General features: G+C 43.2%; 1 protein-coding gene across 1 annotated transcript; it reads left to right on the top strand.

Moving 5' to 3' along the window:
* The first annotated feature begins 25,071 nt into the window (after positions 1-25,071).
* ACP3 (acid phosphatase 3) lies at positions 25,072-67,447 on the top strand. Its single transcript, XM_024565718.3, has 11 exons — positions 25,072-25,300; positions 33,966-34,061; positions 36,605-36,691; positions 37,161-37,313; positions 41,377-41,475; positions 43,460-43,552; positions 45,167-45,299; positions 49,791-49,873; positions 51,754-51,857; positions 53,562-53,731; positions 63,890-67,447. The coding sequence occupies exons 1-11, from the start codon at positions 25,181-25,183 to the stop codon at positions 64,006-64,008; spliced, it is 1,257 nt and encodes a 418-aa protein (XP_024421486.2). The 5' UTR covers positions 25,072-25,180; the 3' UTR covers positions 64,009-67,447.
* Positions 67,448-72,089: the final 4,642 nt, after the last annotated feature.

Below are 72,089 nucleotides of genomic sequence, written 5' to 3'. Positions count from 1 at the left end.
AAAAGGGATTTCGAAGTACAGATTGCCGGTGAGAAAACAGTATGGGGATGTAAAATGTAGCGTAGGGAATACAGTCAATAATATTGTGGTGACTATGTTCGGTGCCAGGTGGGCACTTGAAATATTGGGGGGATCATTTTGTAAGGTACATGGTTGTCTAACCACTATGCTGTCTGTATACCTGAAGCTAATACAAAATAATATTGAAGGTAAACTGAAAAATAAATTTTTTTAAAAAGCAATGTGTGTAAAGCACTTAGAGCGCTTGACACATAGTAAGCAATCAGTCTCTGGCGGGTGTTACTACTCATATTACCACCTCATTTCTAAGCTGAAGGACCCTGGGATCACAGAAGCCAAAGGGACTCTGGAGAACACTTTCTAAAGGGGCCCATGAAGCCTGTTCATTCAAGTTCACATCTGTTTCCTGGATCCAATTTACCCCAGAGCTTCCCCAAAACCTCATCTGGCACCTTGAATCCTGGCCTTCCCAAGATCCTTTAGTCCAGGCCTTATCTCCCCAGAATGATCCTTCTGGGCCTAAAACAAAGAGAAACTCAGCTAGGGGGTTCAAGGTCAGGGAATTCACATTCTTTACTCCGCCTTCTTGTGATCCCATAGAACAGATCATCTCAAGCAGCCATGTCCAGGTGTTGCTTAAAGAAAATGACAGCTGGTGGTCTGTCACAGATGGTGATATTATGATGCCAAAAATGTAGTGACTCACTCAATCCCTAATCACACTCATGTAAATGTTGACCCATCCACCTCCAGGAAGGCTGTCACCTGCCTGGGGCTTTCCCCAAAGCAATTGGCTTCTTCACTCCAAAGTAGGCGGGACCTGGGAAGGGGCAGAAGCTTTAGAATAAATCTGCTCTCATTTTGGAAAAAAACACTTGTGGGATTCCCTACAAGGGAATTAACACCCATGTGATTTTATTTTCTCATCTGTCATTTTAAAATCAGGAGTGATATTTTATACTGTGGATACCCTGAAAACTGGCATCTTAACAAAGAAAAGCTTGCAGCAGACGCCTGACAACTGTCAAATCATCAGTGAGGCCCTTCGACACCCAGAAAAGATCATGTTTTTGGCTCATAGAATTTCTCAGAGCAGCAGAATGAAGGAGGGTTTCTGTACAAATTTTCTGTAAGGTTCCTTGTAAACAAACTTATACCAATAAACACAGCTGCCTTCTCTTCTTTTGTGACAGCAGCCAAAGCTATGAACCCCAGCCAAGCCCTTTGTCATTCACAAAAAACCTTAAAGGAACAGGTCTGAGCGCTGATGAAATGTAAACAGGAAGGGGAGGTGGGGGAAGTACCCTATTGTAAGGAGAAGAAAGACAGAAAGGAAGTCACTAGGGATGCCATCTCTCTCCCACCCACAAAAGCAACACCAGGCCAGCATTTCCCAAACCTATTTGATCAAATGATACAGTAAATTAGCAATTATGCAAAAATGAGGGGATGAGAGGACTCCTTGCTAAAAATCAGTTCAAGAAATATTTAATTCAATAAAATGAATCAGCTCACGTTATGCAAGATTATCAGAGCCTTTAGCATGTCACTGTGCTTACGGTGTCCGAAGTGTTTCCCAAACACGTTTTACCATGAAGTCTTTTATTCTTAGATTATGCAAGAAATTGGGAAAAGCTTCCCTAGCATGATATTTTATTTCTTTAATCCCATGTGTTCAAGGTGTTACATTATCCCACAAAACAGAAAAGTCACATCCAGGTACAGAAAGAAGCAAACCTCTGTTAGGTGAAAGAGTTTATCTTCTGGATCTGTCACTTCCTCGCTGAGGGCCTCCCCTGCTTTTGTTCCTTTGAAACTATCCCCCACCGTCCTGGCCAGGTGGCTCAGTTGGTTGAAGCATCATCCCATACACCAAAATGTTGCCGGTTCAATCCCTGGTCAGGGCACATACCTAGGTTGCAGGTTTGATTCCTAGTTGGGGCACATGCAGTAGGCAACCAATCAATGTTTCTCTCTCTCTCTCTCTCTCTCTCTCTCTCTCTCTCTCTCTCTCTCTCTCTCTCTCTCCTTTCCTCTCTTTCTCTCTAAAAAATCAACAAGCATCCTTGAGTGAGGATTTTAAATAAATAAATAAATAAATAAATAAATAAATAAAACAAAACATATTCCCCATACACACACACCACCAGGAGCTTGCCATCTCTCTCAAACTCCATGGCCAGTAAAGGAAGTAGTCTATAACCTCGTGTTATGGGTTGAATTGTATCCCCCCCAAATTCATGTGTTGGAATTCTAACCCCCCAGTACCTCAGAATGTGACCTTATTTGGAGATAGGGATTTTGCAGAGGTGATTAAGTTCAAGTGAGGTCACTCAGGTGTGGCCCAATCCAACAAGACAGGTGTCCTTATAAAAAGGGGAAATTGGGACTCAGAGACCTGCATGGTAAAGACAACGTGGGGCATGAAGCCCTCCTGTGGGACACAAAGTCCAAACCCTGGTTAGGAAGTCCATCACCACCCCTCTCCCCATCCCCAACATTCTGTCCCCTCCCTATCTGCCAAACCCTTCACATCTCTCCCCTTTCCCCATAGGCCCTTGACACTCATACCCCTGGTAATTCTGCTCCTCCTGCCGGAAACTCCCCCCACTCCCAGCCCCCTAGTAAACCCCACACTCTCACCTGCCTAAGGAGCTCGTCCTACTTTAAGGCAGCTTAAAGGGCTCCTTCTCCATGAAACCTCCTGGAAAAATCAGGCATTTTCTCCTCCAATTTCCCACACTTCTCCGTCATCGGTTTGACTATAACTGTGATTATGGAGTGGGAATTACTTGTTTACATGTCTGTGTTGCTCATGGCTTTGTGTTCTTAAGGGTAGGGACCACGGCCTCTCACATCCACTCCACACGTAAAGGAGTCATGAACTTCGCAAGGGCCATTGGCTAGGGCTCTAACTGGGTCTCCAGCCCTCCCCACAGTTCCATCACTGACTCCTGGGGCTTCCCCTTTAAGACTGCCAATCAATTAACCATACGCAGCAAACATTTACTGAATGCTGCCTTTCAATACACAGATGGAGACACACAGACCTTTTCAGAAATTTCTCTCTGCAACACTTGGCGATTCCATCCCCCATTTCCACCCAGCAAATACTTTAAAACTCACAATCCAGGGGGCAGGTAGGGTGATAGCACTCTTTACATGTTCAGCAAAGCAATCAAGGGTAAAAAAAAACCAAAACAAAACCTAGATTAAAAACATTTATAAACTGAGTGATATTCTAAATACAGTTGATCCTCCTTATTCACAGCAGCTTTGTTGAATATCGGTGCCACAAACACCGAATCAGTGAATGCTGACCCACTGCTTCTAGGGGAAATAACAGGGTCAGATCCCTGCGAGCCTCCAATCACATTTTCATCACCTCATCGATACAGAACCTCCTTTGTGTGTGTTCCTGTTTAAAGGCACCTTGTCTAATAAGTATTGTCGATGACATTGACCTGACGGCCGACAGCTCTGTAGCTCGTGCCTGAACGATGCTTATCTGACACATGCATTTTCTTCAAGGTCCCTCACAGCCTTCTGCACTTAGGAACACTAGACAGCACTTCAACACCACTCTTCGGGGCCATTGTGAACAGTGGATCACCAACCAAATGCAAAAAACATGGTGCTAAATAAATTGTGAAGGGGGCAGTATGAGAGCTGAAACAAGAAGCAGGGCACCGCTTCGTTCAGCGGGAACGTGCGTGTTGGCAAGTCAAATCTTTCCACATCTGCCTGTGTCCACAGATGACTTCAAAAGCACCATGAGTACTGACTTGGTGTTACAAACAAATTGTAGCAAGTACGCATATTCATAAATGTAGCATCTGCCAATAGTGAGGTTTGACTGTATCTAACAAGTCGTAGGGCAGGAGCACCAACAAATCAGAAGAGATGTAAAGCACATGATTTAAGGTTCTGGGGGCCCCTGATGTGCCAGAAAAAAATACTTTGATTGTTGAGTGCTGGGTCATGGGCTGTCTAGGAAGAGCCCAAAGGACGAGCTGGGCAACCGGGGGTGGCATGGGGACAACAGGCACTTACCAACCCATTATGAAAGAACTGCAGTATCTTATTAACCAGATTGGCTCTACAGGTCCTTGCCAATGTTAAAGTAATACCAGGCTGAGAAATCCCAAATTTTTCCCATTACTCATTATTTTGTAAGTCTGTTTGACCAACTTATGTTGGAAATTCTTTTTTTAAGTAGATTTTATTGATTATGCTATCATAGTTGTCCCATTTTTTTCCTCCCCTTAATCCCCCTCTTCCTGCTCTCCCCCATCCTCCAGCATTCCCTGTCTTAGTTCATGTCCATAGGTCATACATATAAGTTCTTTGGCTTCTCTATTTCCTGTACTATTCTTAACCTTCCCCTGTCTATTTTGTTCCGGAGGTTCTGAAGCCTCTCTTCTTCTTCTTTTTTTTTTTTTTGAATTCTTGTTTCTTCATTCTGTTCCAGTTGGATATTTATTTCTTCCTTTTGTTCCAAATCATTGATTTGAGTCCCAGTTTCCTTCCCTTCACTGTTGGTTCACTGTATATTTTCCTTTATTTCACTTTGTACAGATTTTATTTCTTCCTTCATTTTGTGATTGAGCTCAATCAATTCTGTGAGCATCCTAATTGCCAGTGTTTTGAACTCTGCATCAGAGAGGTTCTCTGTCTCCTTGTTGCTTAGCTCTTTTTCTGGAGTTTTGATCTGTTCTTTCATTTGGGCCATATTTCTTTGTCTCGGTGTACCAGTCTGGTTGAGTGTTTCTTTAACTCCTTGGTTGTCAGAATTCCATACAGTTTACTATTCTGGCATTTCTGGTTATTGTTTTTAAATTGGTTTATAACCTCCTTTCGGTTGTGCAAGGAAGCAAAGCGTTTCTACCTATGCCTGCATCTTGGCCTTATGTTGGAAATTCTATTACCCTTGCTTCAGACAAAAAAACTTAATTGTATCTTAAGAATGGGGAAATCTGCTGACAATTTTAACAGCTGTCTGTTGGCTACTGGCGAACTAATTATGTCTCAAGTGCTACCACCCTCAGTCTCTGTGGTCAGAAGCTGAGCCCGCTCTGCAAGAAAACTTGGTGCTGTCCAAGATTTCAAAACATCAGTCCATAATGGTAACACACAAGTGCACAGGGAAGTGGAACCTGTCAGTGAGCTTCAGGGATATAATGACTGAGATGGGAGGAGTCAGAGTCTGGCCCTGGCTCAGTGCTCTGTAAGGGACAGTCTGTCTTGAGCTGGGCTTCACAAATGGAAGGTGCATACACATCACCAGGGAATCCTGGCAAAGTGCAAATACTGACTCAGCAGCTCTGGAATGGGGCCCAACACTTGCTAATAAGCTCCCAGGAGATGCAGATGCTGCTGGTCTGGGGACCACACTGTGAATATTGAGGGCCTAGACTGGAGCAGTGGTATCGACCACACCTGAGCATGCGTTAGACTCACACAGTCTGTTAAAGCATTGATAGCCACCCCTCCTCACCCCAGAGCTTCAGACTCAGTAGCCCTGCGTTAGGGCCTATGAATTTGCCTCTTTCACAAGTTCCCAAGTGACAAATGCTGCTAGTCCAAGGACCACACTTTGAGAACTACTGGTCTAGACTAAGCCAGCCAGACTCTTAGAACCTTGTTTCCTGCAACTTCTTTATAGACAAAATAATGCTAGCTTTTCATCATGCTGGCAAAGAATTTCAGACCCTCATAAAATCAGGCCGGTATACTCCACTGTTGAAGTTCGCAAGATTGGGGGCCGTATCTTATATTCATTTGATACAATATGAACATAATGAGGGCCAGTTAAGACCATCTGGATTTAGGGCAACTAAATAATGAATTTTATGATCTCATGGGAATCTCTAAGTGCATTCTGTCTCAACTGACAGAAAACTGATCACCAGCCACCAACTTTTCCTCTCAATGAATTTTTTACAAATTGCAAATGATGATTTTTACAATTTTTTTTATCCTTCTCTTTTTGTAAATGAAAAGCCCAAGAGAGAAATCAGCTGGAGGATAGGGGGGTGAGGCTCCTTCACTTTGTATCCCCTATGCCTAAAACAGAGCCTGTCAAAATGTAAATAATATTTGAGGAAGAAGGAAGGAAGGAAGAAACGAACGAACAGATGATACATCAACCCTGAGCTCAATGTGCAGTTTGCATGTCTTCAAAATGACTGAACTAGTTACCTTTCTAAAGGTAGAATTTTAAGTTTACTTATAGTTAGGTCTTCATTTTGGATAAAGTCCTTCTGGCAACAAAAATTCAAATTATTTCTTAATAATAATAGTAATTATTATAATAAATTATAAAAGCCTGTGTGTTATGCCCTGACTGGTGTGGCTCAGTAGATTGAGTGCCGGCCTGTGAACCAAAGGGTCACTGGTTCGATACCCAGGCAGGGGACATGCCTGGGTTTCAGGCCAGGTCCCCACTAGAGGGTCAGTGAGAAGCAACCACACATTGATGTTTCTCTCCCTCTCTTTCTCCCTCCCTTCCCTGCTCTCTATAAATAAATAAATACATATATAAATAAATGGGAAAAAAAGCCCGTGTGTTACATACAACACCATTAGCTGGCACAAAGCAGTTGGCAACTATTTCACTAGGGAGGTTACAACTATGGTTTACTCATCAAGGAAGGAGAACATTATCTTTCCTCTAACCAGGCTGATTGATCAGCAGATTGCTCTGTCTTGTACAACAGCTACCAATCAGATACAGTCATAGTCCATTTATTCAGCAAAAACAACTAAAGCCAGGTATTTGTTCACACAAAGTCAACTGCACCTTCTCTGAGATATTTCAAGAACTGGTGAGGCCCAACTGCCTCCCCTGGTGATGAGACCTGCCTTGGCAAACATTTGCCAGGTGCTTATTCTGTGCTGGCAATTTGTGAGAGTTGAGTGAGGTGGTGGGGGGGAGGTTAAAGGAGAGTGAGGAGTAATCTGTACCTACAGCAGTTTCCGGTTCCTCCGGAGAGAAGGTCAACGAGTGACTTTATGTTGTAACAGATGTGTGTACAATGTCTGTGGAACAGAGCGGGTACTGACAATACAACTTGTTGGGGGAGTCGAGAAGGACTTTGGTAAAAAGTGGCATTTACACTGGCTCTTAAAGGCTGTGTAGAAACGAGCTTAGAGCAAAAGGCAGCACAGTACATTCTAGAAAGAGAACAGTATGTGCACATGTATTGTGCAGGGCACCGTAAGAGAAAAGTAAACATTGTTCAAACCACGGGGGATGGGGAGAGTGTCCACCTGGTGTTCCAGCTCTGACCACATGTCACCTGGGTCACCCAGGCCACACAGCTATTTAGAACAATACCTGGAACAAACAATTAGTTAATGACTGAGCCCTAACTATGGAATGAGAACCGTGTATAGTTCACTACACAGCTCCAGTCTCATAAGCAGCAAATCAACCAAGAAAGGTCTGGGATTAGTTTCCAGTTTCTCATTACAAGGGAAATAGTAAAAGCCCTTAGCCACCGGGACTCTGTTACTTCAGACTGTCATTTCTTCTCTCGTTGTGCAGGATCTGCCGATCCACCCGCTTTGCTGATCCACTCACGCTGTCTCCACCCCCACGCATTTGGCACTGTTTCCTTGGATCAGAACCTGCACATTCATTGGCCGCCTCTGCATATATTTAAGACACATTCTCCTACCTTTTAGGGTTGTTCTGAGGATTAGATGAGATGTATATTATATATATATATATATATAAAGTGCCTAGAACATGAAAGTCATTTAATCAACACTTCTTTTAACTTTTAAAATCTGAAAAGCCTATAGTAAAAAAGAGGGAAAAAATTCTCCCTGTAATGTATCATTACTTATTGTGGGAAGTCAGTTTTACATAGCACATTTTTATCACCTCTAGGGTGTGGCTCACTCTTGGCAACTACTCTCCAAGTAGAGCGGAGATCCGTCATTATGCACCAACCACATAGCTCAGCTAACTTATTGGGCACGTTCTAATTCTGGGCTCCCAAGCTCTGCAGGGCCTGCCAGAGGGAGTGACAGCTACCCTTCACCGGGAGAGCTGACATCTAATTTTCACTGTCCTTCTAGGGTCCCTCAACCCAATCAGCTCATCAATAAGTATAACCCATGTAAAACAAGCCACCATGAGGCCCAGTCTAAAGTCGAGTTCAGCAGGAAACATAAAATGGAAGAATCAAATATTTTCCTGTCTTCTCCTGATCTTCTCCCCTTCACAACTCACAAGCCGTACTCTTCTCTCAGAAAGACTCACCTTTCACTCTGTTATCGTTCAGGCCTCTCTGTTCGAGCTGCACCTATTCAAAGAGACCTCCTGATATCTGCGTCCAATAACATCTGTTTCTTCCCCTTCATCTTGCTTAATTTTTTTATAGCACTTGTTACTATCAGAAGTTATATAAACTCTCAGAAGACAGGGGTTTGGTTTTGCTATGTTGTTATAATCATAATTCACTGCTATATCCCTAGCAGTTTAAAGTTGTCTGGGCACATAGCTCAATAAATATTTAACTGAATGTCAAAAAAAACAATTGTCTAAAATAATAATGCATATTATGTACAGGGTGTAGCAAAAATAGGTTTACAGTTGTGAATACTCAGTGTATTATGAATTTATTGTATTATTTTCCATACAAACAACAGGAAACCTACTTTTGCCCCACTCTATGTATTATTTATTGAGTCCCCCTCCCCCCACAAATTTTATGAGTTAAGCACTATTATTGTCCCCTTTTTATAGGTGAGAAAACTAAGGTTTCATGAGCTCAAGGAGTTTTCCTGGAGACACACAGGTTGCATGAAGTGAGATCAGGAGTCGAACTACTCCTGCACCCTTAACCTCTGCACCACACTGTGCTGGAAGAGTTGGAAAGTGGACGTGTGATTAGATTAATGGGCCGCTGAGATCTTCTCGGGAGGAGCAGTGTCAGTTTCACCTGGGAAATTCCTGGGTTGTAAACCAGCCCTTGCAGGTTTGTTGCGAGGATGGTGTAAAGCCCTTGTCACGGGGTCTAACAACAGAAAGCTTTCAGAATACCCTCAGTATTACCCTTATGTTACTGAACTCAACGGGTTCATAACGTGGAATGTTCTATTCAAGAACGAGATGTGGCTCTTGTTAGGTAGTTTTATTTAGAAGAGACACGGGGGATTCACATCCAAAGCTCTATCTCCCAGAACAGAGGCTCAGTCACTGCTTATATCCACTATTTGGTTATATCCACTATTAGGTTGATTTCTTCTTTGCACTTGGTTAAACTTACCTGGTTGGGTTCCAGTCAAGCTCATTTGGTTACAGCTGAGTCTGCAAAATACTGTGTTACATTTTAACATTTAGCAAGAATACCACTTACAAAGACAAAACAACAACAAAAGAATAACATTTAATAAGGAGCATCCTACCTATTTAGAAAGTGTTTTTATTGAATTGTGAGTGTATCCTCAGACAATTAATCTTGTTGGAGCTCTGGTAAGTAATTGACCATTTTCTGAGGTTAAAAAGGCTGAAAGAAAATGTATATAATAACTAAGTAAAAATTTAATACTTTAGCATGTCAAAAATTTCATCAAAACAAAATTTAAACAAATAACAAACTAGGAAAAGTGTTTGCAATACATACAATAAAGATTTAATGTTTAAAGAGGCCAACCAATCAATGTGAAAAATGCTTAAACCCTGTAAAAAAGGTGAACAATATTAACAAACAACTCACCGAAGAAGAAATTTAAATGGCTGAGAAACTGGAAATTTAATTTAACTTTTATACTTACAAATAACTGAAGGAATACCTACTGAAACAATAGAATGCTATTTTTGCTATATCAAATTAGAGAGAGAGAAAGAGAGTGGGAGAGAGAAAGAGAAGGAGGGAAGGAGAAAGGGAGGAAAAAAGGGACAGGAAGGGACAGGAAGAGATGGGAAGGGAAGGGAAGGGAAGGGATGAGAAGGGAAGGGAAGGGAATGGAAGGGAGAAAATAGTAAGATATGGAAATTATATGCTTTCAACTGGGATTTTATACATGGCCAGTGATGAAAAAAATTGAAAGAAGTTTCCTAAAAACAATTTGGTGCTATTATGAAAGCATTAAAAATTTATACTCTTGATTCTGTAGTGGCATTCCTAGAATCTATCTTAAGGAAATAATCCAAAATTGCATAAGTTTTATATATAACAACATTTATTTCAGTGTAATTCAAAATAGGAAAAAACAATACATAAATGTTAATTATTACACTATAAGAAATGCAGTTGTTAACATAATTTTAAAATATGTATATAATATCCTAGGAAAATGCTTAAGCTAATGCCCAGGGAAAAAAGTGAGGCTACAAAAAAATTGTATGTTTTTTGGACTTTGGGAAATTTTCATAGAATTTTGTGCTTCTGATTATGTATATATGTATGTGCATGTATGTACTATATTTCATTGATTCTAAGACCTCCATTTTGAAATTAGGATCCACCTAAACTCAATGATGCCTTAGATTAAGTGAAATATTATTAATTTATGATACTCTTATCATATTATTATTTTCTTTGTAGTTTATCATTTTCGTAAGTCCATAATGAATATATTTTACTCTTTCAATTACATTTAGAAAGTAAATAAAAGTAAACAATTGACTGCCGGATTGACCACCCTTTGGAAGAAGTGCTAACACAAACATAAAGAACCAAAATCAAGTCGTCAAAGGAAGGCTAATAAAGCAGCGTTAGTAGTCACAGCAGCTGGAAGCCATAGTCATGCTACCCGGAGGAAGAGGAGGATTGTGGGTGGAATCGCGCCTCCCCAGAAGATGCTAGAGTCCTAACCCCCAGTACCTGTGTATGTGACCTTGTTTGGAAATAGGGACTTTGCAGAAGTTAAAATGAGGTCATTAGTGTGGACCCGAACAAACACGACTTCAAAAAAGGGGAAACTTAGACATAGAGACAGACGCACACACACAGGGAGAAGGCCATGCGAAGGGGAAGGCAGAGAGCAGGCTGATGCATCTGCAAGCCAAGGAACAGCACAGACCACCAGAAGCCAGGTGAGAGGCATGGAACAATTCCTCCGTCAGCCCCACAGGTGACCAACCTTCGGTAGGTAGCTTTAACCTTGGATTTCTAGCCTCCAGAACTGTGAGACAAGAAATTTCTGTGGTTTAAGCTGCGCAGTTTGTGGCACTTCGTTATAGCAGCCCTAGGACAATACAAGGGACGGGACCAGAAGAGAAAGACAGGGAGAGGAAAAGACAGCAACTCTTGTCAGCTTAGTAAACTGAGAGGATCTCTGGAAGGAAAATAAAAAATATCCACATGTTAATTAGTTATGTTAAAAATTCAATATAACACCAAGTCTCCTAAAAATAGGTAATACATATTACCCGTGTAAGAGTTTCATTCCTGAGGAAATATTCACCAGGGTAGACCAGCTGGAAGGCACTGTGTCTCCTTCTCTTCATTAGAGGTAGACTTCAATGGCAAGAGGCAGGGAAAGTAAGTGTTCTGTCAGAGACAGAACTGAGAAAAGAAAGGATGCCAAACATGTGCAGAGGGCAAGGAAGGATCTGGAATCAAAGCATGAGTAGTGGCCCTGGATGGGTCCTCAGCTGGTTAGAGCATCACGCAGATACACTAGGGTTGTGGGTTCGACCCCCAGTCAGGGCACAAACAAGAGTCAACCAATGAGTGCATAAACAAGTGGAACAACAAAATTGATGTCTCTTCGATGTCTCTCTCTCTCTCATTCTCTCTCTCAATTTTTAAAATTTTTAAATTATATTTTATTGATTATGCTATTACATTTTCCTAATTTTTCCCCCTTGATGCCCCTCCACACAGCACCCCCCACTCCCTCAGGCAATCCCCATACCACTGTTCATGTCCATGGGTCATTTGTGTAAGTTCTTTGGATACTCCATTTCCTATACTGTACTTTACACCCCATGGTTATTCTGTAACTACCTATTTGAATTTCTTAATCCCCTCACCTCTTCACCCGCTCCCCCACACACTCCTACCATCTGGCAACCATCAAAACACTCTTTGCATCCATGATTCTCAATCTGCTCCTATCTGTTTAGTTTCTTTCTTTAGATTCAATTGTTGATAGATTTGTATTTTTTGCCATTTTATTGTTCACAGTTCTGATCTTCTTCTTTTCTTAAATAAGCCCCTTTAACATTTCATGTAATAATGGTTTGGTATTGATGAACTCTGCATCTGATAGATTGCTCATCTCCATTTCAATTAGCTCATTTCTGGGAGTTTTGATCTGTTCTTTCACTTGGGCCATGTGTCTTTGTCTCCTCATTTTGGCAGCCTCCCTGTGTTTGTTTCTATGTATTAGGTAGAGCTGCTTTGACTCCCTGTCTTGGTGGTGTGGCCTAATGAAGTAGGTGTCCTATAAGGTCCAGTGGCACAGCCTCCCTACCACCCAAGCTGGATAATCCACGTGCACCTTTTGTGTGGGCTGAGTACACCCTCCTTTTGTAGTTGAGCTTTGGTTGCTGTTGACAGATCAATCTGAGGGATTTACCCAGGCCAGTCAGCAGCAAGGACTGGCTGTGACCACTGACCACCACCATCTGCCCTCTGTGGAGGATCAGCTGTGCAGGGGCAGGGTGGTGGTGTTCCAACGTGGTCTATAGCTGTCCACTGGGTATGCTGGCCCTGGGGTTTCCAGGGAGGTATAGGCCAAGGTCAGCTCCCACCTGTGATTTTCCCGGGGCACCCTGCCTCAAGCGGTCTGAGATGACTGCTACGTGTACTGGGCTTGGAGATTCCCATGCGAATCCAAACTGTGAAACTAGGCTGGGGTGCTGCTAGTGCCAGGCCTGGGGCTTACTGGGGCCAGCTGTTGCTTGTTTGATAAGATCTAGGAAGTTGTGAAACCTGAACCAAGACCAGACATTCTATGAAAAAGCAGCCCAGGTAGGCCCATAAGCTGGGTGGGGTGGAGCCTCTGGGGATCTCTAAGGCAGGTCAAATAGTGTTAGCCAGGCTGATGGAGTCTCAGGTATGGCACTGGCTTGCTGGCTCTGTGGGGGGAGAGTTTAGAAAAGGAGCAATGGCCTCTGCTCCCCTTGATGCCAGATACTTCAGTTTCTTCCCTGTATGCCACTGGTGCCTTTCAAGCTGCTACCCCAGTACTGGAGCTCAGAGGGATTGAGTCTGAGTAGGTGAATCCATGTGTGAGTTCTTTAAGAGGAACTTCTTGGGGCTCCACAAGTTTCTTCCACTGCCTCAATCCCTGCTGCTTTTGCAGCCAGAAGTTGTGGAGACTTATTTTCCTGGCACTGGAACCCTGGGCTGGGGCCCTGATATGGGGCTGGAATTCCTCACTCCCAAGATATCCCTCCTGAATTTTTATCTACTACACATTGGCGATGGACCAGCCCGTTCCTTGTCTGTGCCACTCCTACCTGTCTGGATGGATGTGATTTCTTTAATTCTGTAGTTGTCAGACTTCCATTCAACTCAATTTCTGACAGTTTTGAGTAATGGTTGTACCATATTTCAGTTGTGATTTTGATGTGGTTGTGCGAAGAGGCGAGCCGTGTCTGCCTACACTACCATCTTGACCAGAAGTCCTTAAAAAAAATTTTATAAGCCCGAGTAACAACAGCATCATTCTCTTAGTAGCCCCATGGGGACATGTCCTGTGAGGCCATGTAAGCCATTGGAAAATGATTTTGAATTAATTGCTCATGCTCCCTTGGGAAGCCAACTGTTCACCATGGGCAAATGGCCTAAGGCAGATGATTTTTACCCTTCTCCAAGATTTCTGTGTTTATTTTCTACCCAGAGTCCTTCCCTCAGTCAGTGTTTTTTAAAGGGAGGTGCATGGACCATGTTCAGTAACATCGCTTGGAGTGCTTGTGTGAAATTCCCATTTCGGCCCACACACAACCCTCCACGTCAGGATCTGCTTCCCAAGTGATTCTTTTAGAACAACTCTAGCATCTACCTACCTTCTGCTCCCTAGCTCTCTCTGTTGTCCAAGTTACGAGTTTGTGTGTTTGACTGGTAGTTAGTTTTACAGGGAATAAATTCTCTACAACCCACATTTCCTTTGGATGCTAAGAAAGGACCTACAGACATTCGGAACCCTAACAATGTAATTGAAGCTATGGATCAAGATGTAGAGGTTATGAATTCATCTGGCTGTTTATTATGGGATGTGGGTGGCTTTGATGATGGACAGGCTCAAAATGGGGGGAAGTTTAGAATATACGTTGTAATGTAAACAAGGCTTAGCCACATAACAACTGGGGAAAATATGCCACTTTGATGGCAGAGAAAAATATATGTAAATGGTCACTATATCAAAATAATGGTACAGTTCACAAGGAAGCTCCAGTTATCATAAATTTTATACAGCAAAAATCATAGCATATAAACCCACAAGACAACTTCAAAAAATGCAATCAGTAGTGGGCAGAAATACAATTACAGTAAGAAACTTTAGCTTTAAGCTTTTTTATCATTGACCAAGAATGAGTTACACTTTGAAATCAAGACATATTAGAAGAAAGCAAAAGTAAACCAAATGATACAACATGAAAGAAAAAAAGACTAAAGCAGAAAACAATGAATTAAGAGACAGAACTAAAAATACTGGGATTTGAATCTTGGACCAACAACGAATTGATGGGTCATTAGCTAATACAATGTTTAAACAAATTTACATGTGAGAAAAAAATCTATACATATACACAAATACAAAGGGAATTTTACAATATTATAAGAAATCTGGATGAAATGGATTATTTTAATATAAATTTTCAAACCCATATTAAATATAAATTGTATATTAGTATAAATGACCAAAACAGACAGCAAAAGAGATGAAAAAACAAAGGAGACCACATACCACCAGGAGAGAAAATTATTATAAACAGCTCTCCTTTAAAAACCCCCAAACCCTGACAGTTTCACAGGGGACATCAATCAACTTCTTTCCGACTTCCGAGGAGCAGGACTTCCCATGATAGCAAAATAGTTCCAAAGCGTGAGAAGGAGTTTGTTCAAACAGTATTTCTAAAGCCAGAGCAACACTGACACCCAAACCTGAAAACGATAACACAGAGAACTACAGATCAGTATTTTACGAATACTATTTAAAAATCCAAAATGAAATGATAGAAACGAAACACAGTTGTGCATGAAAAGAAAACTGCAAAATTATCCAAAGCAATTGACCGCAGAAATTTAAAGTTACACATATGATAAGATCAAAGAAGCAAAAATATATTTTTCATACATGTTAAAAAGAAATCTGTAGAAAATCCAATACCTATTCGATATACTTTTCTTAATTTTTATAGACTCTTAATAAGGCAGGATTTTTAAGTCTATGCATGAGGTTGGTAAAGAATGTGTGTTTGTATAGATATGTGTGTGTGTCAAATAAAACACTCAGCTTCCTGCTTAACAGTGAAACATTAGAAGTAGTTCCTTTAAAGTCAGAAGCGTGCTGAACGTGTCCCCAAGTCACATGGAGACACTTTTTAAAACTGTGATTTAAAACTGTGTTTTAAGTACTAACAGTTACAATTAGAAAAGAGAAATAAGAGACCAAAAAAACTGGAAAGGTACATCTAACAAACTTGTGCTAGATAAAAGATAAATGAGTAAAACAATATAAGTGAAGGAATGTTGAAATAATTACAGCCAAGACTTCAAGTGGGCCCTCGACTCTGCCTGGTAATCACACTGCACATCCATGGGGTGCTCCTCTGTCCACCTTCCTCGACTTGTATTTCCCAATCCCTTGCCCCTGAAACCTTTAAATCATTCCCCACCCGCCTTGCGTCCATCTCCCCACATGATGTGGCAGCTTACGTTATACTGAGAATATAAAAGCGCTCAGAATAGAACTTGATCTCACTCCTATTGAAATGCGTGAATGGCGCATTTCCTCTCCCTCCAACGGGGCCACTGTGTTCTGCAAGGCATTCCCTCTCCCTATTCAAGGGCGTTTCCCTGTTTTCTTCACGGCATCACCAGGCAAACTCAGTACTTAAACACACACAAACACAGAGCGGGGAAAGCCCACATCCTCTTCCTCAGCGTCTCTATCTACCTCCTTATTTTCAGCTCCTTTTCATACAAAATTGTCCCAAAGAGGCATTGGTGGTCACTGCTTCTCTGTTCTCACTTCTCATTCCCTTCTCCATCAGCCCCATCCTAACTCCATCACCCTCTCTCCCCCCGCATGCCCCCATCAGAGTCAGCACAACCTCACCTTGCCCAGTCCAGTGGCCACTGCTTCTCTCGCCTCCTTTCTTGTTGCAAACGATCCAGGCTTTCCAAACAGCTGTCCTCCGGGAATGACTCTCTTCGCCCAGCTTCTGCGACACTGCACTCCTCTGGCCCCTCCCCAGTCCTCGTGACACCTTTCCAGGCCCCTCCTGTTTGCCACAGTGGTCTGTTCTTGGGCCTTTCCTTTCTACTTTTTAAAGAACAACATTATGGAGGTATAATTTATATATCACAAAATTCATTTTAAGTGTAATGGTTTTCAGTAAATATACCGAGTTGCACAACCCTCACCACAATCTGGTTTTAGAACATTTCTCCTGCCCCAGTGAGATCCCCTTTGCTCATCTAGAGCTAATTCTGGTCTCCACACCCAGCTTAGGCAACTACTGGTCCACTTTCTCTGTGTGTGGAGTGGCTTTTCCTTTCCTCTTTTGGCATGCTCTCTAAAGGTGATTTCATATAAGCCTGTGGCTTTGTAGACTATCTCTATGTCCAGGATAACCACACTATCTCAGTAGTCCCAGTCTCTCTTCCAAACTCCATACTCACATGTCCAATAGTCATTCAACATCTGCACTTAGATTTGTAATAGGCGTTTCAAACACTTGAATGTTGCTTATTTACTCCCCCCATGGTGTAGTGGCTAAGAGCATAGTCTGCAGCCAGACACCCAGGATTTGAATCTTGGTGTGCAACTTATTAGCTGTGTGACCTTAGGCAAGTAACTTAGTCTTTCTGTGCTTTAATTTCCTCATCCATAAAACAAAGTTTAATAACAGTACCTATCGCATAGCAATATAGCTATTTTGTAGGTATAGCAGAATTATTCTATACCTAAGTAGTGACAGCCATTCTGAGACCACGAATAGAAATAAGCTGAAAGAAATAAGATAGGATCTTGGTGATATCCTTGAGCCCCTAAATTAACCAATCCAGGAACATTCTACCTCTGTACTACTCATTGTATGAAAACTGAGATGGTTCTTCAGCAAGTCAGGGCCCAAAGCCTCCTGATACGTAACCTCAGCAACAGCTCAGCCATTCATCCAGCTCTCAGGCCCAGGGCTGGGAGTGCTGCTCGACTGCCCGGCCCTCACATCTCATATCCAACACTGGTCCTTCCAAATATGCATTTTTCCATCCACTGCTTTTTACACCTGCTCTAGGTCCACCCTGATCCAAGCTCTGTGTGCCAATGTCAGAGCCCCCGGCTGTTCTCTTGTGCTCCATCTTTCGCTCCTCTGTAGCAACTTCTTCACAAGTATCCGTACTGATTTTTAACACGTTTCACTTCCTTGATTAAAATTCCTCATTTGTCTTCCCACTGCATTTAGAATAAATCCAGGCTTCTCGCCACAACGAACAAGACCCTGTGTGATTTCACACCTTCTCACCTCTCTGACCTCATCTCCTCCCACTGTCCCCCATGTTCACATCTCCAGACACACCAGCCTTCTTTCCTTTCCTCCAAGACAACAGCCTCACTCCAGTCACGGGGTCTTTTCACTCTGCTCTGTCTGCTCGGCTCCAGAGGCTCTCAGAGCTCACATCTTCATTCAGGCCTCGGCTCAAAAGTCACCTCAGAGAAGCCCCGGCCCACCCATCGGAAGCAGCCCCATCCCAGAGCTGCTTGCGGTCCTATCACTCCCTATTACACCATTTTGTTACACTCACAGTAATTATCACTATGTGAAACAATCCGTTCGTTTATTCTTTTACTTGTTTATCTGCCTCTCCCTGCCAAAATAAAAGTTTCAGAAGACACTAGTCTGCTTGGTCTACTCCAGCATTCTAAGAACCTAGAACAGCCCCATACACAGAGATTCTCAATAAATAACTGTCTGAATCATTGTGAGGTGACGGGCATACAACCCAAACCAGACCAACTGGACTCGTCCCCAGGGTTTTTGAACTGGCGTTGGAGAAGAGCGCTTTCTTCTTGGATGAAGTTAGGAGCAGCCTTGGTTCTAGTCTCAGGTGGGAGGGTGTATGATTTGAGGAATTAAAGCCACTACAGGGAGAGAAGGAAAAAAGAATGAATTACATGAACCCCAGTGGCGTATTTGTTCCGAGTCCCCCTTGATCTTAACCTTTCCTTTGTTCAGTTACTTGAGACAAAAAATTCTCTTCCTTGCCTACAATGAACTAAAGTAGATTTCTGTCACTTGCCACCAAAAGATTCCTCAGTACTGAAGAAGGTGACAGGCTTCAAAAAAGTTACCTAGTGCCCTCTCAAAGGAAGTTCCAAGTCAGGCATTCAGAGGGGGGGACCCCAGTCGGGAGCCAGGTACCTGGACGGAGGCCCCGCTGTTCCTCCCAGTAACTCCAAGCCAGGGAGAGCTGCCCTTCACTGGCTGGAAAAGTGGCAGCTGTAAATTTTCTGAGCACACATGGAGGTGTGATACCCAGATCTGCCTTCAAGAACAAACTTGCCAGGAGGCTCCAAGGAGTGAGGTTAGCTAACAGCCTTTGGCATCCACTGGAGCGTTTGAGGGGAGGCCACCTTCCACTCAGGAGGCTCCCAGGCCGTGACTGTGCATGGCGAGCTACTGAATCTCTGCCCAGTTTTGGATTCCCCTATTGCACTTGGGAGCCTAAGCCTTACCCAGGGTTGCACACCATTTGAGACTCTTTCTACCCATTCTTCCTTCCGTCCACCTGTCTTTTTCCAGGTGTTTGACCCACATCACCATCTGGAGGCTCTCCCTGCCCACCCCTTCTCCTTTCTCCCTTAACCGACACTAAGAACTTGTGCTTCTGACCCTGTCTTGGCACCTACTGCCTAACCGGACTTGGACCACAAACATCTTTATCTTTTCTACAACGATATGATACCCCAAATTATGTCATGTTACAAACGTGTTTGAGTTTTTCCCGTGCTAGGAATAATACTTCAGTGATCCACATTTCTAGTGAGCAACAACAGGTAAACAGTGTGGCCTTCAGGTTCCCCGATGTCCACGATTGTTGTCCGACTCTCATAAAGCTGTTGAGAAGTGACGAAGGATATAAGGGGGTAAAATGGATATATTTAGGGCATTTTAGGAAACGTACTTTCAACCTCACTATGATTTAACAGAAAACACCCTATGCCCGCCACAAAACTTTCCCCATTAAACATCACAAAGTGTCCCGTGTTTTCTCACACTAGTGCCCCTTTGAGAATAATTGAGGCCACACCTCCAGGAAAGGGTGTATTTATCCTGAGGCAGGCATTCATCTGTGTGTGTGTAACATCGTCATGAAATGTGTGTCCCATGATAAGTAATTTAAAATATTGTGCTTATTAAAGCAAACACAGATGTTATCACATAAAATGAAGTTACATTCATTGTTCAAGTCAAATAGTGGATTGAAAAAGTGTATCCTTCATCTGACTGATTCCCCGCAAACACATCGCCATTGGCAGAAATTAGCAGGGAGGCTAAGGTCAGCAGCCCAATAATGGAGAAGCAGACTCGGGAAATCTCAAAGCTTTGAAAGTCTCTCAATCGACTGATAAAGATTAACGTGATATTATTGACTCAAAGCAAACCATCTAAGCTGTAACAGTGCCCATTCTTCTGGTAATGGGATGAACAGAAAACCAGTTTAGAGATATTATAAGAAAGTCTCAAAATGTGTTGGAAGGTTTTTTAGATAAAGGAGTTGATTAGTAAGGATTTATTCACTCATTCAACGAATATTTATTGAGGCCCTATTATGTGGCAGGCTTTGTTCTATCCAATGAGGTCAGAGCTACAAACTCGTCTGCTCTCATGGAGTTTACACTCTAATGGAGGAGACAGACAAGAAACAAACAAACAAATATACAACATAATGTCAGATGTGAAAAGTGCTCTAATGGAAGTAACACAGGGGGTGTGACTGCTAGGAAACTGCTAGCTTAACTGGGTGGTCAAGGAAGACCTAAAGAAATGGAGCGAAAGAACCAACCCATCTGAAGGAACAGTGTACCGGAGAGGGAGCCGTGAAATGCACCAGGCATGAAGTGGAAGCGTGTGTGGTTGAAGAAACAGTGAAGTCAGTGTGGCTAGAATGGAGTGAGCAAGGGAAGAGTAGCAACAGATGAGCTGAAGATGTGGCAGGGGCCAGATCAAATGGGCCACGGAGCAGTAGGCCAAGTAGGTCAAGTAGGCCATGGAAGGGTTTTGGATTTTAAGTATGATGGGAACCCAGTGGAAGATTTCTAATAGGCCATTGACATAATTTGATTCAGAAAATCCTCAAGGACAAACTGAAGACTTCATAAATGGACATTGTGTTACTCTTGGATTTTCATGGTACTGTAAGAAATTGTGGAATCTCTTTAGGACAAGATATATCAAAGGGGAAGGAGGTGGACGGGGGCAGAAATTGGGGCAGGAGAAAGAATATTTTCTCTTTGACAGCTTAGGAATTGGCCATGTAATAGAAATAGGCCGGTGAACTATGCTCTAAACTAAATTACCTTTCGGGCCCACCTTCTACAACTGTGAGGATGGATACCCAAGAATCAAGTGAGAAATAACATGTAGTTAATGTTAGGCATTTTAAAATTTCTTTTCTGATTTTAATAAAAATTAAGGAATTTCCGATTTTAAATAAAAATTTCTTTTCTGACTTTCTGTTCACTGCAAGGAATGTGGAAAGTGGAGAAAAGCAGAAAGAAGAAAATGAAACCACTTATAATCACATCACCCACAAATAACACCATCAAAAATGTTGTGCATGTCTGCCAGTCTTTTCTTGAATACACCTTTAACAAAATGAGATAGGATAACATTGTTGTAAGTTGTGAGTTCTGTCCTTAACCTTGGAAATACAATAGACTCGGTGTGGTGCTCCTTCTGCAAGGCTACAGGAAAGGTGAAAGTGATAAGACAGTATTTCCCAGTTATTCCACCAATCAGAACCTTGGAATGACATGGAAAGTGGACTGTAACAAACACGCGTGCCCCCTCTTTCCTGCCAGCACCTGAACAATGGCAATTCAGTCCTGGGTGACAGTGTCAGAAAGAGGACCCTATCCTGTCCTCCAGAGCTAGGGGTCACCGTCATCTCTGTTCTTGCAGGTGTTAGATCTGAATGTGAGAAAGCATCCTTATTGCAGGGGAAGGTTGATGAGGGAGGCCAGCCCTGTGCAGGTAATTACAGTCCAAGGAGCAGCTGGGGGTCAGCTTTGTTCAGGCTAACAGACAAAATACTGGGCTCCTTTCAGCTCTCCATGCCTCAGTATAGTGGCCTCATCTCACCCCAAGCATTCATTTCCTTGTGGACAGAACAAAGTTAGATAATTCAATCTCAAAAGAAAAAAAAAATTGTTCTTTCCCATCTTCCAAGTCTTCGAGTCATGTCTGGGAACTAGGGTGGAGAGAGTGAGGCACTCACCCTGGGCACATCATTTAAAAGGGTGCCAAAAAACCTTAGTCAAGATAAATAATATTTTACATGATATATAAAAAATAAAAATTAATGTAAACAATCTATCATTTTTTAAATATCAACATTTTCAATGAAGGCAGGATCAGTATTCCTGATTTTTCCTTTTATTCCATGCTCACCTGAGACTGAGCAGGGCACTGCTACTGATCGTAGCTGAACCTCCCGCAGTAGGACCTCCCGACGTGAGGCCCAGGAGTCTGTATTGTATTAAGCTCTCCAGGTGATTCTTACATGTGTTATAGTGAGAGAGGAACAGGAAAGGTGACCTCGGTTACAGCCTTCTTTGATAATATTCCAATATGCACACAGTTACTGGTGCAATAGGGGGATGTTTGCCTAAGTATTAAATGTCGTTTGATGCCAAGGGCAAGTGGACGTACACACACAACACACACACGAAATGACTGGCTGAGGGGAGAACGTTCACTCTAAACACATCTTAGATTTGCCTCAAAGCAGATCATGGTAACAAGGTTCTAATGCAATGATTTGTCTTTACATTAACTAATCAAACAATATTAATTTTTAACTTATTGTTTTTTAGAGAGAAGGGAAGGAAGAGAAAAAGAGAGGGAAAGAAACATGGATGCGTGAAATTGGCTGCTTCCTGCACACCCCGAACCACGGACTGGCCTGCAGCCCAGGCATGTCCCCTGTCCCGGAATCAAACCAGCGACCCTTTGGTTTGCAGTACAACGCCCAACCTACTGAGCCAAACCAGTCAGAGCTCAGTCAGTATCATTGAGTGTCCAAAGTCCATATGGCACTGAAAACCAAATAATACAATTATAAAGATGTGGCAAGTCAGAGAGTTTAAATACAGGCTTTCTACCTGGTGAACAACCAATATACCTATGAGTGGATTTCAATTCCAACCCAGACTCTTGCTACCAGAAGCACACTTAGTACTTTTATAGCCATAGAGCTGCCAAATGAATTTTTTCCTTATACGTATTTGTTCATTGCCCTGATTCTGTGTTACACCACTCAGGCCTCCCTCCCAGAGCTGAAGGATTAATTCCCTCCAGCTCTTGGGAATTTGTCACCTGCTATCACTCAGCTGTCAAGTCCTTTGAGAATCGCCATGATAGAAGAGACCCACCTTACCCATGGTCAAATTCCCTCCCAGGAGCAGCCTGCATCCAATAACTGGCTAATGCAGGGGTAAAAGGCTTTGTCCCTTCACCCCAACTCACAACCCAAAAGGGTGTCCCAACTGGAGAACTCCTAGGAGGGTCAGCTGAAGCCTTGTCCTTCTTATCAGCCCTGCTTACTTATCTTCCTCCTACTGTTGCTGATCCTGAGAACACTCCCTGACAAATTTCCTAAATGCAAATCTCCATCCGGGAATTTGCTTTCTGATGAACACAACCTACTTCACTTATGGAACTCCCCAACACCATACTAATTACAGGTTGAACACTTGACTTATGATGAAAGATATATCACAAGGTAGCAAAGGTGATTCAGCCAGTAAGTTCTGCTAATCATTGACAATAAAATGATTGCCAGTCTTCATTGGAATGTCTATAAGGACATCTAAATATTTTTTCAAGTGCCACCATACCCATATATTTATTCCAGAGGAGTTTTTCTTTAAGTCTTTACAAAGGCCTTGTGAGTTTAAGATCCAAGAGACCGAAGAAGATTCTAAAACAGGTTGTATCTGAGTTGAAGGTCTTCAAACCCTACTTCATTGTGGGCAGACCTACACTTATGAACTTCTCCCCCCCGTATAATCTGACGATCGAAGTAGGAGTTTGGATAGTAACTGAGAAGCATAAAGCGCCCACTTATTCCAATTTGAACTATGTTTGAATTGAGATGTATACAATTCAAGCAGTTTTTTTTTCCGAATCTCTATAAAAAATTATTGCCATGGTCATTGCTGTTCTTACTGGAAGTGCTAAAAGGAGCCCAGAGGAGGTGACACAGAGAAAGTGGGGTCTGGGTCAGAAGTAGGGCTTACCCAACATAGCACACCACATGGCACAGGTAGGTTAGAGAATCAGAGTATCAGGAAGCACTACAGCTGTAGTCAGAATAGCATCAGACATCAATTCAAGGGTGAGACAAGGAAGAAAATCAGAGAACAAGGAGCCAGGTTGGTCCTTGAGAATATAAGACATTGAACAGAATCGGGTATCTGGCACAACTTAAGGCACGTGATTCAGAACCAAGCCTGGGAGTGGTAAACAGGTGCTGGAGCTTCCTCTCTCAGGTAGCTTGGCACACATAGCAGGGATCAGTGTGGCAACTTCATCTCTGCCAGGGACAGTCCCTTTTCCCTGCACCCATCTCTTCAAAATCTCACCCACTAAAAGGCAACAGTGGAGACTGACAGGTGGAGACTGTGATGGCAAAGAGAGGCTCACAAGTCCCCTTCAAGGTGTAACCCTAACCACACATGTGTTCGTGCTTCACATACAGTTTCCCCTACAGGAAGAAGCCACAGCTCTCCCACACGCCACATTCTAGGGACCCTGTGATCACATAAGAGCCCCTCCTGTCAGAGGTGGCTGCAGTGTACCAGAAGACAAGTAGTGGGGAAAAGCATCGTTCTCCTTCTGCTGACGGGGTGGCAGCATCAGGACGAGAGCTCTCTGCACGAAAATCCTCCGTCAGCCTGTGACTGGGGCTGACAGGATGAGGAAAATGGAAAGCTAAAAGTCCTTGGTCCAGGTTAGCCTCTATCGTATGGTCCCTGAGGAGATCACAGCTGGAGAGGCAAGAGCGTGACTCACCCGGAACATAAGGGTTGTGGCCACAGTTGGTGAGTTTGGTGTTGTTTCTCAACTGTGTCAGATTAGGAAAGGTATTTTTAACTCGAATTTTGAGATAGCACAGATGAGCCTTAAATATCGTATCATGTGACTAAAAATTTTCAAGATAAAATTGCCCTTACTTTTCTTCCATTTGAAAATAGCTCTATAGGCTGCACAGGAGTTTTAGAAAAAGGAGTCAGGTTTAGCCTGGGTAATAGACACCAAACATGCCAGTCCCTGCAGTTTCTCCCATAATTCACACCTTGTCATTCTGGATTTTCCCAAAAGAGTGATCATGACCGGCCTAAGGTGTCCAAAGTCGGGGTAAATCCCCTTCCTGAGTGACAGCTACTAAGCAAATGCTGTATCACACCCCATCTAAAGTAAAGCTAAAATTAAACTCAAAAAGAAATGTCTGCTAAAATGCTCTGCGACCTTAAGCAACAGCTTTCCCCTCTCTGGGTCTCAGTGTGCTAATTTACTGGTCAGTCCAGAAGCCTGTGATCTCTACCGCCCAGCCCCAAAATTATCGGATTGTACCAAACCCCGCCCCAAGCTACCTGGAGAGTTTACAGTTCGGGAGCCTGGCTCCTCCCAGCTCTTCCTTCTCTTTTAATCCTTGATTAAATAGCTTCCCCTCTAATGGCTTTTGCAGGGGAAGCTGCACCTTCTACATCCTGCTAGAAACAGCTCCCCAGCATGAGAGCCGCCCCGCTGCTGGTGGCCAGGGCGGCAAGCCTTCCCCTTTGCCTCCTGCTTCTGCTCTCCTTCTGGCCGGACCCAGGGGTGGTCGCCAAGGAGCTCAAGTTTGTGACACTGGTGAGTGGAATTCTCTCACTGCTTTTTCTCTTCAAACTGTGACCACCAGGGTCCGAAAACCAAGTGCCTGGTTTCATTTTACCCTTGCGCTGTCTTGGGAAGACCAAACTCAGAGAGGGAGTAATCAAGTTCCACCAGTTCCTCGTAGCGAAGCTTTAACGTGTCCTGACACGAAGGTGTTTGGTTTGGTTAATTTTGCCTTTGCCAATGTTGTTTCTTTATCCCCTTTCTTTACAACTGCCTGGAATGCAGATTCCTTCTGGCGGCCACTCGGTCCAGGAGAAGGAAGCCTCAGCGTGTAGTAGTACCAGGAGCTAAACTAGCTTTGTGCAGTTTAAGGATGATTAATTTGCCAACCAAAAAGCAGTCATTTCGGAATTATGTAGCCCTTTCTGTTTGTTTATCAGGAAATTGAAAAGTATATTTGTAAACAGTGCTTGAAGCGTAAAAATGAAACTAAACTCAAGAGTTCTAAGATGACTTCCTGATACATAGATTTGGTTGACCATTGAAAATCATGTTTTTCTCACCCACACGTGTGACCGGTGGAGGGCTGCCTAATGCATGACGTCAGGGGAAGAACTTATACTGTTGGCATTGTTTTAAAAATAGAGAGTTTGCAAAGTAAAGGGGATTTACAGCTTTACATATCTCTTGGTTTCTGTTTGTGTCTTTGATTTTCTCTGTATCTCTATTTCTCTTTAATCTGTTTCACTTACTGTCTCTCTGCCTCTGACCCTTTTCTCGTCTTTCACAGGCTCTCTCGCTCTCTTTCTCTGCCTCCCATTTTTTATTTGATCGTGAAAGTATGCCAATAAGTAAGTAGATTTTCTTTCTATAAGAGTACTCGTAATTTCTTTTTATAATTATTCCATGTGTAGAATTTACTTAAGAATTAAACATGAAGTTCCTATTTTGTCAGCTTAGTGTAGTCAGAACTTCTTTTCCTTCCACAAAAAAGTTTCATAACCATGTGCTTATGCAAATCATGATTCTTAGCCCAGTAAATCTTTACTAGGTCAGGACAACAGTGAGAGAGAGAACCAGAGAAACGTATCCTCAATTTATTTACAAGTGATTCACAAGCTGTCAGGCTTCTGTGCTGAAAAAGCTGGATAATGTTGTGTACCCCATGGGAAGTTAGACTCCCAGTTAAACAGGGAAATCCAGGCAAGTTAGACTTTTCATTTCTTGGCAAGTTAGACATGGGCTCCTGGCCAACATAGGCATTAAGCAAGCGCTGGGACTCCACAGAAATGCCCCTGCCCACACTGCAAACCTGAGATGAGCTGGCTGAGTAGGAATCCTCCTCGAGCTATTACAGTAAACTCTCAGTTAATTGCATGCATTGGAGTCTCTCCCCCACGTTTTACTCCAGCCCAGGCTAACGTCCCTGACCACCACACTCTTGCAATTTCCTTTCTTCCTCTCCACTCTTGGTTTCCAGCTGTTTAGGAGTCCACATTCCCTAAGAAAAACCTTACAAAGGTAGTTCACTTGGAGCTAAAAAATTAACAATTATCACACAAGGCCAACGTTAACAATTTTTCCTGCCACAACCTCCTTCTGTTATTAGTAGATGAAGGGCAACATAACACACACGTCTTGGCCCATACACGACAACTTCTATCCAAGGACTAAGTCAGATGTCCCTTTCTTCTTTCTACTGACTATAGCAAATATTTGATTATAAAGGGTTCGATTATATAGCCAGGGAAATCCTTAGAAAATCATCAGGAGAACCAGAATAAAAGAAAGGTGCCTCTGATTACAGTGGTGATATTAATGACAATAGTCAATAGTTAATTGAGTGTTTACTAAGTGCCAGGCACTGTTTCGAGAGTTCGATATAGATTACATCACGTAATCCTCCCAACGACCCTATAAAGTGATATTCCAGGAGAACCCAGAATTCCCTGTCAAATCTGAATTTCAGATAAACAGCAAATAATTTTTAGTGTAAGTATGTTCCATACAATAGTTGGGCATCATGTCTTTTTGTTTGCTAAATCTGGCAACCACTCTATGAGGTTTTTGTAAAAACTTTATTATCCCTATTTTATAGGTGAAAAAAAAAAATGAGGCCCAAAGAGGTTAAGCAACTTGTCCATGGTCACACAGGCAAGACTTGAACCCAGGCTGAGTGATCCCAGAGGCCACGCCCCTAATCACTGTTGAGTGTGTAAAGCCCAGTGCATGGAGCCAAAGGCTCCCTTGGAGGTTTGGAGTGTTGGCTTGACTCGTAGTCAGCAGGTGGTTTTCTTGCTTCCCCTCCGCGATCCAAAAGAAATAAATCTCCCCCAACTCTGAAAAGCTGTTCTTGGCAGAAAGCAGAAAACTGTCCTTGGTTCTTGTTCTGTCTTATACACAGAGTTACCACACGGTCTTTTATAAACAGGTTCCCCAAGGTCTTTCCCATAGCGTGCTAGTTCGACGCGTTTTTAATAGAAGTTGCTTGGTAAAATGGGTTCCAACAGCAAATCGGCTTTGGGAATTAAACATGGTTTAAACTGTGCTCAAAGGTCTCTTAAATGCAGGACCCCTCGCATTCTTTAATATTCTAATATGTACTGTGGCTTTCAAAGAAGGGGTTTAGTAAATGGTATTTCCTGAATTTTGACTTCCAGAAAGTAGAAAACCCTTAGAGAATTGCTATTTTAAAATTTACATGGAGAGAGTACGTATGGTGAGTCCCAACTTACCCATCAACCAGCTTCAATAATTATCACTCATGGCCAGTCTTTCCATCCACATGCCCACACACTCCTACTGCCATCCCCCACTTCCATATTCCATTCACAATAGGGAGATGCCATTTGAAAGCATTCTTTCTCCCCTCAGTGAGGGAAAAAGCACAAGTTCAGTTGATCTCAGACAGAGAGAAAAACTCCTTCTCATTCCACCCAGGTTTTACAAACAAAGATGGTGAGTCACACAGTATAAGCTCTTCACAGTCTTCATGGTTAACCTTACAAAAACCTTAAGTCAGACTGAAATGGCCTCCACATCTTGAGCACGTCATCTCCACACTGGGATGGGTAACTTCCACATTGGGTGGATTCAAATGATGCCAGCATCACACATTTTCGGGGACATCAGACCTTCCGGGGGCTTGACTCACTCCCCCTGGAGAGTAAAAGTGGCAAGTTACTTCTCAGGCTGGCAGCCCAATACAGTTCTAAATTTTCTAATGCTCTGTGCTAAAATAAACGTTGAAAGCCATACCTAGGGGAACATTAAACTTTCATTAATCTAAGTTCCAGCAACAGTTACCAGGTATGAGACCATGGACAGGTCACTTAATCCAGCTGAGTCTGAAGTTCCCCAAAGCTAAAGCTGGGGACAGTGACCATAACTATGCTTCCTACTTCACATAGTTGCCTCTAGGTTCAAAGGACATGCTCTACATGGGACAGTGTGAACCGTGAAACAAATGGGAAGCGCCACTTCAAGTCATCAGTCTGAAACGAAGATTTCCAACTTTCTGGATAAAATCTAGCCAATCCTTAATTATTCTTTTTTTAACAAGTTGTGGTAAAATATACAGAACATAAACCTTTTCCATCTTAACCATTTTAACCATTTTAAGTATACAGTTCAGTGGCATTAGGTATATTCACATGGCTGCCTTGCCATTACATCCTCCAACTACAGAACTCTTCATCTCGCAAAACCGCAACTGCATTGCCATTACACAGACTCCCCGTTCCCCCTCCCCTCAGCCCCTGGCAACCGCTGTTCCACTTTCTGACTATGAACCCGACAACTCTGCACACCTCATGGAAGTGCAATCATACAGTATTTGTCCTTTGCGAACTGACCTATTTTACGTAGCCTAATGTCCCCAAGGTTCTAGATAATCCTTTATTATTTGGGGGCTTATAAATGTAATAAAATTCAAATTTTATTATTTTCAAGTTTATAAAATTAATAAACTTAGTTAAACACATCTGTAACTTGAAGCAAAGAAGAGAGAACATAAGGTATTAGATAATTTTCTAGACTGACTATTTCACTTGTTGGTACTCAAGTCTTCCCCACCTATGGATTCGAATGTATTTTCTCTTGCGGACGACACACCTCAAGTGTGGCTTGAGGAGGAGGAAAGGGGGGTTGGGGGCGGTGCCAAGGGGGCGGTGCCAGGGGGGCGGTGCCAGGAGGGCGGTGCCAGGAGGGCAGTGGACAGGGGCGGAGCGGGCAGAGGGAGGATGCTGCCACAGTTCAGGAAACTCACAGTGGAGACCAGAGGTGGATCAAAAAGCAGTAGATTTGGAAAATGAAGGCAGAATCCCTGTGGATTGGATGTAAATATGAAGGAATAAACAGTAACAAAAGGGACCTTAAAGTTTTCTAATTTTGGTTGCTGGAAAGCTGATGCTATCGGGGAAATAGGGTATGTACGAGGCCTTAAGCGTCATGCACCTGGAGGAACTGGAGCCAATCCAAGATGCATTCACTCATTAAAACAAGCCGTATGCGCGTGTGTGTATTTCCTGTTTGGGGGATAAGGCAGTACCCCAGACAGCAAGCATTCTGCCTTCAGGGAGTTTATGGGGGAGAGGAGATACTAGATACAAATACAGTTTAAAAGAAAGAAAGAAAGAAAGAAAGAAAATATCAAGGGTAAAAATAGAACCAGGCAATGAGAAAGAGATGGAGCAGGAATTATTTTATAGCTGGTGGTCAAGGGAGGCCGCTCTGCAGAGGTTGCCTTTCAGGACAGACCTGAATTTAGAGACCGTGTGTGCGTGTGTGTGTGTGTGTGTGTGAGTGAGCACACTGGGGAAAGAAGCAGAAACAGGACATCCAGGCCCTAAGGCTGGAACAGATTTAATGTTTTTGATGGAGCAGCTGGAGGGCTCCCGGGCTAAGCATGTTTAGCAAGAATGTAAGATCAGAACATTGGGGTGGGCAGGGCCAGATCAGGTAGGACCTTGTGTGGAAGGACTTAGAATTTTATGCAAAGAGCCATAGGAAATGATCCAGTGTCTGAGAGTGCAAGGGTGTAAACGAAACAAGACTGGCCACACTCGCATTACCAATTGTTGGAGCAAGTGGTGGGCTACTAGGGAGGGGCTCGTTATAAAAACCTCCACTTTTGTGTGGCCTTACAGTATTCTGCCAAATAAATGTTAGCAGAATGAGAGGAGTCTAAGCAGTCAAGCAACCTATTCTGATTGACAGTTCTTTGCAAAGCACTTGACTGCTGCATGGAGAGAGGGACCAGGCCTGGTGCCCTCGAGTCCACGCATCAGGGTCTCCGCATCCCAATGCAACTCAACAAACCTGGTTAGCAGACTCCACGGAGCAGCATCATTTATTGGGGTAGCACACCATGGTTCTCTAAAGAAAAAAATTATCTGTGACTTCACAGAACAAAATGAACGTGATGTGGTGGGGAAAGCAGTGGGCTGGCAATCGGGAGACTTAGGAGGTCTGGACAGCTGACTTGATCTCTTCGAGCCCCAGTGTCCTTACTTGTTCGGTGCAGCAGTAGTGGGACCTGTCCTCACAAGGGGATAGCAGGAGAAAGGACTGCAAAACCCGTGGAGGGTTGCACAGGCAGAGTGGGTCGTTACCGTCTTGAATGTCTCCCTGTTGTAATTGCCACTAGTGCTGCAAACAGACCCACTGCTCATAATACATTTTTAGTTTTCTAGAGGATTGCCTAGAGAGTGATTGCCGGACTGAGAACAGAAGCTATAAATTTGGCAGAGCCGCAGTTAAGAAGGTTGCCCTGCCACAGACTTAAAGAGCACCTAGGCAGAGTCCAAAGGCCCCAGCTGAACTGGCGAAACTCCAGAAGCTCAAGAATGCCGCCTGTATGTGTGTGTGCCCTTGTGTACACACACACACACTTGGGTTTCCAGCACTGGAGTTGGAGGATGGTTTATTAAGTGTTTCTGGCCAACACTCCTTCCAAAGGGTTCAGAGCGTGTTAGGGCCACTACCTCGGAAACCTCTAAAACCTGCCGAAGTGTAGAGGAGCACAATCATTTCTGACCTGTGAGACCGAGTCGGAAAGCTTGCCCGTGTCTCGTGATTCTGTCTCAGTGCTCTGCTCTTTTAAGCACGTTCCTCTAAGGAAGAACCTTTTGGCATCTCTGTGCCACACTGGAAGAAGAGTTGTTTTGGGCCACACATTGAACACATTGTGACACGTCATCACAAAAACAACCCCATAATGTTTTGAGTAAATTTACGATTTTGTGTTGGGCCAAGTTCACATCATCCTGAGCTGCACGCGGCCCTCGGGCTGTAGCTTGGACACCCCTGGAAGGGACCACACTTGTTTTGCTCCCCAGGCCATTCTGTCAATTAGCTGCATAACCTCAGCTTTATTGTTTAAATACTGTTTGGGGTTTATATCAAGGGCGATGCACCACCCTTACTCACACATAGCTTCCCAACTGAGAGGGAAAGAGCAGAGTTTATAAAAAGCCCCATATCCTAGATCATGCACATTTAGCGATGCGATGCTGAGGGGTGTGTGGGGCCACAGAGAAACACCCCTCTCACTCGAGGGTAAGAATGCCGGCATTGGAGACACAGCCTGTGTTGGAAGCTCTTCTCTACCACTCACGCGTTGTGTGACCTTGGGCAGGTCACTTAACTAAGGTCTGTTTCCTCGTTTGTGAAATGAAAATAATAGCTGCTTTATACAACGGGTGAGAGGAATAAATGTGTAAAAAGCACTTAGCACAGTTTCTAGGAGGAAACAAGAGTTTGAAAAATGTTGAGGCATTATTGGTGTGGTTACAGGCTGGTAGGAAATGTAAATCATCTCATCTGACTTCCTTTGACTAACTCAGTGGCTCATAACGGGGGTGATTTTGCCCCCAGGGGACATTAGGCACTGTCTGAAGGCCTTTTGACTGTGGCAAGTGGGGAATGCTACTGGCATCTAGTGGGCAAAGGCGAGGGATGTAAAATGCTGAGCATCCTACAGTGCACAGGACAGCCCCTCACGGGAATTACCCAACCCAAAGGTCAACAGTGCTGAGGCCGAGAAACCCTGGAAACTGAGCAATGTGGGGTTTACAGTCTACTGAACCCATGTAACAACTGGAGTCACCCAGATCTGGGGAAGTATTTTGTACATACTGTTTGGGGATCAAAATGTCTGAACTGTTTCCACTCTGAAAAGAGAAGCACTAAGGATTGGCCTCAAAAATCTCTGCTCGTGGCCAAGTCACGCTTAGTGGCTAATAATTGTAGGTTCTCACAGAGAGTGTGTAGCCTTTCTTCCTGCCAGGAGGGTACCACTTACGACCGTAGCTCCCTACCCAACCACAATGTTTTCTTAAGATCCACTGCACCATTAGCCCTCTGTTTCCCGCAGCCTGTTCTACTGGGAGATTTTAGGTTAGGGAAGGAACTGTCAACCTTTTCATCTCGTGGCACACAATAAATTGCTAAAATTCTGCGGCACACTGAAAAATATATTGGATTTTTTGCCGATCTGACAAAAAATAGATATTATTTTTGATTTATTCACACAGGACAGCTATTGTTGTGTTGGCTGTTGTCGTTTTTTTTTAATTTGACAATCTAAGGGAAAAGAGGTCAGTGCCGCTGATTAAAGAGTTGGCTGTCATTGGTTTGGGGACCAAAAGATCAGTTCTCTTCAGACACCAGAGACACAACCCAGGTCTTAGAGTCCTCCCTCAAAGTCCTGGAACCCCACCTCAAAGATAGCTAAAGTTTTGAGACTGCGCCTAATTCAGTGTCTGCTGAACTATTTTATAGAATTTCAGACGAGCGGCCTCCTGGCTGTCTTTTCAATGCAGCATCTTAGTTAAGTAGTATAAGTGAAAAGTGCAGGGACTCTCAGATAATGCAATTAAATATGTTTGCTGACATCAGTATAAACTTCACCTTGTACTTCTTGCATATTTTTCTTTCCCTATCATTTGCTTATAAAATAACTTTGTGTTTGACTTGGTATACTTCTCAGAAAATATTCAAAGAGCCAAGATTTCAGAAGTTCAGGCTACTCTCCCTGAAGGATCAAATGAGCAATCAAAACAGCATGACATGTATGCATATCCAAAGTACGTCCTTAAAGTATTGAGGATTCACTCTTCTCATCTCCCCACCACAGTTCTTTTACCCCCAACCTCCTAAAAACTCACAAATCACTGGCTCAAAGTGGTTGCAAATTCTTGTAGCATTTAATAGCCACTATTTTATTACATGCAAAAAATTGAACACCATTATTACTGTAACCACAGTTAAGGAAGGAATAATTCTCATCAGAGTCTGTCTGCAATAAAGTGATGTTGCTAAACTTTGCGTTCCTTCTCGTCCTACCCAATGCACGAACCAGTCTGCAGGTGTGGGTCACCTGCCTCCTAATAGCTAACCAGCTTGGTACTTGCATTACTTGAAACACAGGAAAAGTGTCAGTGGTCTTAGAACAGTGGTTCTTAACCTAAGATTTACCTGAGGAGGTTTTTAAAATTCTGATGCCCTGGCCGCATTCCAAACTAATTAGAACAAAATCACTAGGGCTGGGTCCATCCTCAGAATCTTTTTAACTCCCCAGGTGATTTTATGAGCAGCCAAAGCTGAGGACCAGTGGTTGAAAATACTTCTGTCGTGAGGAGCAGAGGTGGAATACCTAAGTGAAATTTGTAACACTACTGTCTTACTCTATTTTCAGGTTTTTAGGCATGGAGACCGAAGTCCCATTGAAACCTTCCCCAATGACCCCATTAAAGAATCCTCGTGGCCACAAGGATTTGGCCAACTCACTCAGGTTGGTTGGATTTTTAGCTAACGTTGGCAATAGGTCTCAAGGGAAACAAAACGTTGTGGGGTTTATAATCTATCGAAACCACATAACTACTTTAATTACTCTGATTCGGGAAAATACTTTGCAAGTCTAAACTGTGTTCCAATTGTGGAACAAGAGGAACTAATGGTTAGCTCAGTTCATTTCTCATCATGTCCAAGTCACCCTTAGTGACCAGGAACTGGGAAAAGTACAGAGAAGTGCCTGTTTTGATCTCTTTTACCCTGGGTTTTATTAAAGGATAAGAGATGTACATGAGCAACAGGAGTTTAGAGAAGCTGACGAGAGCCAAAAGCCAGCCCCTGAGTTTCTCAGGCTCCACCTGAGAAAGTAGAAAATGTAATCAATCCTGTAATCAATGAGCTGAATCAACAGTGTTGGGAAAACATAATTCCTCTGGAGGTGCTGATAGCAAATTTGATTTCTTGTCAGCTGGATATGTTGGGGTTGAGTCTTCCTTATAAGTGGTCAGTTACACATAGGAAGCCCTACTTCCTATAGAGGAGAAGCTGAATTGGGGAACGAAGGCATTATTTGAAAAGCTTTAAAAAGTATTGATGTCTGCCTAGGAGATTCTTATTTAATTGGTCTAGAGTGTGGCCTGGATATTGGGATTTTTAGAAGCTCCTGGTTGCTCAGCTGACTCTAATGGCAGCCAAAGCCAAGAATTACTGCCCTAAATCAACTACTGTGTTTTATAGAGAAGGAAACTCAGGGAGGCCCTTTGAGGTCAGCATCTTCTGGCTCTCAGGTCAGAGCTCTTCCCACCATGGCCTACCCAGCTTGTGACTTCCTGAATAAGAGGTGTTACAACAATTCAGGGCTGCTTCTTCATGGATCTATATAGATTCCTGTGCCTTTGCTGTGCTTTTGCAGTTAAGACCAAAATACTCTTCCAGACTGTGGGATCTGTATTCTTCTGAGAGTTTCTCCACTAACCATCAGAATCTCCTAGAGCAGTGTTTCTCAAGCTTTCAAGTGCAAATGACTCATCTGGAGATCTTGTTGAAAATGCAGATTCTAGTGCAGCAGGTCTGACATGAGACCTGGGACTCTGCATTTCTGACATACCTCCAGGTGATGCCATCCATGTTGGTACATGGACACCCTTGAAGCAGCAAGGCTCTAGAGCTCAAAATTGCCCTTGACCAGGCACTTCTAGTGTGCATAATGACAAGTGATGGCTTTCTAGGTGTGGTTTTCAGAGTGTGGTTCCTGGATGAGCAATATAACCATCACCTGGAAACTTAATATAACCGTGAAATCTTTGGCCCCGCCTACTAAATCAGAAACTCTGGGTGGGAGCCTGGGAATTTTTGTTACAACGAGTCCTCCAGATGATTCTGTGCATGGTGAACTTTGAAAAGCGCTGCTCTACAGACATTGGCTATTTCCTCAAAAGTCAGTTATAAGTTAGAACAACGATTAGACCCAAAGGACCTGCTTATTCAGCTCCCCAGGTCATCCAGGAAACTCACAAACCTCAAAGCACACATTCCTTTTCTACCTCCTTCCCCATTCTCTAGGAGTGGTGGTGATAGTGGTGGCCAGGAGTGACAAGCAAATGAGTGGGACCAAGCAGAGGCCACAGTGACCACATCCTCTTGGACTCCCAATGCTCTGGTGAAGCTCTAGATGAAAGACATACTTGAGTACAGTGTTTCTCAAAGCATGGAGCTCTTCTACTCCATGGATCTGAATCGCTCAGGGCGCTTGTCAAAATGCACATTCCAGGGCTACAACCCAGGATTTAATGAGCAGGAGTCTCTGGGGGAAATGCTGAGGAATCCACATTTCAGCAAGCACCCCTAGATAAATTTTGCTTCTGATACACAATAATGCTTGAGGACCACTGAGCTAAAGCAATGCTTCTCAATGGTTACTGGCCATCGGAATCATAAGGAGCTTGTTAAAATCAGATTCTTGAGCTCATCCCCAAAGCAGGTGGGGCCCAAGAACTTCATCTCTGACACACTCCCACATGATGCTAACCCTGCTGATCCACAGACCACACTTTGTAACAGGTTCTAGTCTTTCAGGTACCACACATAGATAAACCGTGCAAATAATAAAACATTGCACCCAGAGATTGAAAGTGATCTTCAGATTCATCAAATCCAACCTCCTATCAGGTGGTTGAATTTCTTCCTCCAACAGCCCCTCCCCGACCCCAAGCGGTCAACCAGTCCTTTGAGTGCTCTGCCAACAAAGACGGCCATTGCATGTTCCACCACCAGAGATGGGTCACTTGTGCAAACCAGATCCATCATCAACTGTTAACTGTGCAAGGCTCTATGTTAAATGCTAATGAAGAGACAGAGTTTTCTCAGGGAGTCATGACTAAATATTACAGCTTTCTTTTCTTGTTTTGATTTACAAATGTGTTGCTATTGTGAAACTATTAAAGTACACCATTGTTCACACTACTCATCTGATGAGAGGTGAGATGCATAGATAGGATTCGTAGAACTTACCTTTAGTAATTTTTGCTTTTATTCTTCCCCTAGGTGGGCATGGAGCAGCATTATGAACTTGGAGAGTATATAAGGAAAAGATATGGAAAATTCTTGAATGAGTCCTATAAACATCAACAGGCAAGTTGGGGGGCTCAAAGTGGGAACCTTGTCCCTCTGAAAGAAGTTAACATAATGTTGCACTTGTCAAAGCGTTTTGCCTGTTTCCCAAAGAACTTAGATAAGTCAGGTATCTTGTTTAGAAATGTCCTCCTCTTTATAGAAATAGTTTGTTCCAAAAAAATTATGAAGAAGAGTAAGTTCAAAATTTTATGGACATCTATGGTAAATACTTGAGCTTGGCAGGTAATGGCAAGTAGCCACCACTTAATTGGTCCCTTGTCGAGTCAACTATTGGCATACCAGGTTGCTTTACAGCATGGTATGCTCATAATTCTGTCTCTTCCGTGACAGATTCGGCGATCATGATGTTATCACAATGTCTGCTAATATGCTGGTGTGGGTGTCCTGCCCTTTCTCAGATATTAGCTGCACAGGAAAAGCCCACAGCTCCTCTCAGCTGGAGTCTGCTTTGATCTTCCCACTTTAGATCTATGTTCGAAGCACCGACATCGACCGGACTCTGATGAGTGCTATGACAAACCTGGCAGCCCTGTTTCCCCCAGAGGGTATCAGCGTCTGGAATCCCAACCTGCCCTGGCAGCCCATCCCTGTGCACACAGTCCCTGTTTCTGAAGATCAGGTCAGTGTCCTGGGAAAACCGGGAGATTCTATTGGTCCTGAAAGGACTAATGCAGGTTGCTCAGTACTTGTGGATCCGGGAGTCTGGACTCTCCTTGGGCTGTGCAGCCTTAATTCTTTCCTAAATAAAGGTGCAAAGGACAGTGCAGAACATAGGAAGCCTGAGGCAATAGAGAGTAGGAACGGAATTTCTCTTTGCATCTTTATTTGGTTTTGCCATTCTTTCAACTTTCGGCAATTTGTCCCTCTCTGTCTACACACACCCACACACATCACACACAGCTCCCAGTGTTCTGCCTTCAATTGTTTTGATGGCCCACAGAGAGTTCTTCTCCCTCTAAAATATCCTAAGACTTCTTTACCTGCAGAGTAACCCTAAAATCCTCATTTCTAGGTAGGAAAAAAAAGAGAGAGTTGAGTATATAATTGATATCCAACACTTTATATGTGTCCTTGAATTTACCCTTCATAACAACCTTTGAATGGACAATATTATCGCTTTCCTAGGGAAATTAGTACTTAGAGAAGTTAACCAAAATGGTAAGCAACACTACTGGGACCAGGCAATTCCAGAGTGATGTCCTTCTCTGTAAACTAGTGGCTCTCAAACTTAGCTGCATATTACAATCACCAGACAATTGTTTTTTAAAATCCTGATGCCCACAGCAGCCTCCATAACAAATCAGAATGTCTGAGGTTGGGACGAGGCATCAGCATTGTTTAACCAGTCTCCCTGTGGACTCCTCGGAGTCCAGTGGACAGCCGAGTCTGAGAAGCAGTACTATAAAGCAAGCCCCAAATTTATTTACACTGGTTGGGACTGGTCAAGGACTCTTTAACCTTTTCAGAGGAATTGCTATTTTTTAATAGTAACAAATAAATCTAACTAACCTCCCAGGTGTAGAATTTAGACTATATGAAGGAATAGTCAGGAACAAGGGGTCCTTCTACTTCCCCTGCCACATTGAAAACATGGCCATCTCCCCTCTCTGTGGCCACGGCTTACCGTGACCGCTGGACCCAGACTCCTGCTCGGTGACCTCTTGGGTAGTTATTATTCTCTTTGCCCTGCAGGTGCTCCTAGAAATTTGACCTTATTGCTGTATCTCATGACTTAAAACTTTCCCCCAAATGCTTTGTAGAAACAACTTAACCCTGTCCACCTCATCCTGGGTAAATATGCTCCAACCGGTTTTTCTGGTGTTTCCTAAGAGGGCGGGATTATTTATGTATGCATCTTTCCATCACATAATCAATCAGGAATGACGTATTATGATTATCAGTGTTTTCAAGAGTTTGTAAATATATTCTTCCAAAAAGGAAAAAAGTCACTTTTTGCTGCCTTTTCTACTTATAGACTGGAGAAAGCACCAACTTTAACCAAAGTAGGCCAAGGTAGCTGTTAAACCCTCAATCCTGGGAGGTAGTAATTACATGGTAAAGAGAATACAGGTGCTATTAGAAGAGGAAGAGGAAAATGAGGAGAGGAAGAGAGAAACAAGTAAGATTACCTACCTAGGACTTCTAGCTACCTACTCACTCACTAAGCTAAAAACAGTTCTCTCCAACATCAACTAAGAAATCTAACAAAATCAATCAGTCAACACAAAGTTATTCCCAGAGCTGTGCTAAGTGCTATGGAGAGGTATAAGAGAAATAGGTAGCCAAGTTTCTTTGTTAATTTCTAATCCATTTGATGAAAAGTTTCACATGTGAAATGTGTAGACTGTAAGATGGTGAGCAATGATTTCAAATACAAGCTGTACATGCTGAAGGAATTCAGAGAATAAGATGTACCTGGAGCTACCAAAGGGCACTTGCCCTTCTGAGTTCAGAGTTCATATTCAGAAAGAATGAAACTATGTTCAGTACAGATTAGAGAATCCAAATTTAATAGCCAGAAGGAATCATGAGGCCGAAAGGCAGCGTCCAATAAAAGCTTCAAAGTTGGGAAAACCTAGGTTTGAGAGCCAACTGATTCAGACACTTGACCTTCAATAACCCTGCACCTCAGTTTCCTTTTCTGTAAAATGGGAACAGCGTCCACCTAACTTCTTCATAGGGATTTGAGAAAAGAAGTTAGTTAAGAAATGGAATAGAGTTTATAAGCTGCAAAATGCTGGGCAGATGTTTAGGTATTATTCTATACATTTTCATCCCGACTCTTTAATGTATGGAATGAGAAAGCGAAAGTCTAGAAAGGTTAAATAATTCATTAAAACCTAGACCTTTCAATGAACAGCCCTGTGCTTTTCCCCTCAACAATGTCTTTTCTAAACTACGGAAAATTTTGAAAGCCATGTAAGGAAATTTAGATGTAAAGCAGTAAATATAGAAGTATATCTTCTTTAGAATGTCAACCATAATTGACAAATAAAATTAAATCATTTTTTTCCTATAACACCCACATGCTGAGTGGTGCTTCAAGGCATTTGTCTGACAATGGCTTGGGAGGAAAGATCCTTGAGCCTCTAAGAATAACTGTTGAAGCAATTCGGCAATAAGGAAACGAAGGCCTGAAATCAGACGGTGTAGACATTAGGGGAAGGAAAGAGGGAAGACAAATTCTGACACACAGAATCAGAAATAACGAGAAGCAACTTACTTAAAAAAATGTTTTCTCAGTAACTAGTAATATACCCGGCCCCATTCCAGGCATTGACAACACAGCAGTGAATAAATTAGTCAAGATCTTGATTGTCCATGAGTTTTTATTTTATAGGAACTAGATCATAAAAAAGTAAATAAATAAAATAACCTCCGATGGCGACAAGCTCCTCTAAGGAGATAAAACAAGGCAACGTGGTGGAGGCTGGGGTGGGATGGTCAGAAAATCCAGGTGGGAGGCAGCAGGGGGGCAGCTCAAGCAGGGAACAGTCTGCAGAGACCTCAAGCCTGTGTGTTCGAGGGAGGCGGAGCCCCACAGGGCTGCTGGGGTGGGGCGGGTGAGGACAGCAGTGGGAACGCAGGGCAGAGCAGGCACTAGGGGCTAACAGGGAGTTGGGGTTTTATTCCAAGTAAGATGGAAAGCCGACGAAGGTTCTGAACCACAGAATGGCATGACCTGACTGAGGCTTGAAAAAAGGTTAGTGTTTACAAAAACAATAAAAAGGATTAGTGGAGTTGCTCCTGGAGAATGAAATGTGCAAGTAGAAAGAGTGGACACCCACTGACCAAGCAGGGTGCTCTTACAGTAGTTGAAACACAGATTATGGCGGCTTGGGCTGGGAAGGGAGAATGAAGATAAACAAAAGGGGTCTATTCTGGAAATATTTTAAAAGGAAACACGCAAAAGTGATGAGTTTCTGAAGCAGGATGATAAATGTTGCCATTGGCAGAAGTAGAGAGATCACGAAGAGGAAATGGTTAGAAATGAAGAAGTTGAGTTCAGCTTTGTACATGTTAAATTTGAGGAAGAAGAGAACCATCCAAGTAGTGATATCCTCCGAGGGCTGCACTAGCCACAGATGGAAAGTAAGAGCAACAAAATAAACCCGGGAGTCACCAACCTGTTAAAGCTACAAAAGATTGTTGAATTTAAACTCATTTTAGCACAATCACTTTGTCCTCGCTATATGTCTTTAAATATATACGTTTTTTCCATTGATTTAATATGTGCCCTTATTTTAGCAATCTGTGAATTGACAGGAATTAAGTCAATGAATGGTTAATTGATCTCTCAAGATTCTTTCCAGAACCCATAATTCATTTCTCTGTACTCATGCGCACCTAGAAATAAAAGGAGTCAGGAAAAAAAAAGCAAGATAACAGTTACTATTTCACATGGAAAACCAGGAAGTGTAAATATTTATCAACAGCACAGTCCTATTTAGGCAAATTCATGAAAGAAAAAATAAAAGGTTTTCAGTTCTGGGTGTATATCCTATTATTTAAGACCTGCAAACCATTTATCTCTTGTCCCTCGATTTTAGAATTTCTGTCCATCTCAAAACACATTTGAATCTTTTATTAAGATCTCTTTGCATGTTTAAAATAATGCTGCAGCATCTTTAACCAAGTTCTTCCGACTCATGAAGGTTTTATGATTTTTCTTTCGTCCTCAGTTGCTATACATGCCTTTCAGGAACTGCCCCCGTTTTCAAGAACTTCAGAGTGAGACTTTGAAATCGGAGGAATTCCAGAAGAGGCTGCGCCCTTATAAGGTTAAAAAAATAGCATCATTTAGTGGTGTGAGTGTGAGGGCCCAGACAAAGGATGAAGCTGCAGTTTCTTAAAGGTGTGGGCGGAACGTGTCTGCAGGTGGCTGGTTACGGCAGTGGGTTAGACTGTTTAACGAAGGTCAGTCATCACTACCTGGTCCCTATTGCTGTGCTGGGGCCACAAGTCAGTAAAGAAGCCAGTCCCTTCTGGGTCTTATTCCCCTGTCTCGGAGAGGCACCAGGTGACAGTGTGTGTCTGGCTGGGAATCAGCGCAAAGCCAAAGTGGTCTGACTGGGTGTGAGGCTGAGGGCTGGGACTGTTGTCTTCACATACAAAGGGTCGTTTTGTCTTTAATTTATGTTTCTACTTGGCAAAATACCCCTTTTCAAGACTATACAAAATATAAATATGATGCTTGGTACTTTTAAAAATAATATTCTGAAACTGTAATACATTTACACAGTTTGAAAATAAATAAACAAACAAACAAGTAAATAAATATACTTCCCTAACAATTATACTTTTGTTGACACTGCAACATAACTATATATAAACAAAGAAACACAGTGGAAAGTCTCAGTGACCCCACAGGTAATTGCCGGCAGTATTTTCTTATGCAGTCTTGCAGTTTCTTTATTCATATGCAAATAAATGTAACTCTATTCTGGTAGTTTCCCCCTTTATTACACAAAAGTGCTATACTATTTACAGTATTGGACACCTGGGGTTTTTTTAATTTAACAGAATATCTTAGAAATAGTTCTCTATTTGTACAGCTTCCTCACTTTTTTTTTTACTACGGTGTATTTGAATTTATGGTCATACCAGAGTTTATTTAACCAGTCTCTATCGATGGAAATCTGGGTCATTTCCAATCTTTTACTTTTATAGCTGCCTGAATAGCTTGTGCATATAAATAATTTCACAAGACTATCGGGAATAATATCCCAGAAGTAAAATTCTGGAGCAATTTAAAATATTATCAAATTACCCTCAAGACAAACATTATGCCAATCCCTACCCCTATCAACAATGCATGAAGAGCAGCTGTTTCTCCACTGTGTGTCAACCATGTGCAGACAGCGGTAGGGATGCTTGCCAATCTCCTAAGTGAAAATACTGGACACGTCTCCTCCCAAATCAGGAAGGAGACGAGGAAGCACAGTGTTCCTGCGACATGGTGCTGCAGTCATTTCTTCTCTTACCATGAGTGAGCTCTGGGTGGCTTCATCTAGGTTAATGCTGTTTGTTTTATGAAAATATGCTTGGGTTAATACTGGCAAACTATTTCCTAGAAAATGTATCCATCAGACAATATCTTCCAAAATGCTTCCCAGAAATCGCTGCCCATGTCAGCAGGCACAGAGCTGAACAGTGGGTCTCTTTATCACGGCAATCTATGGGTAATACAGAACCCAGAGAAACGTTTGCACCCCACGCACATGTCACGCCTAGAGCCAGATGGCAGGTCCTGTTTTCTCGGGGTGCTCTGGCTGGGAACATGCTTTCCCTTCTCAGCATGGCCAATCATTTGTACGTGCGTTATACTTAACCTATTTCCACAAGGAATTTTGAGGCAGTGCACTTCAGTCTGATTCCAGGACAAACCAGAAGCATGTGGCCATAAACCAGCTGTCGCTCACATTTTTAATGAAATGAGAAAGGATGAATTAGTATTTGTGAAGTTCTTTGAGTTGGCATTACCTTTGCCAGTATTACTGGCACACTTTTCTGTAAAGAACAGCAACACTTAACAGGGATCATCTGCCTCACAGGGAGCATTTGGCAATGTCTGGGGGCATTTGGGGTTGTCACGACTGAGGGGCTAGGGACGATGCTGGTGTCGAGTGGGTAGGGGCCAGGGATACTGCTAAACATCCTATAATACATAGAGCGGCCCCCATAACAAAGAATTGTCCAGCCCAAAATGTCAATAATGCTGATGCTGAGAACCTTGGTGTAGAAATTCTTTTCTGTGTGTTTCAGGATTTTATAGACACGTTGCCAAAACTCTCAGGATACCATGGCAAGGACCTTTTTGGAATTTGGAGTAAAGTCTACGACCCTTTGTTTTGCGAGGTAAAAGAAAAAGCCATCAACTAACTTGCAATCTGATTGTGACATATGCCTACTTTGAAATAGGTGAATGCATTTTCTTTTGCTTCTTTGAGGATGTATTACTTACACTTTCTTTGACACTGCAACATGACTCCAGACTTCTTTATATTAACTTGAACATTCTTCTCGCCACTGTTTATGTTTTCACCCTTTAGAAAATTGCAGACAAAATTGCTTTTCTTCTATGCCTTGTCTCTCGGGAATGCTGGGCTCCTGTCATGGATTTTAATGAAAAAACACAAAGTTATTGTACAGTAAAAGAAAAAAGATTATCCTATTTCTGGATATAAGAACAAGCAAATCAACTTTAAGCCACGCTATTAAAAATGGTTTATTAGGAAAGGATCTCTTTCTTGCTGTATAATGCATACGAAATAACTTTTGTAGCTAGGTGAATTACTGAGTTTTTCAAGGACACGTGGTGTTTCTCACTCACCGTGCTCCACCTACTGGCCGAAAGGGGTACTCTACAGTCCTTGTCTCCAACCAGCTCACTGAGTCCTGGGGCAACATTCAGACTCGCCACGTGACTCGTACCACTTCCGATTTCGAGGTCATCGTGTCTGGGGGTCAGCGATTACTTTCCTAGTTCCACCTCGGTAACAGTGACACAGTTTGCCCCCCTCCATGTCAAAGTTTATTGACCCAAGCACACACTACTTTCCCAATACTGTTACTTTTTCATCATCTGTTTCAAGGAAAATGTGTTAGCCTATTTATCAAAGACCCTTCAGTGGAGAAAAGAGCCCACATTTTGATTCCAGTCTTGATTTTTCTTTTTGTTCTTCCTTACTACCGTTTGATCGGAGCGATTCCGCAATGTGGTCATGGTGTGTGGTTCTTTTTCACCTCTTCCTCTCTTGATTGCTCACTTTTCATAGGTCTCCACTTTCATTCCCCGCCCCCACCCCCACCCCCGCAACCCCCGTCTCCTGCCTTTGACACTGAGATCATCTTAATTAACTCTTCATGGCAGATCACAAACACTGTTAGCACAAGGCCTCTGCCTGCCCTGCTGCACGTGCGCATCAGTCATCAGTCCAGCAAACACTCACCAAACGCCTGCGCGTGCGAGGTGCAGGGGTTCCTCAGGAGTCGGCGCACTAGAAGCTGGTGGTAGTCCGCGTACATTATTGAAGGCTCTAGAAATATATGACCTGTCCCATCCGTCCTCCTAGGCCACTGGTTCGACTTGTAAGGAAATGTCATCTAACCTTGTCAGTTTTACCTTCCCCCCAACCCCCAGGTCAATAAGAAAATTTCTAAACCTTTCATAAAAGAATAAGGTACATTCCTGCCCTACCCCATTCTTACTCTGCAAAATATTAATCATCTTTTCACCCAGAGTTCAGCCAAAAGCTGTGGACATGGTAGGAAGGGGCAAATTTGTTTCTGTGAATTATTCTTCTGAAAATCAATGCTATGACTTACCACAAAGTAACATTTTCCTAGAAAGAAATGGCAGGACGGGAAAAGCGGACCCAGTAGTTCTTGTGGGGTGAAAGATGATCAAAGTCCACAAAGAGGGCAGTCAGAAATAGAAATTCGTGTTTTCTTCCCTTTTCTTTGCTGCAGCACGCTCACAATTTCACTTTACCCTCCTGGGCCACGGAGGACACCATGGCGAAGTTGAAGGAATTATCAGAATTGTCCCTCCTGTCCCTCTATGGGATTCACAAACAGAAAGAGAAATCTCGACTGCAGGGGGGTAAGTACATTTCGAAACTTGAGCGGAGCCATTGGATTTGTGTGGTGTGACAGAGTTCTGAGTCCCGCTTCCGCCAGCAACCAGCACGTGACCTTGGGCAAACCAGGCACTCACTCGTACCAGTTTCCCTCAGGCAGAATGGGGATAATAATAACATTTACTTCGTAGGTCAGAAGGATTCAAATGAACAGATATATTCAAAAGGTTTAGAATAAATTTTACTGGGTACATAAAACCCTGGCAATAAACATTGTGTTATTATAATTATCAGTATTAACCACTTTGGGCCTTCTGGAAAATGAAAGCTTTGGGCTAAAGGTAAATGATACTTTTCAACCTCTTTAGATCAAAGAATCAAGGATTTGTGTCCGAGCCCCATAAAAACCAGTTGTGTCTGATGACCGATAGCATGAATTATTCGAGTGGGTATATGACCAAAGTGGCCTGTTTTCCCGAAACCCTTGATGGCAGCTATTGCGAAAGTTAATAAAGCCTATTTTGCAGGCTAATTATGGCCTGTAGGTTAATACCCATTGCAAAAATTGACAAGCTTATGACTCAGCTTAATTTTCCCACTGGTGTTGAAAGTGGTTATTTCTTAGTGATGCCTCTTCTCAACTAGATGTGGCCCTTCAGAGCATATGATGAATTCTATCTTGATGAAGGCAGACCCAGGCGAGGGGACGCCCAGCCCTTATAGTCGTGAGAGGTGGGTGGAAGAAAGAAGCCAGGGCCCGGATGGGGCTGAACCCTGAGGCCTCTCAGGGCATCGGGTAGGCAGGCCAAGGCACCAGAGGGTGTGTCAAGTTCAGGTGTTGTTAGTGTAGGCATGAAAACTAAGGATGGAGAACAAGAATAGGTTCATTATGTTGTTGGCATAACAATGAAGCAATTCTAAGCCACAGGAAGTGTTTCAAGTCATATGCTCTAGAGAGTTTGAGGGAAACAGGACAGTCATAACAGAACTCCAGCCATGGCCAGACTATGCGCCATGGGGTCGGGACAAGGTCAGCAGAACCCCGAGAGAATACATAGAGGCAAAGCATCCTGGTGGTTGGACCAGACGGGGAGGAAGTTCAGTCAGGGCTGCATAGCTACAGAGAGGATTCAAATCACCAGCCAGGAGAGGAGTCGATTGTAACTACAAAAGAGTGAGGGAAACTGTAACCAGAAAAACAGTGTTTGCCACAAGTTAATGAGGTATCCAAAGTCAGGATGGTCAAGAGCAACTCCATATGAAGCGTACAAAGTAGCTTGTGGCAAACACTCTAGGACAGTGGTTATTAATGATGTAATGAGGTTGCAGGCCTGCTGTTACAACAGTCTTGATTGCATAGCACAGAGGCAGACCTGATAGAAATGAGCGAGTCTTTACTCCGTGCTGAGGGCAAGAGCAACAAAAGCCAGCCTTTTGAGAGCATCCAGAGATGAGTCTTTCATGGGATCTGGTACGTCTGGGGGAAATTCCCAGGCAGGATACAGACTGTGTGTAAGGACAGAGTCTTTACGCGCTGGGGGCCGCCGGACCTTACGTACTAAACAACAAACTGATGCAGAGGGTGAAAGTCAGGCCTCGTTGGCTATACAAGCACCAGGCCTCACACATGGACCACCAGGTGCCAGCATTATGACTCGATACCAAGCCCCTTTAGGTGGTGGAGGCAGGACTCTGGATTTATTTCTTCCAACCTAGTCATACAGGGCTGGGGAATTTAAGCCCTTGCTACTGAAAATGCAGCCCAAGGACCAGCAACATCAGCTATCATCTGACTAGCAATGCAAAACCTCAGGCCCCACACCCAACCAGCTGAATCAGAATCTGCATTGTAATCAAACTCCTAAGAACCTCATATGTACATTAAAGTTGCAGAAATACTTTTCTAGCTGCAAGAGATGGTGGAGAAAAGAGCAGAAAATCCCAGCTGGAGTTGTCAACAGCCTAACAGCAGGTGCAGTGGTCTGTCTATGAACAAAAGATGGGGTTTATCCTAGAAGCTTGCTCCTGTTCTTCTCTTTTTCATTTGGTGCTAGAGGTTGTATTTCACGGCAGCCACTTCCCCTCTCTGGGTCTCAGTTGTCCCCTCCAATTCGTGTGCTGAACTAGACTCTGTCTATTAAAGTCCCTCCCTAAGGTGTTCTCTCAGCCTTGGACTCTAAGGGCTGGCCCTCGTGTGGATGCACCTGTCCTACTTTCTGGAAGAAGTCCAATGCTGTGGATAAGCCAGGAAATTGTTTCCTGAGGGATACTTGCCAAAGCACAAGCTCAGCCTATTGTGCCAACCTGGCCGGGCAAGAGAGACTGGTTGGCAACATGCTTGTCGCATGATGAAGAGGCGGGACGCCATCCCGCAGAGAAAACAGGTATTGACTGAGTGACACGGAGTCCCGTGGGGACAGCAGGACGTTGACCAGCATCTTCCAACCTTCGCCAAAATTTTTGTTCTATCAGTTAGTTTCAGGGGTGATGCCGTTGGGTGACAGCCTCCTTACCCTCCCCCAACCACACACACCTCCCCCCAAGAAAATCCCTGCAGTGCATTTAGAAATGTGTGACTAGTCATATCCATATGAATGGAAACCTCTTCCTGCTCTAGACCAGGGCTTGGCAAACTACACCCTGCATTTCCAAATGCAGCCCACTGCCTACTTTTGTAAATAACACGTCATTGAAACTCAGCCACGCTCATCCTTAGGTTGTGTCTATGGCTGCCTCCGTGCCTCCGCCCAAGAGTGTGCACAGTTGTGGCCGGCCCTCTGGCCCACAAAGCCTAAAATAGTTACTACCTGGTCCTTCACAGAAAAATGTTGCCAATCCTTGCTGTAGCCCGAGGGTGAGGGAAGTGGTGTTTATGCCTTCCAATCAATGGTGTTTCGTCTAGTGTACGCAGATTTAATAAATGGTGCCACAGGGATCTCAGAAGCTGGCTTGTATGACCGCACGGTCTAGTGACTAAGAGCAAGGTTCTCGGGTAGGACGTGCTGGGTTCAGAGACGCTCAGCCTGCCTGCTCACAGTTGTGTGATCTTGGACAAGCCGCCGAACCTCTCTGGGGCTCAGTTTTCCCCTCCTATAACACATCGTTACTGGGATGCCAGAGCCTGGGGATAATTGTGATAGTTACCCCTAGTTTCTCCTGAAACGGTGTAGGCAATCACTCCAGACCAAGAGCTAATATCATTCATTACCATTACCAACTTCCATTACCAACACTGGAGGCTGCTGCAAAAGCACCTGTTGACAGGGTCAAGTTGATGAAGATTGGCGTGACTCACAGAAACTTGGCCGAGGGGGTTAGTACTGATGTGGCATGAATATAAGGCCGAAGTCTGCACAGGCCTTCCCTGGGACCAAGAGCTGTGGACCTGCTGGAGATGGAGCATCCAGCTGCCTCTATTCTTAAGCAAAGTCCCAGCATCTACAGAGAGCAGGTCACCTTCCTCCGTGATTATCCTTTACTGTGCTTATTGGTATACAGACCAATAAAGTCTCTTCCTACTTTTTTGTGAGCTTTTTGAGGACAGGAAACGTGTCTGATTCACTTAGCCAAGTACCTGGCCCATTGCGGCTGCTCAGTATGTGTCTGTTAACAGCAATGCCCTGCTCATTAAAAAACAAAAAACGAAAAACAAAAACGGGTCATTCTCAAGACAAGGGGGCACATGTCTAATAGAGAGACCACCAACAGAGACAGAAGGGGTCTTCAAGTGACGGTGGTGGAAGTCCCTGGTGCACCATGTCCCCCAAACGGCACCTGGCACCTCAAGGGACCCCTCAGCCGTTACTGTCTGCAGACAAGGTCGAGACTGGGCTGTGCGTCTGCCTTTCACCACCTCAGGAGCAACAACCGTGAAGGGCAGAGGCTCTCGTCTCTGAAGACACGTGAAAGCTGAAGATGCTGGAGGTCCCCCTAATCGTGGCATCCAGGGGAACCTGCGGAAATGGCCCCCAGGAAGCAGTCCATGAACAGTACAGACAACTAGAGAGCTGCTTTCTCCCAGGGTTGCAAGCAGGTCCAGCTGCCGGTCCAGAGTGGAAGTAAGAGGTGAAGACAGAGAGATACATGCCCTGCTGTCATTTCAGGTCTGCCCCGGAGGAGACTCCTGGCTAACAACTCTGAAAAAAAAAAAAAAAGCCATCTGAAATCACTTCCAACTTCCTCGGCTGCCTCACCTGAGCTTTAACAAAATCTGGTGTGGTCAAGTCCCAGCCTGCCAGGCCGGCTCTCCTTCCCCAGCTGTGTGAGGCACTAATGTCTCCAGGCCTCTGCTTCCCCACCTAGAAAAGGGTGCCAGCCAGGATTCAGGAAAATACTGTATGGAAGTCACACGGCTAGCACACAGCAGATGCTCGACCAAAATTAGTTCTTCCCCTTTCTTCTCCGAGTCTTGATCACGGCAGAGAGAATCACTAAGTATGAATTCACCGAAAGCTTATTAACTAAAGTGGAAGCCCATGTTGGCTCAAGCTCCATGGTTGGTCTATCTCTTTAAGGTGTCCTGGTCGGCGAGATCCTCCAACACATGAACAGGGCAACTCAGCCATCGAACCACAGAAAACTTGTCATGTATTCTGCGGTGAGTATTTTTGAGTCCACTCAACCCTCCGTTTGCAATCTCTTGGGGGTGGGGGCCTCATCTTCTTCTTCATCGTTTCCCTATTGTCCAGGAGATGGTAGACATCCATACAAAGCTTTTAAAACTAAATACGTAATTCTGGCCCTGGAGGAATTTACACATTAATACTAACAAGAAGTTGAGTAAACATAAAAACACCATGCAAAGCGATATAGAAGTGCCACACAAGCCGGTGCTTTGGTGCCCCAGGGAAAAAAAAAAGCAATCACTCCTTTTCCAAACCAGGGCATCAACGGGAGAGGAAAAGCTGAGTGTGCAGGACTTGAGCTGGATGAGCTGGGATGCGGGTGGAGGGCGATGATGTGGAAGGTAAAGCCACAGATAAAGGCAGTGTTTCCAGCCTGCATGACTAGGAGGAAGTTGGAACCATGAACAGGAGTGGTCTTAGGCCAGGTGAATGGACCAATTAGATAACTGGGTTTGAAATGCCCAGGGGGCATCCACGTAGAAAACTCCAGTTGGCTAAGGAATACGTAGAACAGGGAAAGAGAAAGGGAGTTGCAGCTTGAAGTTAGAGCTGTACTTGGGTACAGGAAGAAAAGAGAGAGAGAGTCCTTCTTGGGGCAGGAGAGACAGGGGGAGAGACACATTTGCAGGCCAGTTCGCAGGGCCCATGCCCTGAAATGCCTGCCCTTGGGGTCCGGGATGAGCAGGGAAACTGGACATAGAATGCTGACTCCATCTGTCACCCACTGTCTGCGTGACAGAGGATCTCTCAGAGGACGTTTGGCGGGAGAAGGCCGTGTTTTCCTTCTGCATGGAAAGGGAAGATGTGGTTGAAGACACAGGGAACTCTGTTTATCATCGGGGTCCTGAATGGTCCATTCCTAGACTAGAGAAAGAGCTCAGGAGCACAGTGCTTCCTGGAGAGAGGAAGGCCTGAAAAGTCAATCATGCGAGTTTCTCCAGTTTCTTTTTTATTGACTCTATTGAGGTGACATTGGTTGATAAAATTATGTAGGTTGCAGGTATACAATGCTTCGTCTGTATATTGTACTGAGGGCTAACCACCCCAAGTCAAGTCTCCTTCCATCCCCATTCTAGCTTCTAATCTGGTTTCTATTTCTGACTTGTGTGACTTCTGGGAAGCCGTGTATCTGGAACGCCATTTCTTTCTGTAGTAAACCAGTTCCCGCCCCTTTTGAGTGTGTGTACGCTGCAGCATAGTTCAGGCAAACAAATGTTATACCCATTTGCTGTGTATGGAGGTTGAGGATTTCCTAAAGTTAGGTAGACAATCAGTGACAAAACCAGTCCCCTCTGCCTCCCAGACACTCTGTGGTAGACACTGAACAATTACTTTTAAGCTACACACTCTTCTTCCCTATGTTTTATCCTCCCTAAATATTTATAACCTCATATAGTACCCCCACATTTTAGAAATCATAGATTTTTCTAATCTATACACAAAAATAATCTAGCATTAATATGTTCCAAGATATTTTAGAATTTAATGAAAATCAGTGACAAAGATGCTACTGGGAACAGCCATGGGAAAGAAAATCACAAGACTTGGCTTAAATGTACTTTCTTCTGTCGGGATGACATGATATTAAGCAAGTTGCTTAATTTCTCCGGGCCTGTTTCTTCATCTTTCAAAGGGGGATACTGATATGTATGCAAATCTCACTGCCTAGCACACAGCAGATGCTCAGCCAAATTAGTTCTTTCCCCTCTCGGCTTATTAAGTCACTGGGGGTATGGGAAATTTAATTGAATCACAAACTATCATGGTGTTCTACAAGTGCTTAATACACACCTATTGAATGTAAACCTGAACCAGAGGCAAAGATGCAGTGATTTGTTTCCAATCTCTGTAGCATGACACAACTGTGAGTGGCCTGCAGATGGCGCTAGATGTTTACAACGGAATCCTTCCTCCCTACGCTTCCTGCCACTTAACGGAGTTGTACCTTGAGAAGGGGTAAGTGTCTAGAAGGTGCTTTTTAAAATTAATACAGCTGGACCTGAATTTTTGTTATTATTGTTATTGTTAGCTTGACCGTACTCTTAAAATATTTAGTTTTTAGTTAGGTACATAAACTTTAAAATCCTACGCTATATTAAATAATTCACTAAATTAAAAAATATTACTTTTTTTCCATGTTCACAATTTATGAAACAATTTACCCAAACTTTTGTATGCATCTTAACTTGTGTCTTCACCACTAGAGCCAAATGCAAATCCCCTAAAGCTGTTTACCAGATATGTTAACTAATAAGAGCAATGTTGGTTGCTGTAGAAATGAACCCCAAATTCTCAGAGGCTTACTTAATCCAATGGAGGTTTATTTCTCACTCATCCATCAGTTCAAGGTAGATGATCATGGCCGGTAGGAGGCGACTTGTGGTGTGAGTCACACACAGTGGTTCAGGGAGCCAGGGTTCCGTCTTCTGGACCCACAGTTTTTAGGACCCCTGTGCTCAACTGCAGGAAGCTCGCAGAAAGGAACAAGAGGGTGAGAAAGCAACCTGCTTAGGAACCCCCTCGGCCCAGAAAGGGCACGTATCACTTCTACTTACATTCTGCTGGCTAACATTAGTCACTTGGTCCCACTGAGGTGCAAGGGGGTCTGGGAAATGTAGCCACTTCTCAGCTGTAAGTCTATTGTATGGAAAGAGAATCACGAATTTTGAAGGACTTTGACTGGTCACCTTTGCCATATCATCTTGAGATAAAAATACCATCACCGGAAAAATTGCCCCACTATGTAAGTATTCATTCACATAATATTAAGGAAGTTGGTAAAAACACCTTGTAAGGAAATATTTGTTTATGTGGCTTTTTAAGTTATGTTTTAAAAGGCTTGTTTGTAACAACATCCAAAAGCGGCAATTGTGCAGTTACTGTCTCTCCCCATCCCCTGCAAAAAATCACTGAATCCTGCTAGAATTTCCCTCCTTCCTCTTTGGCAAATGACTTTCACAAGCACCTCACACTAGCTTTGCTGAGATCGGTTTAGGCCCACGGACCTTCCCCGAACAGTACACTGTTTTTTGAAATCAGGTATGGAAACTGCCCTCTTTACTATGAGAGAATCTAAGAACTTGAATATGTCACCACTCCCTCGTTCTGAGGTATAATTTTGATAAAGTCTTCACTGTATGTTCAAGCACACATGTTACGTGTTTGTTATTCAGTTCCATGTTTATGGCCTGCTTAAGGAGAGGGGAGAAAGATTCATCCAGAGGAAAAACTGAAAAATACTGAGAGATGAAAAGAGAGAAAAGGAAGGAGCACATGAGAAGCATAAAAGGGGAAGAATATGAGAAAGAAACCCCCACACCCCACCTGCCCCCCAATTCCTCCTCAAAGACTCATCAGATCACCCCCAGCTCCTCCAGCCGTGGCCTTCCGGCCTCTTCTCTGATGAAGTACCCTGGTCCCCACCTCCTCTGCCCCTGGTCATCTAACACACCAGCCCCCCCCAATGCTTTACCCTCCAGATCTGCCCCTCCTGCCCCAGTCTCCCCATTCCCACCCCTAAATTGGTTAAAATCTGCACATTCCCACAAATTCTTCTACCAGTCCCTCAGCTGATGTGTTACAGGCCAACTAGAAGGAAACTTAGTGGCAATTCAACCACACAGAACTAACAGAGCTCGGTCCTCTACTTCCCCCCACCAGGGAGTACTTCGTAGAGATGTACTATCGGAACGAGACGCACCACGAGCCATATCCCCTCACGCTGCCCGGCTGCTCCCCGAGCTGTCCTCTGATGAAGTTCACTGAGCTCGTTGCCTCTGTGATCCCCCAGGACTGGTCCGCGGAGTGTAGAATCACGAACAAACACGAAGGTACTGAGGATGTTTTGAATTAGGTTGCGTGTGGAGCCCTGCGGAGAGGGCACAGCACCGTTTCTTAGGGTGGGTGGTGCTTTGAGAATACAGCCTGGCCATTCTCCCCAGATCTGAAAGAAATAGTTTTGGGGAGATAATTGTATGCTTCGGGGACCCCTATTTCAGGCAACTTCAACATCCCTACCTGGCCCTGCCCCTACTTGCCATAAACCTTGACTTGATTTTTTTCAGTGTTAATATAAAAGGGCATCGAGGCCAAACATAATCAGAGATAAAACTTCAATCAAAGCTCATGGGGCTGCCATGAGTTACATGGTTGGCCACACCTTGTGTTGTTTAAAGATTTCAAGATGCTTTAGCAGAATTGAAGGAGGCTGTTCTTTAAGTGTCTGAAGTGGAACAGATTTCAAACAAAATCCACACCCTCAGTGAGAGCCAAGATGGAAAGACTTTAATCCTAGGCTAATGGGCAAAGAACCAACTTACCCATTACTTCCAGCCTTCTCACAAGAAGCAAAGAAATGAGATACACTAGAGAGATGTGGAGAAATCTTCTACACCAGGAAATTGACCCTATATTTTAAAGTTTCTGTTAAAATGCTTTGGGTGACAGAGCTGAAAAATAAACACCTCTTTGTATCCTTTGGCCTTGGAAAACTCATGTTACTTTGGAAGATACCAAAAGCAAACTTTCCAGAAAACTTTGCTGTACGTAATACATACAGTGGCTCTTGGCATACGTACATCATTGCAAATAAATAATTGGATGAGAAAGAGACAATGAGGCACAACACATTGGAGACGAGAGCCCTGTGTGAGTGGAGCTGCTCTGGAAGCTCCAATGGCGAGAGATATTGAGTGTGGAGCTGGTTTCAGAGAGGAAGCATGGTGACACATTCACACTGGAACAAAATTAGAAATGTCCAAATGTCCTGAACGCCTCCAAGGCCAAAACTTGCCGAAATGTTGAAAGTGTGGCTGTGACATCTGTTCTGAAGACAACAGCAATGCATAAGGCTTGGGCCCCGGTATCTTCAGAAAACCTGAGCACTCACAGGTCCCGCTGAAACTGCTCACTGGATAGGGAGAAATCATGTTCAAATGACAGCTCGTTAGAGCCCTGTAGATTTGCCACGTGGCGGATGTACTACATCTAGGGAACAACGTTACCATTATGGCTAAAGAGGAGGTGGTTTCTAGACATGGTTTCTTCGGGGTGCCAGAGTCCAGAGCAAAGCCATTCCCTCCCCCGGGTGACCATGGGGTGACTGGACGTGAGACGTTGATTGACATGTTTATTTGTGTTCTTTCTTTCCCAAGTAAGTATTTGGCCTCGTGGCCATCGTCCAATTATTCTTTCTCCTCCATGCATGTAACTTTCCTCCAGAAGTGAGTCAAATGTAAAATAGTGAATAAAGGCATTATTAGGAAGCTCAACACCATTACTTTTTTATAATGAATTTTCAAAAGTGTGTGTGTTTAATTATAATACAATTCCTGGAGGACAGATTTTAGGGACTCTTTTTTGTTTTGAGGTTTTATTTTAATGTAACAGGAGGAAAAATATATAAAGTAAAATGATTTGCCTGGCTTAAATTAACATTTTACATTGAAATCGTGTTTAGTTTGGAGTTTACTACTTTGGAGAAAGGCTAAGCTGATGGATGGCTCTATTTCATCTATTTAAGATAACACTTGCTTCAAAAAAAAAATCCTTGAGCAATTTACAATGTAGTAGGAAGTAAAGAGGTACATAGTATACAGAATAAGGGGTTTGTGTTTCAGGACTACAAGGGTTGCTATGGGAACAAGAGCTACCTGGGTTTGGAGGGCCAGAGGTAGGAGTGTCAGAGAAGGCTTCCTGCAGGAGGTGACAACTGACCCATCTGAAGTCAGTTTGGATGGAGGTGTCTAATGGAGGGGTGCAAGGTACTTGAAGGGCATGTCCAACGCCCTCGTGGCTGGAAGCTGGAAAGGATAGGGGACTTACTGTGCAGAAGATTCAGGGTTCAAAGAGGTCCCCACAGGTTTCCTTCAAGAGGCCAGTTCTAAGGAGATAAAATTTCACCTCCACAAGAGCAAGGATTCTAGCCATTGTGTTCTCTGCTGTATCTGTCCTCAGCACCTGGCATGGATTGGTGCTCATGAGTGTGTGTGTGTGTGTGTGTGTGTGTGTGTGTGTGTGTGTAAAATTAGTTACCTTTCCTCCCTGAGCCTACAGAGAGAGAGAGAGAGAGAGAGAGAGAGAGAGATTTGTTGTTCCGCTTATTTGTGCATTCACTGGTTGATTCTTGTATGTGCCCGGACTGGGGATCAAACCCACAGCCTGGACGGATTGGGATGATGCTCTCTAACCAAGGGAGCTACCCAGCCATAGCAGATTCCATCCTAATTAGCTGCAGTATCCAGTAACCTGGGAGGTAGTTTTGACCCCGCCCCCCTCTCCTTCATCCTCCACAGCTAATCTGTCACCTCTTATCAAATCTGCCTGTATTGTGTTTGTGGAAATCTTTTCCTCAAAACACCACTATCAACAATTCAAGATTCCTATAGAGTGAAATAGAATTAGGCAGCAGAATACGGGAATAAAAAGGAAAACTCAGGGACTGGTGGGCTGGAGCCACCAGCTCAGACAGATCAATGGTGGAATGAATGTGTGCGTTGCTCACCACCTCTGAGTTCAACAACTTCGTTTTGTCACGGCTGGAGTATTTTCACCACAGAAGTCAGCGTATGCCACAAATCACTGTGTTGTTTCTTGATGGGTTTTTTTTTAGTGTTTTATTGTTATGCTTTCACAGTTGTCCCAATTTTCCCTCTTCACCCCCTCCACCCAGCTCTCCCTCCACTTCTGTAGTCAGTCCCCACACCATAAGCCAGGTCCGTGGGTCCTTCATACGTGTTCTTTGACTGATTCCTTCACCTTCTTAGACCCAGTGACCAGCACACAACTGATTTTAGCTCATAGAAAGCTTGTTAAGAGTCTGTGACGTGAGGTGGTCTTCATCAGCGTGAATTTGATACTGAACTTACTTAAGTAAGATGGATTGCATTGGTTGTACACAGTCTCACGCAGTGATGCTAAGGGCAGCAGGTGAACATTTCAGGGAGACAGATTGTGTTCACGTCAGGGGATTTCTGGGACTGAAAGTGTCCACTGGGCTGAGGGTCACTTGCCTCAATACAGACTGTAGAGCAGGGTGAATCATGGGAGGTTGTTGGGGTTGGATGACTCCTTAGTAGGGCCACCAAATTTAGCAAATAGACATACAGGGTACCCAGATAATTAATTAATAGATCTAACTGCTGAATTTTTATAATTTATGTCTTAAAAGGCCAAATTAAGGATATTTAGGGTGTTCTGAGAAAGCCAACACAGGAAGCAGGACAAAACCATTAAATTAGACGTATTCTAGATAAAGAGAACAGCTGGCAACCCTGTACCTTAGGGCATCTCCAGCCATGAAATCCTACTCATACCTGAAGGCAGTGTTGTCAGCTGGTAGACCAATTAATTTAATTCTCATATCAATTAAATTAACCAGAGCCTTTGTTAGAAAATTCATGATAAAGTCTAACTTCCATACTGTGTTACTTAAAAATAATAAAATTCTTTTTTTAGAAAGTGCTTATTTATTTAATTCCAAAATTTTACTACACAATCAGACTTTCTTCCCTAGCAGTACCCCAATCTCCAACTCCAGTTAATTCTTCCTTTTAAAGACTTTATTTATTTATTTTTAGAGAGGGGAAGGGAGGGAGAAAGAGAGGGAGAGAAACATCAATGTGTGGTTGCCTCTCGCACACCCCAGTGATTTCATAGGAAGGAGGTTTAAGGTGGGCAGTTCCCATTTTCCCTAACACGCCTTGTGAAGTTGAGAAACTACAGCACATAATACACATGCCCAAGTGTCAACCACGAGCCTTCAAGGTGGGACCCGTACCTTTTTACTCCTCGAACCTCCAGGCAGTCAACAATGCCAAGAACCTGGTCCCTTCAACCAATGTTTGCTAACTGAATAAATGCTCAGCTCTCCATACCTAGCCTGACTTCCACATGGCTGAACTCAGATGTCAGAAGCCTGAATTCAGTTGTTCCATAAATAAGGGAGAGAAGCTATGAACGAGCCTCAAACACAACCGCACTATAAAGGTGCAGGCATGGATGATATGTGTATATGTATCAAGACGTCTGTGTTACTTGATCTCTGTTCTCAGCATAGTTGCCTTGGCATTCTCATTCCCCCATTGCTGTTTAGAGGCCTGTTCAATGGTACCCCAACCCAGCACCCTGCCCACCTCTGAAATGAGCCCATCCGATTGAGTTTTTTTTCTCATCCTTGTTGCCATTCTCATCAGTTTCCCAAGACACCTCTCATCATTCATAAAAGGCATTGGGAACTTGCTTTGGTATACGCCAACTCACTCCCCACTTCCACTCCTGTCCTCAACGAAGGCAGTTCAGAAGTCATAACAATGCTCCATCTCATACCCTACCCACCATGCCAATATCCACCCTAGACCAAACCAAACACACCGCTTCTCCATTCTGACCTGCTGAGTGAAGCTTAAGCCATTGTTACCATTTCTGACTATGAATGTTGAGACTTCTATTCCAGCCTTAGCTGGATCTTTCAACCCTACTTGGTAAATGTATTCATCCTTAGTGGACTCTTTCCTGTTTTCTACAGAAAGGCGTCATCATTTTTCTGAAATTTCTAATTCCATTTTATGGAATTAGATGGAATTAGAACAGTTGGGAGGCTTCTTTAATTCTCATGAGATGTCCTAAGAAGACCAGTATAATCCACTGAAAACCCTTTTAAGTTGTCCTGTCAGTGGCACAAAATACCGTATTTTGCTGTGTATAATGCACACATCTTTGCCCACATTTTTGAGGGAAAAATAAGGATGTGTGTTGTACATGGGTAGTACCTAAAACGCCTTGTATCTGCTCTTGTGTTTTGTACTTATTTGTTACATAAAGTTTCTTGTACCATCATATGTTCAAAAATAAGTGCTCAAATTCCTTTATAATATAAAAAATAAGTATCTAAATATAAATAAATACATAATTGGATTTAAAAATTAAAACGAAAGGTATTTTTTCTGAAAGTTTGGGCCAAAAACATGGGTGCGCAATATACACGGCAGAATACAGTATCTCAGTGGCTTTAACCTGCCTTTACTGCTGTCTGCAGGGAAACCTGTTCCTCCCTGAGCAGCCTAACTCCTTTCCTTGTGCATATGGTCCCAGCCCCTCAGTCTCCTTGGTCCTCAATGCATCTCTCAGTTGGCTTCACTCTGTTCCATAGGAAGAGGCTCCCTCCCTCCTATGATGAACATGCCCAAATCTCTCACCAGAGTGTGCCCTCCATTGTCTGCTCCCTCTCACCCTCTTCAGTCCAAACATTCTCAGACTAGTGGTTTACATGCTCGGCCTCTACCTTCTCATATCTCTTTCACTCCTGAACTATTCTGTGAAATGGTGTTCATCCTTCCTTCATGTTTTTGAAACTTCCTTTTTGAAAGCCATCAGCGCCTAATCCAGCAGCTCTTTTCCTTTCCCCGTCAACCTCACACGCCCCCACTCTGCAGAAAAGAGTACTGAGCCTCAGAAAATGACATTCCACAGGTGGTAGGGCCAGGGTTCAAGCCTAACTCTTTCTAACACCACATATCCATTATTTCACAGTCCCTTTCCATCCCACAGTGTCTGGCGGACCATTTCCTTAGGACAAATTCCCCAAAATAGGATTAGTGGGTCCGAGTACATGAATATTTAACAAGCAATAGATCTACACTGACCACCTATTATGTACTCAGTATGTACCTATGGAGCAGGCATTAAGTTTGCTGAGGAAACAGCAGCAAGACAAGCTTGTAGACTGGCAGGGACGGGAGAAGCAGGCAGGGAGGAGCAGAAGACAGAATTAAACAAGCCCTCACTGTCACCTACAGTGAGTGCTATAATAAAGGCCGTACAGAGGCCGTTAGCCTAGGTCTAAGAGGCCCGAGAAGGCTTCTCAATGGGGGGAATGTTCACACCGAAAACTAAAGGAAAGACGGAATTAACCAGGTGAATGAAGATGAGAGAGGAGAACGTTACAGACAAAAGAGAGAAAATGTGGAAAAAGCCGTGCCGCTGAGAGCAGGGGGCACTTTAGAAAATGGAAAAAGTATATCTGGTGAGAATACCAAGAGGCTGGAGGGGCATTAAGTGACTCATAGGTCAGGTAGAGCAACTCTGGTCATTAAAGGGTTCAGGCAGGAGACACAGGGTGTGACTGGCTTCTTGCCTTTAGAAGGACCTCTTTGGCGTCAGAAAGGAGACCAGATAGGAGAGGGGTGGCTTTGGGGGTGGGGAGAACAGTTGGGAGGCTGTTGCAATAAGCCAAGGTGAGTGAAGGAGAAAAGGAGACGTACTCAAAGGGGGGAAATAGATCTAGTACGTGGGACTTGGGGATTAATGGCAAGAGGAAGAGGCTCTTGACGTATATTGCCACAATTGTTTTCAAAAAGTAGTCCCAATTCACACGCCGTGAGCAGCCCTCATGTGTTTCTTTGTTGAAGGACATCTTCTCAGTCATTACCTGCACTAGGCCTCTTTGCAGGGGGATATAGTTAGTCACACTCTCTTTTCAGCATTCTAGAACATTGCTCTGTCAAACTCACCAAATCCTTTACGATATAAGGAACCTATAATTTTAAAAATGAACGAGAGAGAGAAAGAGAATCTCTCAAGTCCTCTTTGCTCCCAGACTCCTTGTTTAGTTTCTCTTGGATTGACACCTTCCACCAACCTCCTACATGATCACGTGCCAGGGTCCCATCCTTGTTTCTCTCGTTCCACACTCAGCAGAAGCCAGTACTACCCAGGCCCCCATCTCCTACATCTAGAGTCCTTATTTCCACCTCTACATATGGAATTCTAGAGCTGTTTTCTCCAGCTGCCTACCAGGATAATAATCTATTTCAATCCTGCATGTAAAGCGAAATTTATCTCCTCTACTCCAAACTGATCCTTTTTAATGTGCTTCTCATCTCAATTCACAGCCTAGTCATCTCCTCATTCACAAAAGGTAGAATCCACAACTTCTCTACCAGTATATTTAGTTCATCACAGAGCCTGTCAACCCAACTTCAGAGGTATCTCTTGAATTCCCTCATCTGCTTTCTCAGGGCCATAACTCAGTGTCTCATCAAAGGCATTTTAACATCTCTCAGTCAGGTATATGGTGTCTCCATCATCCCATCTTTTCCCACAGTTTTGGGTTTGTACGTTTTTTTTGTTTTCTCTGTTAACATAAATTGGGCCACGTCATATCCACGTGTAATAGTTGATGATTTCCATTTGCCCCATGGCAAACCACAACTTCTAAACCCTGGACCTCAACCTACGTCTCTGGTCTCACCTCACCATCACCTCTCCTCCAGTCACGCGCAAGGGCTCGTTGCTTACCGAACCTGCTCTTGTGCTACCCATTCTGTCTCCTGGCAAAATCTAACTTAGCTCACAGGCCAGCTCAAACCTCACCATTTTTCTCAGAAGACTTTCTAAACTCTTTCTCTTCCAAATACAATACTTTGTGTTGATTGCAATGTCCTCTCTCCTCCAGTGGTATATCTTCCACATCCCTATCTTACTATTCCTCGCACTATCTCATAATCATCCACCTGATTCTCCCACAAGGTACTAAATCCCCTCAAGAGCAGGGATCATGGAACCCCAGAGCCTATCACAGAGCAGGCATGGCACATGCTGTGTGTTCACTGCCTGCCTAGGAAGGCATAAGGAAGCAGAGAGGGAAATCATGTTCCATGGAACCACCATGAGAACATGGCCACAAAAAAATCACTGAAAATAGTTTCCAAATACAGAAAGTCAGTCATCAACATTCTCTTAGTCTCTGTCTTCCTCCCTCATTTCCATTTAGTCCTTTTCTCCCTTCCTCAACTCCATCTAGTCCCCTCCAACATTGCATTAACTCCATCCTCACTGCTAATAGCACCCAACTACAGGATCTAATTTTATTAACACTCACCTTCGCGTGATGCTAAGAGGCATCCTGACATCATGCGGAAAGCACTGGACTAAGAGTTGGGAGCCCAGGTGTTCCAGACAATTAATTCATTCCACAAATATTTACCCAGCGCCTTCTCTGGGGCAGGTGCTGTGCTACGTGCTTGGGATACACTCATGAACAAAAAGACAAAAGTCCCTGCCTTTGTGAAGCTTACATTCTGTTAGAGAGAAAGGAGGATAGATAACAAACAATGAACATTATAAATAAGTACTTTAGAAGGGGAAGATCTCAAGCACCAGGCTGGAAATGGGTGTGGGGGTAGGGCACATAGGTGGCACTTTTAAATGAAAGCCCTTCACGAGAAGATGAGATCTGGGCGAGGCAGGTGATGCAGTTGCCTGATGCAGAGATGCGTGAGAAGAGCATCCAGACAGTGGCAGCAATAAAGGCGGTAAGGGGGAGTGCGCCTGGCAGGTCTGAGGATCAACAGGAAGGCCTGTGCGGCCTAAAGAGAATACGTGAAAGGAGAGGGGTAGCAGAGGAAATCCAAGAGGTTAATAAAGCCAAGTGACGAAGAGTCTCATGAACTGTTACCATCAAGACTCGGGCTTTCACTCCAAGTGAGACCAGCAGACTTTAAGTAGAGGAGTGACTTGATTTGACTGGAAGTCACTTGGCTGCTGTGTTAAAAATAGACTGGTTGTAGGGAAGAAGGGAGAGAAGCTAGGGAGCAAGTCAGGAGGGCATTGTAGTAACCCTGGCAAAAGATGATGGTGGTTCAAAGCAGGGTCGTGGCAGAGAAGGGGAGAAATCACTGGTTCCCAGATATAGTTTCTGATAGGACCAGCAGGATTTCCTGACAGACTGGGTACAGGATGTGAGACAAAGAGAGGAGTCAAGGAAGACCGCAGGAGTTCTGGGCTGAGACACTGGAAGGAGGAAGTTTCCATCCCCTGAAGGAGGGAGGCTGCAGGAGGATCAGACTTGGCAGGGTGAAGGGGGGTAGGGGTGCTCAGGGGTTGGGAGTTCAGTTTTAGAATGCCTGTTAGATGTCCAAGGGAGTAAGTCGAGGACACAGTTGGATACATGAGTCTTGAGTCTGGGAAAAATTTAAATTTGAAGTCTTTAGTGAATAGATGGCTCTTAAAACTATACAACTGATAAGATCCCATGGATTCCAACCCAAATTCAATTATCTGCTTTACCTTAGCCACATTATCTCATCTCTCCATGTCTCATTTTTGTCATCTCTACAGTGATAAAGTTAGGCTAAAGAAGAGATTTTCAACTGTGCTCCATGGAGCAGTTGACTCTGCAGGGCTCCGCAGACAGAGCTGCCGGGACCAGAGAGATGCTAGCCCTCCCAGTGCCTACGCCAAGGAGCAGTCGCATGTTTTTACAGTGAAAATCAGACATACATTTAGAGATGGTACAAGCTGATATTTAGGATGCCTATACTATAGTGGACTAGGGTATGTGTGTGGGGGGGGTAGGCGGTAACTTTCCAGGGGAAATAATAAATAGCATCTCATTTAAAATGACCCCCTATATCTGTATCCTGACCAGTCAGCCGTCAAAGGGATGTGTGTAAATAAAGGTACAGATTAGCAATAGCACACAGTTGTCCTAAAAAATGCTTGTGATAGTCAACATGCGCTTAAAGTTTCGTCTTTAAAGAATATTTACCAAAAATCAAATTCAAAGACTGAAAGATGATATTCCATGTCTTTTAGAACCAATTAGTGATCGCACTCGAGTATTCAGAAATTCCTTTGACCCTGAGACCATGAACAATAATACTTTTAACTGTAGAACAATTGATCATTTTAATCATAGAAAAATACATAAAATTAATCGTGGAAGAAGATGTTAGAAATACTTTAGTCAGCTGCCCTCCCTTTTCAGTGGGGAAGTGGAGCCCTGAGGTCAAAGGTCAGGCTGGAATCAGGCCCTAGGTCATCTCCTGGCCCCCAGCCCCGTGCTCTTTTCACCACACCACGCTGATTTCAAGGCTGCTTCAGAAACGCCACTGACATTTCCATGTAGGACGAAACCAGCACTGATTGGTGATCTTCATATTTTTCTAATCCATTAATTTGACATTAATGCTCCTCCTATTTTCCCACAGTTCTCGGGATCGCCCTGGCCATTGCCTTTTTCCTGGTGTCTGGTATCCTGGCAGTGCTGCTGTTTACACTCATTCGCTCGGGGCCCTGCTGGCGGAGAGACTACTACGGGAACATCTGAACAGACAGCTGAAGAAGGGCGGACGCACCAGGCCAACCTCCTGTGGAGCAGCATCTCTCAGTGACACAGCATTCAAAGGACAGTTTCACCATGTGGGCACCACCCTCCCCACACTCTTCCTTTTGAGTCTGCCCATCACAGTGCCCCAAGGACAGCCGCTGGGCTGACTGATGAATGAACACCCAGGCTACCTAGTTAGGTCTCCTCATCATAGTGCAGGCTTCTCATTGGGCCAGAAAGATGCTCTGTGCGAAGGAGAGCTGTGTTCTCTAGCACAGGTGTCCCGAGAGAAATGAGAAGACACACTCCAATCTGCCTTTTGCCTGCAAAGAACAAAAGGTTACATGGTGTGGCAAAGACATAGATCAAAGAAGACTGGATAATGCAGGGAAATTAGACTAGAAGTAGAATAGGGGGATTCTTAAGAAATAAGACCCCATTAGAAGGTTTAATAAATCTGTTTTTTTTCAGCCATTAAATAGGTTTAATACAAACATACACTCTGGAAAAGAAACCCAGGTGTTTGATAGCCAACACATAACACACATATCTGTATTGAAAATACCTTAGAAAGAGATATTTTAATTCTCAGAAGCCATAATATCAACTACTTTAGTTGTAGCTCAGGTCATTTCTCCACAATTTCTATAATGGGGAGTAATTAGGAAATCTATGTACCCATGGGGTTTTTTTAACATCAAATATCAGAGCTGGATATGTTTAAAGTTCTAATTTCTTTATTTCATTTTAAAGTTAAGAGATTTTACTTTGATAAGGGCTATTCATGGCCATGATGAAATGATAATGGATTTTAATTGCTACAAATAGATCTGAATTTCTCAAGTGGTGAGGTAGATAGAAAAGTAGACTGAAGGATGAAGACCGACTGTCTCAGCTCTGCACCACGTTGGAACAAATTTTTTAAAACCTTAAACCTTGGATTCATAATCCAGAAACGAAAGTCCTGATTAGATGAACACAGAAGTCGCATATTGTTCTTAGGCTCAGTGAACAATTTGCCTTCTTACTTTGTACTCTGGATTGGTCATTGTCCAAGAAAGCACTTTCGTGAATGGTATCATTTTAGTAAGCCTGAAATTTACTTTTAACTGTTTTATTCTTCATTAGCTTCCGACCAGGCATTTGGTGAGAAATTTAATCTCCCTCATTGGTAGGGTTCTTCACCTTCTCAGGTTCAACCAGAGGCCCCACAATGTACCTGGTGGAAAGAGGGAGATAAGGGATCACTAGGCCACTGTCCACACTGGTCTCCAATCAGGTCACTTTCTATTATGATGTGGTGTCCTGAAGGTAGGCAGAGAACCTCGGGGCCCTGGCTCCCAAGGCCACACAATGGGAGTTCACCAGCATGGCATTGTCCAGTCCCCTACAGAGGTGACACCCACAAGCAGTGCTGGCATTTTTGACCAGCACAAAGCCCCGCCCCCCAGAATCCTACCCCATCTCTTAGTCTCAGAAATCTTTCTCTGCCCTGGAATTCCATGGCATCCCCCAGTTAAACTCCAAGCACTTACCTCTATCATCCTCATTTTCTACATATTCCCACTGAGCCAAGGCTATTGCAATCAAAAGCCTTGCCTTCTCTTGCCTGGCAACTGCTGCTTTCTGCTGGAACACGAGAGGCACATGGGCAAAAAAATTCAAGATTTGGCTACGTTCCCAGCTTGGGAAAGGGAAAACCATCTATAGCAGCAAGAACAAAGGACAAATTTCTGTCTCCATAAAGTAGCTACTATATCAGTAAGGAAGCCACAGTGTCTCATGCTAACGAGTGATGAGATTTTAAAACAGAAGTCTGAACAGAAACGTAAGACATGGATTTTCTCATTCATTCAGCAAACATCTATGGAAGACCTACTATTTGCTAATCACTGGCCTAGATGCTACATTGTCCATCCCTAATGTGATTATTAAGGTATTTGGTCCCAACAACTACTTATACAGAGTTGATAGAATGTAAAAGTAAAAGCTTCCACTACCTTTACCTCACATTTTTTTCTTATGATAAGTGGCTAAAAGGACTTCTACTTTCTACTGGTTCTGAGAGATTTTTTTTAACATCCCCCATTTCTCTTCCTTCTACCATCTTTGATTACTGTAAAAAGCTCTCACGCCACTCCCAACTTAGTTGTCTCTTTTACCTTCCACAGAACTATGGCAGGTTATTGTTTTTCATACTTTATGGCATATTCACACAGGACAAATGAAAATTCAAAGTGACAAATGGTCTACAGTGATAAAGCCCAGAGCACAAAATGTAGTGTGACATTTCTCAGGAAGTAAGTTAGTCATCCAACTGCAATCGGAAAGTATCTCTGCTGATAAAAGACACTTTTTTAGATGGGTCAGGAAAGACAGGTCCATTTGACACAAAGATAAATACTGTTTGCAAGACAATTGCTAGGGTTGAAACAAGCTCTGCCCTAAAATGCATCCCCCACATTTGAACCACTGTAAAGGGAACACAATTACAATATTGCAATAATTAGTACATCAATGTAAGGACATTCCCTACCATAAAAAATATCAGCCATGTATATGTAGGAAAGTTCTAAGGAAGAGTTGTCGGTGGAATATTCCTAGCTAGAATGGCATTGCATACAGAAAATATTAAGAGAACATGATTACAAATAATGGGTGGGATTAGAAGAGTACATGCATTAGAGGAAAATATTTTACTGGAGGTCACTCAACCAGCAAAACTTTTTATGTAAGAACCGGCATTTCTTCTAATCGAGTTCCCTATTCTCCCAACTTCCTGTTTTCTGTCTTATTCTAATGCTGTTGACACTGATTCTTTCTTCACAGCCAGGGGCATGTCTTGGTAAGCGAAAGTCAAAGTGTGAGTTTCTCTTTTGAAACTCTTTGTAGAAACCCCATGTGAACAATAAGGGGATACACATACAATAAGGGGTACTTGGGTGCTTCCAACCAGGGCTAATAAAAAAATACTGCAAGCCACATGTGAGAGTCACATATGGGATTTCAAATTTTATAACAGCCGTATTTCGAAAGGTAAAAAGAAAGAATAAAATTAATTCTAATAATAGCATTTATTTCACTAGTATACCTCAAATATCATTTCAACATAGAGTCAATATTTTAAAATTATTATGAGATATTTTACAGTTTTTTGTACTTGGCATTTGAAATCTGATGTGGATTTCACCCTCACAGCACACTCAGTGTGGACCAGGCACATGCCAAGACTTAACAGCCAGAGAGTGGCTACCATATTGGACAGTGGCCACCGTATTAGACATCACCACTAGGGACCATTCTGAAGCAACGAGAATGTATGCTTTGTTATAATTTGTAAAATCCACTTTCAGATTATTGTGAAAACATAAAAGTCATATTTTTATATCTATATCTTATTTTTGCATGTGTGCTGAATCAATAAAAGATTTTTCTGAAATTTTTATTTTTAAACTTGCTTTAAGTAGGAACCTATACTTTTTCTTTAACTACCCTAAACTAAATGGACAAGTTCCTCTTCTTATTAAATGTTTTAAGAAAAAATTGAACTTCTGGCCAAGATGGAGGTGTAGGTAGATACGCTTTGCTTCCTTGCACAACCAAAAGAAGGATAACAACCCATTTAAAAATAAAAAACAACCAGAACTGCCAGAAAATCAAACTGTATGGAAGTCCAACAACCAAGTAGTTAAAGAAGAAACATTCATCCAGGCTGTTAGGAAGGGTGGAGACAGGCAGCTGGGGCAGAGAGGACACATGGCAAGGTGGCAGCTGGTGGACCAGATGGTCCCACATTTGCATGCGGATAAACCAGGCGGAATAACTGGGGAGTGAGACAGACTGAGCAACCCAGGGTTCCTGTGCAAGGAAATAAAGTCTCAAAATCTCTGGCTGTAAAAACCTGTGGGGATTGTGGTGATGGAAGAAACTCCCAGTCTCATAGGAGAGTCTGCTGGAGGGACCAACAGGGTCCTAGAATTTACACAAACCCACCCACCTGGGAATCAGCACCAGAAGAGCCGAACTGGCTTGTGCGTAGTGGGGGAAGTGACTAAAAGTGGGGCCAGAGCTGAGCAAGCAGCATTGTTCCCTCTCAGACCCCTCCCCCACAGACAGCACAACAACTCCAAGAAGTGGGTTGTCCTGCCCTGGTGAATACCTAAGTTTCCACCTCTTACAATGTAACAAGAGCACCAAGACAAAGAAATATGGCCCAAATTAAAGAACAGATCACAACTCCAGAAAAAGAACTAAGCGATGAGGAGATAGCCAACTTATCAGATGCAGAGTTCAAAACACTGGTAATCAGGATGCTCACAGAAATGATTGAGTTCAGATGTAAAATAAAGGAAGAAATGAAGGCTTCACTTCTTTATTTCACAAAGTGAAATAAAAAAAAAGTATACAGGGAACCAATGGTGAAGAGAAAGAAACTGGGACTGAAATTTGGAACTGAAGGAAGAAATATAAACATTCAGCCAGAACAGAATGAAGAAACGAGAATTCAAAAAAATTGAGTTGAGGCCTAGGAGACTCTTAGACAACTTTGAATGTTCCAACATCTGAGTGATGGAGGTGCCAGAAGGAGAAGAGGAAGAGCGAGAAATTGAAAACTTATTTGAAAAAATAATGGAGAACTTCCCCAAGCTGGTGAAACAGACATGCAAGTCCAGGAAGCTCAGAGAGTCCCAAAGAAGCTGGACCCAAGGAAGCCCTCACCAAGGCACATCATAATTACATTACCCAAGACTAAAGATAAGGAGAGAATCTTAAAAGCAGCAAGAGAAAAGGACACAGTTACCTACCAAGGAGTTCCCATAAGACTGTCAGGTGATTTCTCAAAAGAAACCTTGCAGGCAAGAAGGGGCTGGAAAGAAATGTTCAAAATCATGAAAGGCAAGGACCTACATCCAAGATTGCTCTATCCAGCAAAGCTATCATTTAGAATGGAAGGGCAGATAAAGTGCTTCTCAGATAAGGTCGAGTTAAAGGAGTTCATCATCACCAAGCCCTTATTATATGAAATGTTAAAGGGACTTATCTAAGAGAAAGAAATTCAAAACTATGAACAGTAAAATGACAACAAACTCACAACTATCAACAACTGAATCTAAAACAAAAACAAAAACAAACTAAGCAATCAACCAGAATAAGAACAGAATCAGAGAAATGGAGATCGCATGGAGGGTTATCAGGGGGGCGGGGGGGAGAATTGAGGGAAATGTACAGGGAATAAGAAACATAAATGGTAGGCATAAAATAGACAGGGAGGTTAAGAGCAGTATAGGAAATGGAGAAGCCAAAGAACGTATATGTACGATCCATGGACATGAACTAAAGTGGGGATTGCTGGAGGGAGGGTGGTCAGGGTGGGGGTGGATAAAGGGGAGAAAAAATGGGACAACTCTAGTAACACAATCAATAAAATATACTTAAAAAAGAAAAAAATGACAACATGTTTAAAAATTAAGTACTATTAGATTTGGGGGCGTCCTTTAAAAGGTACATTAATTTTTTATTATAAGTAATTATATTCAGAACAAAAATAAATGCAGGTAACACAGAAGAGTATAAATACAAAGTAAAAAATGTTCCCAGCCACTTCTAATCACGAGAGGCAATGCTATCGCAGTATCTGGTGTTTGTGCCCCTAGTGACCAGCATGAATTTTGTGAGCTATACTTATACTTTCATTTTCTGAAATTTCATGTCTTTGCAGCTCTTATAACCCATGCTGTCCTCTTTTTTTTCATCTTATTGAAGTAATATTTAAAGGATACATGAGCATGAAGCTTTCTGACTCTCTTGTGTCCAAAAATGTCTATATTTGGCCCTCTTACTTGTCAATTGCCTAGATATAAAAGTTTTCAGGTTGAAAGTCATTTTCCTCTAGAATTTGAATGCAATACTCTGGTGCCTTCTAGCACACAGGATTGCTGATGAAAATCTATTAGTCTGATTCTCATTCCAATGTAAGTGATCTGCTGCTGTTTGTTTTAATTTATTTATGCATGTACCTATTGCTGAGTCTTTTAAGACATTCTTTTCATCCTTGAAGTTCTAAAATTTTACTGGAATATATTTAGGCATGGGTATTTGGTTTCTGTCTAATCCTGTATGGTTCTCATGTGCTTTCAACTCAAGAAAATTGCATTCTGGAACTTGAATTTCCTACTTCTATCCTCCAAGCCTGGGAGGGGGTGGGGGAGTTCCTTCGTATTTTCCATCTTTTTGTCTTATTTCTCTATATTCTAAGCAATATTTTCTGGAACACTCTCTTGGTCTTCAGCAAATTCATTACTTTTTTTATTTACAAGAATACTTTCCTGTTTATTGATTGTTCCTTTTGCATAGTGGCCTCTTGTTGTTTTATGAACTCAGTCGATCCTGGAATATCTTTGAGGACACTAGTTAGAATTTTTTCAAGTTCTCCTGTGCCCCCTAAATTATCTCTGTTTTCTCTAGGCTCAGTTGTTTGAATTAATTAATCTTGAACCTTTTCTTTCCTGCCCTGGGTTTTTTTTTTTCAAATTCTTCCGAACCATTGGCCATAAACAAAATACCTTCTGGGTTAGCAGGACTCGCCAACGTTGGTTTCCCTTTCAGCCCCGTATATCTGCTTCCCCAAGAAACATCTGAATAATTGCCTTAAAATTCTTTTTTGCTAATTGCAACATCTCGGTCATCTTAGGACTGGGTCTTTTCTCCCAACTAGAGGTTATGTTTTCCTGTTTCTTTGTATATACAGTAATTTTGGATTGTGCCTTAGACAATGTAAATGAGATATTGTAGAGACTCTGGATTTTATTTTGTTCCTAGAAATGTGGGGGTTTTGTTTTTATGCAGTTAAATTGGCTGAACTCAAACTGCAAACTGTCTCTCCTGCAAAGGAGAGCAGCTCACATCTCAGCTCAGTTCTTTTAGCCTAAGTTAGGCTGCTTGGAGCCTTCCCTGTGTGTGGTTAGTTCAAGTTGCAGGGGTCAGCTGCAGCGTTTGTGTATAGTTTTCCTCTCTGGTTTTCAATTTTGGGGGATTTTCTTCCCACTTTTAGAGGCTGTGGATGCCTTCAAACTCTGCCTTCAAGACTATGCCGCTAAGACTATGGATTTTGTCGCCCTGCCTTTAGCTGTTCTATCCCCGACTGTCTGCCCCTGCATGGCACAAGCTCGAACCATAAAAAATAGGCTATGAGCCATAAAAAATAAAAATCCGTTTTTCCAACTGCTGATTCTCCTCCAGTGTCTGCCTGCTTTTGATTGCTCCCAAGTATCTTTACGTTGTATTTTGCCAGCGTTTATAGCTGTCACCTGTGGAAGTTAGTCTACTAGGAGGGAAAAACCGTTACTGGAAGCAGGTGCTCTCACTGGAAGGCGAAGGGCCGATGAGAGGGGTGGGGTTATGGCATCGGGTACCCAGGAGTCTTTGTGCACAGGCAGTGTGGCACGTCAGCTAGGTACATATCAAAAAGGGAAGGGACTTGACTCGTGGCTGGAGTGTTTCTGTGTATATATTTCCTGAGTGGAATGAACTTAACTTTAAAAATTTCCCCCTTCGTGTCTGTGAGGCAAATCCTGAATTGCCTCACCATCTGCTCTGCGTCTCCAGGGCACAGCAGGAGCCCTGCCCCCAAAAGAGCATCTTCTTTTCACAGAGAGCACGTCTCCAGACTGTGACTTGGAAGCAGCCACTCTGTCTATCCGCAGGAAGAAGTGGGATGAGCAGCTGACAGGGAATGCATTTGTCACTTACCCCGACAAGTACCCCCCAGTTCCCTGACATTCTGTGGGACGAGCCAGGCTCCAGCCTTCCCTGTGGCTCCCCCAAGAAGAACCGTGTTCATCTCCTGTGTGTCTGCCTGCAATTTCCCTGTTTTGACTTCTTCCTCGGTTTCCTCACATCTGCTCATCATTGAAGAATTTCTCAAATATCTGACCTGCTGGTGTCACTCTCTCTAGCACTGTTATGATTTCATTTTTATTTTTAACATCTTTTCTATTATTTCAATAAAACATTGGGAGGAAGGGAAGCTAGGTGCAATAGGTCTCCTGCTCTTCCCACCAAACAGGAAACAGAGTTTGTTT

This window comes from Desmodus rotundus, chromosome 8, assembly GCF_022682495.2.
Source record: "Desmodus rotundus isolate HL8 chromosome 8, HLdesRot8A.1, whole genome shotgun sequence".
Taxonomy (NCBI): domain Eukaryota; kingdom Metazoa; phylum Chordata; class Mammalia; order Chiroptera; family Phyllostomidae; genus Desmodus; species Desmodus rotundus.
Note: the sequence above shows the minus strand (reverse complement) of the source record. Positions and strands in the feature narration are given on the sequence as shown.

Coding starts and splice junctions, on each gene's coding strand:
- ACP3 (XM_024565718.3), top strand. CDS start 25,181: ATGAGAGCCGCCCCGCTGCTGGTGGCCAGGGCGGCAAGCCTTCCCCTT. Junction 36,692..37,160: donor AGTCCTATAAACATCAACAG/GCAAGTTGGGGG, acceptor TTCCCACTTTAG/ATCTATGTTCGAAGCACCGA. Junction 53,732..63,889: donor AATCACGAACAAACACGAAG/GTACTGAGGATG, acceptor ATTTTCCCACAG/TTCTCGGGATCGCCCTGGCC.